Source organism: Aedes albopictus, chromosome 1 (assembly GCF_035046485.1).
Source record: "Aedes albopictus strain Foshan chromosome 1, AalbF5, whole genome shotgun sequence".
Lineage (NCBI taxonomy): Eukaryota > Metazoa > Arthropoda > Insecta > Diptera > Culicidae > Aedes > Aedes albopictus.
The window spans coordinates 231,455,759-231,527,847 of NC_085136.1; the positions used below are offsets into that span (position 1 = coordinate 231,455,759).

The following is a 72,089-nucleotide window of genomic DNA, read 5'->3' on the forward strand; positions in this document are numbered from 1 at the left end:
GGCACGGTAGTACCATTTGCAGGGCAAATATAATGCAAATATCGCTTTTTCTTGCGTATAGAAAAATATGACATTTCATTATTACGGAAAGAAAACTGATATTCCTTATCAGACTGAATCACTGCATCAAAATAACGCCGAAAAGATCAGAGCTGTCGAGTTCCTTTGCTTATTTTTACTTGTCCAAAAAATCGCCTAGTCAACTGGCTTAACACCGATCAAATGGGGTAAAGGATTCTATAACACTAGCCCGAACGACACTAGCCCGAATGCACCGTTAGCCCGAATGTCACTAGCCCGAATACCACAAGCCCGAATAGAAAATCATCTATCAGTGTCTTGGTAATAATAGAATACGGAAGAACAGCGTATGTTCCAAAGAAGGAAAAATCTCTGCCGGTTTTGTAAATTGATTATGGCGCTAATGATGGTGGTAATACGATTTGCGTAAAAAAAATTTGAAAGAATAGCCGCTAATTTAAAGAAGGAAAAATCTCTGATGAAATTGTTAATCAGTTTTCCCCAAAATACCTTATGCTACCCTTCGGGCTAATGGTATTAGAGCTAGTGTTACATTCGGGCTTGTGGCATTCGGGCTACTGTCTTTCGGGCTAGTGTCATTCGTGCTAGTGTTACAGAACCAATTTAGAATACGAACCCGATATTTCTCATACGACATAGTTACATCATTGTACTTGCCTTGATCAGAATGAAGAAGCGTCCGATGACCTGCACCGCCCAGTGAGCTTGCTTCTTAAATTCAGTTATTCTAACCTTTTCCCGTTCCTGAAACAACACATGTCTATTAATAACAACCACTTGTAAGATATCACTGCCATACCCGCCAACTCCTCCAGTAACTCGATATGATCAGTTGACTGCGACGCAATGATAGGAAATGTTTTCGCCTGGTGTAGCTACGATACGTCTTCTGAATCAACACTGCCAATTCGTTGAGCCGCACTTTCCGGAACTCGTCCAGCTCGTATACGGTCCGGGGACTCCGGATGAACACCTTTTTTCGACCGATGGTAAACTCGGCCCCAGGTAATGGTACACTACGGATTATCAGGGCTACACCATCGATAATCGCTCCACTGAAGTGAGGCCATGTGTACTGACAGAGCAGCTTGTATCGTTGCACGAAACGTGAGTGCACCATATTGAAGTAGTATCCGTTCCTCCACAGGTTGATCAGTGGCATCAAGCTACGATTGAAAATTGTACATGCATTAACGATCAAAATTTTAACATAATGAGCAATTGATATAATCTGAATGATGTGCTTTATTTTCACATTTAATTTTATCGAATTAGCATGGCTCAATATGTGTTCGATTTTATTTCGATTGTTAACAAGTGCCGAAATAGAAAAGCAAAAGTATGTAGAAATACGTTCATTACCATACTTACCACATGTATCGGACTTGATGCTGTACCAGCCCCAACTCCAGCATTTTTGGTTGCTTCAGCTCGTTTGGTTTGATGCAGAAGATGTAGTGATTGTAACGTTGTTCAAGCTGTTTTAGGAGTGTTTGTAGCGAGGTACGGAGATTTGTACTCAGACTAGTTGGCTTACGGCCAGAGCTGTGCCGTTTTGGATTGCCTTCTGGAAAAAGGCTGGCCACAATCGGTAATTCACAGTTTTGGTAAAGGCAGGCGCTTATGTGCTTCGGCAATAGGTCCAGGTTTTTCTCGACGAAGCCATTGTTGGTATACAAGACTGGTCCCTCAAAGTGACGAATTCTGGAAAGACAATCAGAGAAACATCTCTAGTTCTGTCTATGTTTATGATTAGAGCGATGGTGATAATGACCGAGTTACGGAAGGTTAAATAAAGTGAAAAAAAAAACAACAACTTACTGAAAACAATTAGAAGGCAAAGTTGGATCCCGGGCTAGGAAATTGGTGTGACCTGCACAACACTGATGCAACCGGGTGAGCAATATTCCATCATTAATAATCTGCGGTTCGTCCAACAGGTGCAGCATTCCGAAGCAAGGCTTGTCTATCAGCTCGCAGATCGCCTGATTGTCGAAGAAGTCAATCTTAATCCAGTCAATGCCCTCCGCTACATACAGGTCCTGCTGGTATTTGAGTACGCTTTTAACGTAGTGCTGAAATGAGTTCACATGTTAATAAAGGATATTTAGGGATGAGCGGGTCATTGCGAGCAGCTTGAGCTTGTATCACCAAGCACAGTAAAGTAAGCGGAATTAATATGTAGTTTCAGCGTATACCGTGGGGTGCCCTAATTTCGCGCGGGTCCAAATTTCGCTCACTGATCATATTTTGACATCATAATCTCACAAACAATTGTGCAATTGTCCCAATTTCACTTTACCTATACTAGCTAAAGTAAAATTTGGACAATGCAACGATTAGTTCTATGATTATGTCCTCTAAATATTATCAGTGAGCGAAATTTGGACCCGCGCGAAATTAGGGCACCCCACGGTATTTAATTTTTATTTGAACCTTAACTATCAAAAGTTAACTGGTGAAATAGTAATATAAAATTATAAATGAATATTAAAAAGTTTAGTGGGACAGAGTGAGCAAGTCATGCTTTGTATATTTTAAATGCCAATTTACTAATATATTATATACTTTATACATATAACATATATGTTCAATCAACCGACAAAAACTGAAGAAGATGTCTACTGTTTATGAACTATCTATCAAGGAAAAATAAATCAGGATTCATATTGTTTTGCCAGTTGCTCACTTGGCCCACCCAACTGTCAAGTACAGCAAGTATTACGGCAATACGTTAAGGGAATCCCCTTTGGGTTTTGTCAGTGCATGACCAATTTCAATATTTTGTTCCGAGTTTCGTCAATTATTGATTGATTGAAATATTGAAACATTAATCAAAGCATTTGTAAGTTATCAATATTAAGGTGTCATAATGCATCACTGAGTCTAAGAACGAATCATTGACTTTTTGCTTTTCAATGATTGTTTGCCTCGCGTTTTTGAAGTGATAAAAAACTGGCAATTATGCAGCAACGCAGCAGAAAAAGTATCATTTCAATCCCTGCGAGGTAGCATATAAGATGGTACGTTTTCAAACGAATATTCGCTTTGGTGGCCGAGAATTATCAATTTGAAATTTTGAGCCACATATCCAACATGGCTGCCGATGCTGATGATGCCGTAAAAAGCCTTAAGAAATTTGCAGTATAAATACATTTTTATGTATATGCTCGCTATTTCTCCCTCACTACTATTTACCTATTGCAAATTTTACTAACCTGCTGTAACCGCTCGTTGCAGTAATTGATAGCGAACTGTTCAAACGAATTCTTCTCTAACACTTCAAATCCGTAAAAATCCAGCAGACCAATAGTCTTCCCCCGAACTACACTCGACGACCCGTATTGTTTCAGCTTGAGCAGTTCGTTAATCCGCGTCGCTATCAACGTGAACAATCTGCCATATAGCGTCCTACACAGAGAAAACTTAATTTTTGCTGCATAGACGGCATCAATCTCCGATCCATCCGTCTCGATCTGATCCCAACTTTCGCCGACTCGGGTTAAACAATGAAACAACAGATGGCTATCCAGTTGAAGCAGTTGCGCAATTTCATCCAACTCTGAAATTAAGCGAAAATGTTGGGTACGTGAGGTTGATGTTATTGATCTAATCGAGTAATCCAAACCATATTCATTAGAAATTTCGCAGCCCTCGCTACCATCGATGTTGGTCGTGGGAATGAACACAAGATTGCCCAACTTCAACACTACCGCCAGTATGGTGAAGATAGAGAAGATTTCGTCTTGGTTGAAACCGATAACCTCTAACGAACGCTACGAAACGACAAAGAAAATAAAATATCATAAATCTTTCAGTACATTTAAGTAAGTTACATGATTCATTGATTAGTTAGGGCAGTTCAAACTACAAAAATGTTCTAAAATCCAAGCTCGCATATCTCCTATACCCATACCTTTCACACGCATCACATTCTACGTTCAGTGGTCAAGAAAAACTAGATGGTCGTAAAATTGGTGATCTGATACGTACATAACATGCAATAATTTGCAAAACATCACATTTAAGATAAGACATAATCAACACTAAATAGTACGCCACAACGCTCGGTTCGTGGTTCCAGCTCTCCATTCTCGGTCACGCCAAATCACGCTCCACCTTACTCTGCCCATTGTGCTCTCGCTGCTCCACGCCTTCTTGTAAATACCAACCGGATCAGTTTTGAACACCAACTTTACCGTGTTGTTGTCCAGCATCCTTGCAAAATGCTTTGTCCAGCGTATCCTTTCAGTTTTGGCCACTGTATAGATCCTGGGTTCACCGTAGAATGCAGCGAGCTCGTGGTTCATCCTTCTCCGCAAAATACCGTTCCCCCGCACATCACCGAAGATCGTCCATAGCATGGTCCTTGTCTCGCGTCTGTAGATGACCACCCATCTCATTAACTTTTTGTACATTGTGCATTTTATGCGGGAGTAAATCTTTTTGACCACAGCTTCTTTCTCGACTCACATTGCTGTCAGCCGTCAGTGAAGATCCAAGCTGGACGAATACGTCCACCACCTCGCAGGTATCGCAGTCTATCGTGACATTACTACGGATCAGGTCGTGTTCGGTTCCGCCTTCCAGCTTGCAATTTGTTTTTGAAGCATCCACTACCACTCCGACCTTTGCAGGTTCGCGTTTCAGACAGAGGATACAGCTCTGCTACCGTTTTGCACACCGTCCATCATAGCTTTGATCAATCTGGTCAGCTTACCAGGGGCCAGGAAAGCCGTTTTCGTCTAAGATTTTTCATAGCTCAGCGCGGTCGATGCCGCGAAGCTGATGAACAGGATTTGCCGTATGGTGCAGATCTGGTCGGTTATCAACCATCCGTCGATGAAGCCGGCAAGATAGCTTCCCTCGAACTCATTCGATACAGATGACAGACGACGGACGATGATCTGGGATACTTTGTAGGCGGCATTCAAAATGGTAATCGTTCTGAAGTTCTTACATTCCAAATGATCGCCTTTCTTATGAATGGGACAGATTACCCCTTTCTTCTACTCCTCCGATAGCTGTTCGGTCTCCCTGATCTTGACTATCAACCAGTGCAGAGATGGCCAACTGTTCAGGGCACATCTTGATGAGTTCGACTGTATACCACGAATTCGTTTCCTCCGTTGCCTACGTTCTTCACGCCATTCAGGTGCTCACCGAAGTGCTGCTTCCGCCTGTTGATCACCTCACGTCCGTCTTCTTCTTCTTCTTCTTCTTTCTGGCCAACTAGCACCGTTCGGCGCCAGTTGTGTTTTACGTCGGCTGGGTCTAGGAGCTAAGCCTTAAATTCCGACGCCCCAGGGAGACAGCCACCACACCTGAGGACCCTACATATCGAACCCATCAACACATGGGCCGGGACCTACGGCTTTACTTCCTATCCGAGGGAAGGCGTGATCACGGATTTTATGTTCCAGAAAATCCCATCAGCGTCGACGGGAATTGACCCCCGACCGACTGGGGTGAGAGGCAACCACGCTTACCACTACACCACCGACGCCGACCTCACGTCCGTCAAGTGAGCTCTGTCCGTATCCCAACATATTTTGGCTCGTGGCACAAAGCCGTTGTGTCATGTTTTTGGACGCGGCGACATCGATGAGTCGTAGGCCATTTTCGTTTGTCAATTGGTGGACGCTGATCTATGAATTCCTGCACTTGGCCTACCGAAGCGTTTTTGTATCCTATGATGATCTTGACGTCGTGGCTTGGATAGCGTTCGAGCTGCATGTATATTACGTCCTTGTCATCATTAGTGCTTCCGGAGTTTGGGTTTATTATGCCGAGGTTGAAGAATCGTCCCTTGACCCTCAACTTGCATATTCTTTTGACGATCGGCCACCAATCGACCACGTGCCTCTGCATATCGCCCATCACGATAAAAGCTGTCCAGCAGCTCTGGGGTAGATTGCCTCTAAACGTTCGCACCATGGATCCTGTCCAACACACCTCCAGTGTTCCTCTAGTGCTACGATGCTTAACCCGTAGTAGATCGGCAAGTATACAAGTGCCCCCAATGAAGTTGAGAGATCGGTAATTCCATGTACAGAGTTTCCAATCACAAGTCCTTCTTGTTCGCTGGGGTCTTTGCCGTTGGTCTCGGTTCGTATTATTCTGTTGCTGATTTTCCGTTGTAATGCTTTTTACGGCTAGCTCGCAGGGCCGGACACCAACTGCTTACTCTCCGGAAGACCATAAGGCACAGTTGGGCTTAGAGTCTTTCCCTGAAACTCGGACGTCTATCAGCCGACCCTAACATGGGTGATCAGATGCTGTTTTTGTGAGCCGCTCATCCTGGATAAGACAGACGCTCAAGTTTGCAGAAACTACCCTCTAATTAATAAATGATACTAAAACGCCACCTAAAAGACTTAAGCCGTTAGTACACAGGGTCAAATATTTGTCCAAAAAGGAACCAATGCTCAAACATCTTGTTTGACTCGATCGATTTTTCATTAGTATCAAACAAATGTTGTTTCTTGAGTTCTTTCCTTGTCACATATTTGACTCTGTGTACTTCAAGCATTATTGTTTTGAGGATAGAAGTGTAAATGCAACAGTCAATTTTACGAGCCAATTTTATGAATGAAAATTAAACAGGAAGTGGCGCTATAACCCATGAAAATCAATAGGGTTTTTGACCCCACATCCGGCACTACAGGTACAGGTACAAAATTGTGCATTATACTTATTTTTACAATTGCGCTTGAAATGAGTGCCATACTGAACATTCTCAGTTCAAGTCAGTCTTGTTAGAATTTGCTTGACACTGCGCCAATTCCCGGCACCAGAGCCGAACTTCCAGCAAAATCAAATGGAAAATCACTTCAGCACCCATCTTTGTGCTGATGAAATGCACTCGTCCGCGTGTAATAGTTGTTTTGAGTACTTGTGCGGCTTCAGAGTGAACGCGTAGCTCATTGACTGTGGATCCAGTTGCGGAAATATTGCGGGAGATGATTACCCACGGAAGTGCGTTTGGAAAATATGCGGCAAGCGATATTTTGATTTGTTGTGCTGTGAGGTGCCGGGAATTGACGCGGGTACCCAAGTAGTTCGAAACCCTATCACTTTGTAAAATGGCTCATAGTCCATTTTACGAAACAAAACAGTGTTGATATTAATATTGACCTTCCGTAATTCGCGCGGTCGGTCACCACCGTCAGCACGACGTTAACCCTTTATAAGGCATTGGCAACTATATTGCCACCTTATACACATATTTTTTCTGTTCGTTTTGAAAATTTATACAACTTCTGTTTTAACTGATGGACACATAAGGCCTTTGTGAACACTCATGATTTTTTTGAGCCATAACAAATTTGAATGGGTTTTTTTAGAACAAAATGTCTCTCCAAAAACTGCCATTTTTGAGTGCATGAAGGTTTATAAGCTCGAAATTCTGTTATAATTAGCGAATTGAAAATCGCATGATGGGGAATGAAAGGCCTATGTTCCTTTTGCTTGTGGACAAAAATTCAACTTGATTGCTTTATTACTTTTAGAAACTCAGCCTTTTGAAAAAATGTACTATAATAAATGGACATGTACTAAAATTGCTATATCTTCCAAAATAATTGACCATAAACGCATCACAAAATAACAACATTTTAAACTTTGTTGACAAAAAGTTTAAATTTAGACCACTTTTTTTCATACAAAATCGACCATCGAATTTTTTGAAAATAAAAACGTTTTTGTTCATTACACCACATATACTTTATATTCTAATGTAGAACGAGTGGATTCCGTGCCTGGTTCTCTCGGCCTTATAAAGGGTTAATAGTGGTAATCACGTTCAAATGTGTGCGTGTATCTTTTGTAGATGTAGTTGTGAAACTTGGGGGGAAATACATTCCCGATCAAAAGTTTGGGGTCACCCCTGCAAAAACATGTCAGTTTTTTAAGCCCATATCTTCGCCAATTTGCGTCCGATTTCAAAACCCTAGGTCTCATTCAAAAGATAATAAGTCAAAGAAACTTTGAACATGACTTAAAAAAAACTTTTTCAAAAAAATTTGTATATTAACTTAACCCAAAGTTGCCAAATTGAATGAATATAAACTTACGGCAGTGTCGCTGGAAATTGCGTCGACCAAATTTTAAGATGAGAGCGGTAATAAAACCAATTTTCTATTAGCTTCCAACTGCTTTTTACAGAACTTGGCAAAAAAATCTTGAAAAAAAGTTATTAAGTAAATTAATCCTTGATGCCATCGACCAAAAGTTTGGGGTCACTATCGTAAAACATGGAAAAGTGATTTGTTGATATCTTTGTCATCTTTCATTCAATTTTAATTGTTCTTGGCTTATTTGAAACACAATGAATGGTACTTACTGCATAGACATTGAACCACACGTATTTGTTGAAATTTACATACTAAAACTTAACGAAAAGTTGCTTCATTTTTTTGAAGTGTGGTGAAATGTGTTAACTTCACAAAATATTTTTATATACAAAAATTGTTAAATTCGTTCAGCTAAAGGTTGATGCGTAAATTTAGTTAATTATCTTTGAAAAGAATTAAAATTGAACTATAGATGACAAAGATATCACCAAAACACTTTTCCATGTTTTACGAGTGATCCCAAATTATGGTCGATGACATGGAGAGTTAATTTAATTAATAACTTTTTTCTAGATTTTCTAGCTAAGTTCTGTGAAAAGCAGTTGAAAGCATATAGAAAATGGGTCATATTACCGCTCCCATCATAAAATTTGGTCGACCAATTTCCAGCGACACTGCCGTAAGTTTACATTCATTTTTTGGGAATGTTGGCAACTTTGAGTTAAATTTACATGCAAAATTATTTGAAAAAGTTTCTTTGACTTTTTATCTTTTGAATGAAACCTAGGGTTTTGAAATCGGACGCAAATTGGCGGAGATATGGGCCTAAAAAAATGACATGTTTTTGAGGGGGGGACCCCAAACTTTTGATCGGGAGTGTATGTGCACTCTTACCCAGGTTGTTAGATTTATCATTATTTAGCCGTTTTATAAAAATCAATAGGACGCAATCAGTGAAGTACTAGATTGAAAGTAGTGAGCTGGATTTTTGTATGGTGAGATGATCAGTTCTCCATTTCTGCGATGAAATGGTGCAAACAGCGTGGGTTATATGGTTTCTTGCAAAATTTGATGCTGTTTGAGCAAAACTTTGGGTAACTGTGTTGTTGAAGTTGCAAGAAATAAATAATACAACAACACAGTTACCCAAACTTTTGCTCAAATAGCATCAAATTAGACAAGAAATCATATAACCCACGCTGTTTGTACCATTTCATTACAGAAATGGAGAACTGATCATCTCACCATACAAAAATCCAGCTGACTACTTTCAATCTAGTACTTCACTGATTGCTTCCTATTGAGTAATATTTGCATATGCAATCTGAATAGCTTTTGAATTAGCGTGATTTTTTGTGTATGGAAAAAAATCACGCTAGTGTTCGTGTGTTGAAATGTCACTTATCTCTATAGAGATAAGTGACATTTCAACACACGAACACTAGCGCAAGTTTTTCCTCACACAAAAGTGCACGCCGATTGAAAGGCTATTCAGATTGCATATGCAAATATTACCCAATCGAATTGGGTAAAACGGGTAAATAATGATAAAACTAACGTCCGGGGCAAGAGTGCAAATATTTTCCTCGCAGTTTCACAACTACATCTACAAAAAAGGCACGCATACATTTGAACGTGATTACCTCTATGCTGAAATACAAAAAGCGAGATTTTTTCAACGTGTTATACAAAATATAACAGCGCGATCGCTCGAGGGTTAATAGCCACGTGTGGAGCCGCGACCACCTGTCAAATCTTTATTCAGGAAATGAACGATCAGTTGATCCGAAACGCTAATCAGTGGTTTACTCTGTTTAGTGAGTCCTCCTGTTGTTTTTGACTAAGGTACACCGCGGCAAGTTGAAACGGGTGGGGCAAGCCACTGTTTAACATGATGTTATCCAATGATGGTGAACAGCTTGAATGTCATGATTCAAATAATCTTTTGGCGAACGAAAAATTTTCAAATTGTATTAAAATCTATTTCAAAACTTCGCGTTTCATCTTGCCCCACCCGTTTCAACTTGCTCCGGTATACCTTACCATTCAACTACCATTAAAATGTATGCAAATTTGTTCAGGAATGTATGTAGTTTTGATGGTGTTAAAGGTATGGGAGATTAGATATAAGAAAATGTATTGGGGAACGTCCATAGATGAAGTCACGGTTTGAGAAGGGAAGGCGAGGGTGTGGGTGAACTTCAAAATGTGTGACATAGGGGAAGGGTAGGTTGGAAATGGTAATTTTTTGCGTGACCTAATTTATGAACATTTCCTAGTGTGTAGTTTGATATCCTAATGTTTCATACCTTAGTGAAGGCAAAATTAGTGCGGTCCTCTTCATTGGTGAAGCTGTATTTGAGCAGATCGTACCTATCGATATTGCGCTGAAGTTTGAGCGATTCTGAAAGTTAAGAATTTGTTATTCACGCATTAATTAAAAAAAACTATCCACTGCGTACTCGTGAGTCTCACAACTCGAGGATAAAACCAAATTTTACGTGACGAAAAATGTCGGTTTAAAAAGCGAGGTTAAAGTACGTTCAGACTATCTGATTTGCCGATCTGATTTGAATGACCTTTGTTTACGGTTTCATATATTTTTTTTTCCCAAACAGTCACTCAAATCAGTCAAATCAAACCAAAAATCAGATAGTCTAAAGCCCTACACGAGCATCAACACTTCATTAATATCGATACTTTTTGTTGGAATTTTCGACAAACTCGTGGTTTTTTCAATGTATTTTTGGAAAATCTTTCGATTAAGCTTAAGGTTTAATGGAAATTTCGTCAAAAAGTAGCGATGTTGATGCTCGTGTGGGGTCCCCTTAAACGGGCCGAAATCAGAATGGTTTAAAACTGCCAACTAGACTAATGCTAGAAAGTACACTATTTGACCAATGCCAAATATTTGACCACTTCTAACAGATAAACTAAGGAAGCTTATGTTAACGTTAGCTTGGTGCAAATAAATATCAGATTGATCTACATATTTGTGAATTTGGGTGGGTTTGGAAATATTCAGTTGAACAATTTAATTAAAATGTTAGTAATAAACAAAACCTGCCGTTAAAAAATCGAAATATTAGTAATATTTAACTTACTGAGCAACTGAATATCTGCACCGCTTAACAACTGATAGAAAACATGAAAGTTTCGTTCCCCTGGACTTCGATTTGTTACACGTGTCTGCAATACAATTAAGGTTGGGTTAGAAAAAATACCGTTGAATATGAATTTCCCTAAGAAGTACCTTTTCCAACATATCTTTAGAATCAACATGTAAAAGAATCGAAAAGTGATTACAATTTCATCAGAAATGATGTTTGAAAACCTAATACTTACACATTGTTAGGTGTGCTCCTGTCGGATCGCCTTTGTAATCGAACTCTATGTCGAAAAATTTTCCCTGAAACAAACACAAAATGTAAGATTCGTCTTTTTCCGTTTTTCTAATATCACAATACATACAAACCGACTGGAGTTAGCGTTCTTTCCGGTGCACGCATTACCCATCGCTTCGAGAAACACCTCGGCATGAGCTACCCGTTCCCGCATTTTGGCCAATTCCAAGTCTCGCAGGTACACCTCTTTCGTTATCGATTTCAGAATTTGACGGCGGTGAACCGATGGAGACATCATGCTATTGCTGTGATCGTAGGTCAACGCAATCGACGAAGATGACTTGTGAATCGATCGGTTACTACTCTGATGACAACATCGGCCTAAATTACATCGCTTCTGTAGTGACGGCGAATATCCGTACATACGGTGTAGATCCATGTGACTACTCCCGGCACTGTTGCAATTGTGTTTCGGGCAGGACGATGCTGACGAAGCAGCGAATGCCGACTTCAATGTCGACTTTGTAGGAAATTCGTTAGCTTCCGTCGACCGACTTATGGATTGATTTGAGTGTTTAAGACACTTCGGTGTGTTTCCAGAAGAAAAGCTACCGCTTCCCATGACACCCGCTCCACCGCCGCTCATCATAGCTGCCAGATTTTCCGAACTTTTATGGTGCGAAATCAGGTCGAACTCGACGGTTTTTTCGTGAGAGCATTTCTGTAATAACATAAAAAATGTTTTTAGCCTACTAAAAACAATTGCAACGGAAAATCAGCAATGGAGAAATAAGAATTGAGATCAATGGTAACGATCCTAGCGACGAAAGTGGAGCTGTCGATCTCTCAACTTCAATCAGCTTACGAATACTCGCCGATCTACTGAAGGAACGAGAGTTCAGCATCGTAAAGCTGCAGGAGCAACTAAAAAATGACTAAAGAAACAGGATGTAACCTCAGTATACGCGCAGACGCAAGCTCCTTGAGACTCCTCTTGAGAAATGCAGCAACGAATATCGATGACACAATCTTTGGGGAGTCCACCAAGGTAGCATGCTTGCGTTACGCTAGCTTCGCGGATAGCCTTACCACTCCTTTTTTCTGCGACCAACTGTTGCGGAAATATCAAGAACTGATACTATGTTCACCGCGATTTGACCTTCTGTAGGCTAAGATCCAAATTAATGGGCTCAAATTTGGCCTAATCACATATTAGGATGTGTTCATTTCACCTACAAAATTTCATGTGAATCGGTGCAGTACTTTTTGTTGTAGCAATGAACGAGTAGAATGTGCGCCCTTGAATTTTGTACAGCCTCTAGTTTTGCTTGTCAGCGCTGTAACTTTTGAATTTGGCAAAGGAAATGGCTGAAATTTTGAACACAAAACTTTTAATCTACATGTGTTGTATAGGCAAAATTTCAAAAAAAATCGATGCACTATTAACAATTTTATAGTCGAAACATGTATTGGGACTGAACGTGATTTTGGCCCCTCAGAGAGCAATTAGTCAGCACCCTTTATTGTTTCGATTGTACTATAGCGCATTTAGTTCACCACTGGACTATCGCACTAGTTTTAACGAGTGCGAAAACGCTGATAAAAGTGCGCGATTGCATCAAATCAACTCGGTGTCTTCAGAGCACTTGTTCACCATAGATTGAAGAAATAGTGCGCCGAAGACATCAACCTGATTTGATGCAATCGCGCACTTTTATTTACGTTTTCGCACTTATGAAGTCGCAGTTCGCAGTCCAGTGGTGAACTAAATGCGGTATATTAAAAGTACTATACCAATAATCATCAAATTTTGCAGACATAATATACACATAATCAACTACCTTCTGTAAAAATTTCATGAAAATTGGCAGAGAAATTCAAAAGCAAACATCGCACAAGAAAAACACGTTTTGCCTTTCTCGTACACTAAGTGTACTGGAAAGGCTATATGTTCACTCCAAAAATGACTTTTTGATAGAAGGCTCGGAGGGTCGAGTCACATATACCAATCGACTCAGCTCGACGAATTGAGGTGATGTCTGTGTGTGTGTGTATGTGTGTATGTGTGTATGTGTGTGTGTGTGCGTGTGTGTGTATGTGTGTATGTGTGTGTACAAAAAACTCACATCACTTTTTGGCAGTAAACCTCAACCGATTTTAATGACCGACGGTTCATTCGACGCGGCATACAGTCGCATTGTTTCCTATTGAAAATGGTTCAGATCGGTCCAGCAGTTCCGGAGTTATGGCCATTTAGGTGTTCCGGACCGGTACCCCTGGAAGGGGCCAGACATGAAAATGCAACAAACCCAAGCATTCGACATATCAAACCACGGGATTTTCGATCATCTGATGAACGGTTAGCAGGAAAATAGTCTCAGTTCATATCAGAACCGGTAGTGTTCCGGAACCGGTTCCGGATGCCCCGCCGGAAGTGGCCAAATATAAAATTGAACATAACTCATTCATGCGAGACATCAAACAGCGTCGTTTTCAATAACCTGATGAACGGTAAGCAGGAAAATAGTTTCAGACCATATCTGAACCGGTAGTGTTCCGGAACCGGTTCCGGATGTCCCGCCGGAAGTGGCCAAATATAAAAGATAACCAAACCCATGCATGCGACACGTCAAACTACGGCGTTTTCGATAAGCTGATGAACGGTTAGTATGAAAACAGTCTCAGACCATATCTGAACCGGTAGTGCTCCGGAACCGGTTCTGGGAGTTCCGCCTGAAGTGGCCAAATATACAATTTAACATAACTCATTCATGTGACATATCAAACAGTGGCATTTTCGATTACCTAAGCAGGAAAATAGTCTCAGACCATATCAGAACCGGGAGTGTTCCAGAACCGGTTCCGGATGTCCCGCTGGAAGTTGCCAAATATAAAAGAGAACCAAACCCATGTATGCGACACATCAAACAGCGACATTTTCGATAACCTGATGAAAGGCTAGCAGGAAAATAGTATCAGACCATATCTGAACTGGTAGTGTTCCGGAACTGGTTCTGGGTGTCCCGCTGGAAGTGGCCAAATATTTGAGGCAAAAATTGAACATAACTCATTCATGCGATACATCAAACAGCGGCATTTTCGGTAACCTGATGAACGGTTAGCAGGAAAACTGTATCAAACCATATCTGAACCGGTAGTGTTCCGGAACCGGTTCTGGGGGGGGTCTCGATGGGTGGATGCAAACTTTTTAAGGAGTGATAGAGGGGTCTCCAGTTATGCTAATGGATAAGGTTATGGATCGCCAATCCGGAGACGGCGGGTTCGATTCCCGTTCCGGTCGGGAAAATTTTCTCGACTCCCTGGGCATAATGTACCATTGTACTTGCCACACAATTGTTACCATTCTGGTACATTTACCCTATAACCCAATCCAGAGCAAGCGAGTAAATTAAATATGAGAGGAGAGATATAGCCATACTAGAGTTCATCATGAATAGCTACCCAATAGGGTACGTATAACAGTTAGTAGGTTGAAATAGAATTAAGTCTATAGGTAAGCCACTCCCAGTAAAGCAACAAGGGGGGGGCAAGGCAGACAAATGAAACCCAAACCTATACGGGAGAAAATTTCTCAGGCTTTGAAAGAAGTTCGTACCGAGCTCGTAACCTTAAATGACACGGTTGCGAGTCTCAAAAGTGATGATGAGAGGGATAAGATAGATGAGGCAGCTGGGGGGGCAAACTCAGTTGAACAGAAAAGGAAAGAAATGGAAGCTTCAATGAGGAGAGCAGATGAAATTCTCGAGAAATTAAATGAATACGAGGAAGGAAAGGAAGTCAATGTAGCACAGTTGTTGCCGGCTTTCAGGAATTTCGTAATTCAAACATCTGAACAACAGAAACAAATGCGCGAAAAAGAGATTAGGATGACAGAGGAAAGGAAAAAGGAAATTGAATCACAAATGAAAAGAAAACAGAATTTGGAAGAACTATTAACAGACTTGAACGAAAGCTTGAGAATTCAGCCTTTAAACGTTGCGACCACAAAGTCCGATCAAATCGATGGCCAGGAATCGCAATCGGATATTACGTCTGAAAATGAGAAGAATACAGAAAACCAACGAAAATCAACGGGATCACGTCCAAAATCTTCAAAACTGGCAACAATTTTGAGCAGCGCTCGGAAATGTAGAGTCAGCTCTACGGATAGTTCGAGCGATGAGATTGAACCAGATAGCCTAGAACAGAAACGAATGTACAAGAAAAAGGAAAAGCGATATCGCAAGAATCCTGAAAGTAGTAAGAAAAAGAGGAAGAATGTTTGCTCCGATTCGTCTGAGGAAACTCTCTCGTTAGACTCGTCAGAGAGTTCAGAGAGCTCAGAATCCTCGAGTTTGAGTGCGGATAGTTCATCCAACTCAACAGAGGAAGAGAGGAAAAGGAGAAGAAAACAAAAGAAGAAGCATAGGAAAAGTAAGAAAAGTATGAAAAGGATTCCAGTAGCGGAGTGGAAACTCAGATATGATGGCAAAGATGATGGAAGGAAAATAGCAGAATTTTTAAAAGAGGTTAAAATGCGTTGCCGGTCTGAGGATGTTTCGGATCGTGAATTGTTTCGGTCGGCCATACATCTGTTTACTGGTCGAGCGAAGGATTGGTATATAGACGGAGTGGATAATGGGGAATTTCGAAATTGGTCGGAACTTAAAAAGGAGCTGAAGCGAGAATTCCTTCCTCCTGACATTGATTTTCAGTTAGAGGTTCAGGCTACCAACCGTCGTCAGTTACGAGGGGAAAAGTTTTCCGACTATTTCCATGAGATCCAAAAGATCTTCCAATCGATGACTAAGCAGTTATCTGAGAAAAGAAAGATCAACTTCGAAAGACCTTGCTCCAAACCCACTTAGAACTTTCCAATATCCTCATCCTCTTCCTGAAGCTCCCACTTGTCCGTCCCTTGCATCTACATCCTTTCCATCTTTCCAATGCCCACCTTACCCTTCTGTCATTCCGAAATTTCCCATTTCATATATGTCATAGGTGTCATGTGTAAATATGTGAAGTAAGTTTACAAAATATTTCCCTAGTTCAATTTGGCGGTTGCTTTACTGGGAGTGGCTTACCTATAGACTTAATTCTATTTCAACCTACTAACTGTTATACGTACCCTATTGGGTAGCTATTCATGATGAACTCTAGTATGGCTATATCTCTCCTCTCATATTTAATTTACTCGCTTGCTCTGGATTGGGTTATAGGGTAAATGTACCAGAATGGTAACACAATGTACAAATTCATGCAATGGTGGGCGAAGAAAGCCCTTCAATTAATAACTGTGGAAGTGCTCTAAGAACACTAAGTCGAGTCACATATACCAATCAACTCAATTCGACGAATTGAGATGATGTCTGTATGTGTGTATTAGAGTGGGTCAACATTGTATGGAGCTGAAAAAGCATTGCTGTATTGCTGTATTAGCGTCCAAAGCAACTGTGCAAAATTTGGAAGCGATTGGTTGCGTCCCCGTAATCCGCATTGCGATTGAAATTTGTATGGAATTTAGTATGGAAAAACGTACTTTTTTGCATTTTATTCCCAATTTGAATTCTTTTGTCTAATACCATGTAGCTAATGACGTTAAAGTATAGCCTAGAATATGCCGAAAAACTTTGTCGAAGACCGCAAAGTGATCCGACGCTTGTGAAAAAAGTTATTTTTTCGGTAACTTAGGCCAAAAGTTGAGATTCTATTGATGTTATTCCTTTATATGTTAAATGTTAAGCACCACTGGGCAATCTGCACGTTATAACTTTTTTCACAAGTGTCGGATTACTTTGCGATTTTCGGCGAAGTTTTTCAGCATGTCCTAGGCTTCAACGTCATTAGTTGGATCGTTTTAGACAAAAAAAAATGAATTTAGAAGAAAAATGCAAAAAAATACGTTTTTCCAAACTAAATTCCATACAAATTTCAATCGCAATGCAGAATACGGGAACGCAACCAATCGCTCCCAAATTTTGCACAGAATCGAAAAAGCTGTGTTCCAAAAAATCGACTTTGTTGATCCAGTCTATTGTGTATTGCTATTAAAAATGGTACGGATAGGTCGAGGCGTTCCGGAGTTATGGCCATTTCAGTGATTCAGACCAGCACTGGTGGAACTGGCCGTATATAAAACTGAACCAAGCCCCATTATGCGACATATCAAACTGCGGCGATTTTTGTAACCTTTAGCATGGTTTACGAATTTTATGCGAAAATGAAAACTGGAGACCAGAAATTCCACGATATCGGTCCAAAATTCAAAATGGCATCCTAATATTCAAGATGGCGGCTGTTTAAAGGAGTTTCAGGCTTTAAAACCATGCAATATTTGGTATTGGAAAGATGTGGGAAGTCCAAAAATGACGAATAAAATATCCTAGATGGCGACCAAAATATCCGAGATCGCGTCTCAAAACTCAAGATGGCTACTGTTTAATTGAGTTTTAGGACTTGAAACCATGCAATGGTGGGGAAGAAATCTTTACTCCAAAAATGACAAACAGAGTATCCAAGACGGTGGTCTACAATCCAAGATGGCAGTTCAAAACTTAAAATGACTTCTGTTTAATGGAGTTTTGGGCTCTAAAACCGCACAATATGGGTGTATCTTGTATGGGGAAGAAGTCTGGAGTCCAAAAATAGCGACCAGAATTTCCAAGCTGCCGGACTTTAATCCTAAACGGCGGCTCAAGAATCAAAAACCAGATAAACGATATGGTCTCTGATGCCATGAAATGGATTTCTGTTAAATGTATGAAAGTGCAATATCCATCAACATGTCACTTGAGTTGTGTTGAAATGTGTTTTCGAAGGCACGAGAAAGGCGCCATCACCGCTAGGTGGATTAATTAGGGTTTTTTTACTAACTTCTTCTTCTTCTTCTGTATGGCTCTACGTTCTCACAGGAACTTGGCCTGCCTCTCCCCAACTTAGTGTTCTTTGAGCACTTCCACAGTTATTAATTAGAGGGCTTTCTTTGCCTGCCATTGCATGAATTTTGTACCTTGTGAGGCAAGCACAATGATACACTATGCCCAGGGAGTCGAGAAAATTTTCCCGACCAGAACGGGAACCGAACCCGCCGTCTCCGGATTGGCGATCCATAGCCTTAACCACTAGGCTAATTGGAGACCCCATCTGGTTTTATACTCACATTCACCCCTATCATCACCAGTAGCTTTCAAAACAATTGATAAAAGTTGATGAAATTATGCAAGAAAGTGTAAGTATCATAACTGCTAACGAAATTTCATAATTATCATCACAGAACTTTGAACTATAGCGTAAAATAACCATCTACTATGCGAATGAAAATTGGTCATGATTGTACAAAATGCTTTAACTCTTTCAGGACGGTTGGATCATTTGCACCTCGCTGACGTGTTCTTCAACGGCGAGGTGGATGAAAAATAACGTCCCGAAGGGGTTAAACCACATCTGTTTGTTTTTTATCCACAATTAAAAGTAATGCATCGATTTTTATGAAATTTGGCACAGATAATAAACATACACCAAAGAGTTCTTAGTGAATGATTTGGCCAATTCTACCGATTCATGACAGAACCGTACTTCTGTGTCCCGTTTATTGCGGATACAGGCTTTAGAATGTTTTCCTCGCGACCACTTATTCGCTGTAAGGGTCGAGTCCGACCGCAGGTCACCAGTATGACCTACGTAACCGACTCTAAACCCTTGGATCACTACTTTCTTGTTTAGCGTCTGGCCATTCTTCTAGTTCACACTCGTCACCTCGTCTGTAGCCCCAAGACGATAATGATGATAGCCTATGCAACGGTATTCCAGCCAAGCACATCTTTACACATTACAGCGTTACGATGAGCACCTCAATGGCGACGTTGCAAGTACCGAAGGTGGCGTGGTAACAGATCTAGGAGTATGTGCACAGGACGAAAGACTTCCGGCCCCTGACCTTCAAGAGATTGAGGAGGAGGTTGGCCGGTTGAAAAACAATAAAGCCGCCGGGGCAGATCAACTACCAAGCGAGCTTCTTAAATACGGTGGAGAAGCACTGGTTAGAGCACTACACTGGGTCATTACCAAGATTTGGGAGGAGGAAGTATTACCGGAGGAATGGATGGAAGGTATCGTGTGTCCCATCTACAAAAAGGGCGACAAGTTGGATTGCGGAAACTACCGCGCGATCACACTACTGAGCGCTGCCTACAAGATACTCTCTCAAATTTTATGCCGCCGTCTATCACCGATTGCAATAGAGTTTGTGGGGCAATATCAGGCTGGATTTATGGGTGAACGCGCTACAACGGACCAGATGTTCGCCATCCGCCAGGTGTTGCAGAAATGCCGCGAATACAACGTGCCCACACATCACTTGTTCATCGATTTCAAATCGGCGTATGATACAATCGATCGAGAACAGCTATGGCAGATTATGCACGAATACGGATTCCCGGATAAACTGATACGGTTGATCAAGGCGACGATGGATCGAGTGATGTGCGTAGTTCGAGTATCAGGGGCACTCTCGAGTCCCTTCGAATCTCGCAGAGGGTTACGGCAAGGTGATGGTCTTTCGTGCTTGCTGTTCAACATTGCCTTGGAGGGTGTAATAAGAAGAGCGGGGATAAACACGAGTGGGACGATTTTCACTAGGTCCGTTCAGCTGCTTGGTTTCGCCGATGATATTGATATTATTGCTCGTAAATTTGAGACGATGGCGGAAACGTACATCCGACTAAAGAGTGAAGCCAGGCGAATCGGATTAGTCATTAATGTGTCGAAGACAAAGTACATTATGGCAAAGGGCTCCAGGGAGGAATCACCGCGCCCGTCACCCCTAATTCATATCGACGGTGATGAAATCGAGGCGGTTGAAGAATTCGTGTACTTGGGCTCACTGGTGACCGACGACAACGACACCAGCAGAGAAATTCAGAGGCGCATTGTGGCAGGAAAACGTGCCTACTTTGAACTCCGCAGAACTCTACGATCGAATAAGGTTCGCCGTAACACGAAGTTAACCATCTACAAAACGTTGATTAGACCGGTAGTCCTCTATGGGCACGAAACATGGACCCTACGTGCAGAGGACCAACGCGCCCTTGAAGTTTTCGAACGGAAGGTGTTGCGTACCATCTACGGCGGAGTGCAGATGGAAGACGGGACTTGGAGAAGGCGAATGAACCACAAGCTGCATCAGCTGCTGAGAGAACCAACCATCGTCCATACCGCGAAAATCGGGAGGCTACGGTGGGCGGGTCACGTCATCAGGATGTCGGATAGCAACCCGACTAAAATGGTTCTCGAGAGTCATCCGACCGGTACAAGAAGACGTGGAGCGCAGCGAGCTAGGTGGGTCGACCATGTGGAGGACGATCTGCGGACCCTACGCAGAGTGCGGAACTGGAGGCAAACAGCCATGGACCGAGTGGAATGGAGGCGGCTACTATGTACAGCAGAGGCCACCCCGGCCTTAGCCTGACCGGTAAGGTAAGTACGTCTTTACACATCCTTTGGACAAAATTGACCACAGTCGTGTGGCCGAAGCATTGTGTGAAAATGCGGGCATACGAACAAAACGTGCTCCGTAGTTTTCTCTGAACCTGAACAAATCGGACGTTCGGCACTCGGGAGAACCCGCATAACCGAAACCGTGTTGATACAGTCTAAAGCAACCACGGTCCAGCAGCCGGAGCCAGATGGAGTGTTAATTCCCCATGGCGCCTGTAACCACGCTAAGTACCGACAGGCAAAAAAACGTGGAACTGTTTTTTTGCACATCCATATTTCAGAAGTTAGTGAACCAAATTTCAATCTTTTTGCGTTAACGGAATCCTACACTATCCTAGAGAGGTGTAGTGAAAGAATTTCATGCAGCTTCCGGTGAGAACCAGCCGAAAACATTAGTTCCACATTTTTAACTTCTTCCGGTTCCGTTTTGTTCCCGGATTGGTTGTGAGTACCATCTCTTTGTAGCGAGTTCTTTCGGAACCTCGACAAGATAGCAACATTCTGTCTTCGGCAAAATTGTTCAGAACAACAACCACTCCCTGGTGATGGATTTCATTGTTCCGAATTTCCCCACCACGTGGCGCAAGTGTACATAGTGACTTCCGGTATGACTTTGGAGGGATAAAATATGAGATTCAAGCCAGATAGGAAGATGCGATCTTCGGCAAAGTTGTTCAGGACTACGAGTACTTCCAGGTCAAGAAGAACATAGTTCAAAAATGCCTTCTCACAAAGCTGTGGAGCGTATCCCATCTCTCTCGAGCAATCCACTAGCACAAATAGAAAGATAAAATCCTCCTCTTTCGATTAATGGATGTGAATTGCGTGAGATGAATGAAATACGACCCACAGCTCTGTGAGAAGGTATTGGTTGCAAAAGCAGTTACGCCCTTTTGAAATGTTGGTGCCGAATTCCAAATTCCACCACCGCCCTGTACGCTAGTGTACATAGTGACTTTCGGTATGACTTTGGAGGGATATAGCACGATATTGAAGCCAGATAGAAAGATGCGATCTTTGGCAAAGTTGTTGACGGCTGTTCGGGTTCGTTTGGAAGTTGACCATCAATGTTAACTTCTTTTCCTGATCAGCCTAGAAAGCTGTGTAGTGTCGGTAGCAGTTGTCTCAATTGGCTAAGAATAACACTACGGACCGCCTGATCCAGTGGTAAGAGTCCACTAAACAGGTGACCCCTAATTCATGGTGTTATGCGGCTTTATGCTTACCGTGCCAAAGAATGAATGGTTAGAGGGGTCTAATAAAAACCTAACCACAAACGGAGCCTGTGGAGAATTAGGGCGTCCTCCACAGTATTACGCCCTTACTGCGCTAACCGGAGCAATGGTGCAGTGGACCTTGCGTTTCTCCGAGATAATCAGTTGCCCTTCTTAAGTCTCAAATTTGAGGCTAAATAAGGGCGGGGTTATTCAAATGTTGTTAATTAGCTTACATTACTGCCTATATGGGTTCGCTTAATGCGTTTTCGCCATTGGCGTTTTTCAATTGACACCGATTTGGTTCGTCGTTGATGTTTCCTTTTTGTGCTGTGTTTGTGCAGAGTGTAATCCTGTCTAGTTTGGGTAGTGGCTACGGCAAGGAAACCTCAGATCAATTTTCAGCGTAAAAAGCGTATGTAGCCCAAGTGGATCTACTTCAAAAAGTTCATTTTCGTAGGGTAACTTCTGTATAGGTTACCTTGTGAACCCAGCTTTGCTTTTTTCATTATAGATGAACTGTCGTGCCTCGAGCATGCTATATTTTAGAGTAACGTTAACGGTATGTTTCAACCTTTCCTTGTGGATGCCTTCAAGCAAGCTCTTGTTTTCAGCATCTTTTCGCTGATATTTGGCATCTGAAGTAGCTCAAACATTGATTTGAGATGCTTCAGTTTGATGGAATACTTAGGTAGTACAGTTCATGGTTAACTTAACATAGAATTGCACCTAACCCAACTCTGCATGAGCAGAATTTGTCATGAGTTGACTGATTGGCCTGTGTCAGATGAGGACCCTCCATTTGACCTATTTGCACTTTGGAGTGTTCCTTCGCAAACTTTGCGTATTCAGGCGTCCCTGCTCAACAAGCTAGGGAACCTGTAATAATTGGTTGCGATCACATTTTATGGATAACCCGCTTCCATTGCTACTCCAAGAGAGTTTCATTATGGTTTTGTTATTACAACGCCCTTCATTGTGGTATACTATAGCTACTGCTTTGAAAAAAGCTTGTCCTCTGCGGTCTGTGCGGACCGCAAAAGGTATTCCTGAATGGAACTCGGACCTGTTCAAGTTCTAAATATCTTCGGATAAACCAGTCTTTTGTATAGCTACGAATCTTTAGCTTCTACCCCGAGGATTGTAGCTATAGAATCGATTTAGTGGGCACTAAAAAGCTCTGCTTACTTCAAATCTCCTGGAGCAAATGGGGCTTTGTCCTATTTTTCTCCAGAGGGATTTGATTTTTTTCAAACATGTTTTGAACTCTGGTAGTTTTCTATTGGGTATTTTCATGACGTGAAATTACTCTGTAGTTTTATCCCGAAAGGGTGCGTGCGTTGTAAAAAGAAGGAATAAGTTCCAGATTTATCTGGTTTCGTCGTTCTTTCTGAAATGTTCGAAACGCATTGTCGATTATCACATCTGTGATGTTCTTCTGGCTAACATGCCTGTTCATGTGAACTCACATGTCTCCCAATTTGGGATGTCCACAGTGACTCTTTTACACAAAGTTGTATACGTTTACAAGAAAGCACTCGCTCAAACGTAGTTTTTGCTTGGGTGATTTCTTGAATATTGAGGATGCTTTTGATGACGTGCCTTTCTATGTCATATTGAAAGTCGCATGACGTCGCAAGCTACCTATAATGAGCTATAGGCTCTTTTTACGCTTATGCGTTTTACAGTGTCCTTTTCAGGGCACTGATTTACCCCGTTGTGGTATGAGCTATGAGCTCTCGTTGCGCTTATGCGTTCATTCCCTCTTCTAGGACACCCCTTCCTATTTCATCACCTTTCCCTTTCCCTATTCCCATCCCTTGTCCCATTCTCCCTCAGGTAAATGATGAAATAGGCTCATATGTATGGCGATGGCACAAATGTCCCAAATGGAGGATAACGTGCCTCTGGAGCCGGCCTTCTGATACCTGATACTCCCTGGTGATGGATTTCATTGTTCCGAATTTCCCCACCACGTGGCGCAAGTGTACATAGTGACTTCCGGTATGACTTTGGAGGGATAAAATATGAGATTCAAGCCAGATAGGAAGATGCGATCTTCGGCAAAGTTGTTCAGGACTACGAGTACTTCCAGGTCAAGAAGAACATAGTTCAAAATTTTACCACCACGTGGCGCTAGTGTACATAGTTACTTCCGGTACGACTTTAGTGGGATATAGCACGAGATTGAAGCCAGATAGGAAGATACAATCTTCGGCAAAGTTGTTCAGGACTTCGAGTACTTCCAGGTCATGAAGAGCATAGTTCAAAATTCCACCACCACGTGGCGCTAGTGTACATAGCTATCTCCGGTACGATCTTGGTGGGATATAACACGAGATTGAATCCAGATAGGAAGATGCGATCTTCGGCAAAGTTGTTCAGGACTACGAGTACCTCCAGGTTATGAAGAGCATAGTTCGGAATTTCACCACCACGTGGCGCTAGTGTACATAGCTACTTCCGGTATGACTTTGGAGGGATATAGCACGAGATTGAAGCCAGATAGGAAGATGCGATCTTCGGCAAAGTTGTTCAGGACTTCCAGGTCATGAAGAGCATAATTCGGCAGCAACATTTCAAAAGGGCGTAACTGCTTTTACAACCAATGCCTTCTCACAAAGCTGTGGAGCGTATCCCATCTCTCTCGAGCAATCCACTAGCACAAATAGAAAGATAAAATCCTCCTCTTTCGATTAATGGATGTGAATTGCGTGAGATGAATGAAATACGACCCACAGCTCTGTGAGAAGGTATTGGTTGCAAAAGCAGTTACGCCCTTTTGAAATGTTGGTGCCGAATTCCAAATTCCACCACCGCCCTGTACGCTAGTGTACATAGTGACTTTCGGTATGACTTTGGAGGGATATAGCACGATATTGAAGCCAGATAGAAAGATGCGATCTTTGGCAAAGTTGTTCAGGACTACGAGTACTTCCAGATCATGAAGTACATAGTTCGGAATTTCACCACCACGTGGCGCAAGTGTACATAGTGACTTCCGGTACGACTTTGGTGGGATATAGCACGAGATTGAAGCCAGACAGGAAGATACGATCTTCGGCAAAGTTGTTCAGGACTACGAGTACTTCCAGGTCATGAAGAGCATAGTTCAAAATTTCACCACCACGTGGCGCTAGTGTACATAGTGACTTCCGGTATGACTTTGGTGGGATATAGCACGAGATTGAAGCCAGATAGGAAGATACGATCTTCGGCAAAGTTGTTCAGGACTACGAGTACTTCCAGGTCATGAAGAGCATAGTTCAGAATTTCACCACTACGTGGCGCTAGTGTACATGGTGACTTCCGGAACGACTTTGGTGGGATATAGCACGAGATTGAAGCCAGATAGGAAGATACGATCTTCGGCAAAGTTGTTCAGGACTACGAGTACCTCCAGGTTATGAAGAGCATAGTTCGGAATTTCACCACCACGTGGCGCTAGTGTGCATAGCTACTTCTGGTATGACTTTGGAGGGATATAGCACGAGATTGAAGCCAGATAGGAAGATACGATCTTCGGCAAAGTTGTTCAGGACTACGAGTACTTCCAGGTCATGAAGAGCATAATTCCAAATTCCACCACCCTGTACGCTAGTGTACATAGTTATTTCCGGTACGACTTTGGTGGGATATAGCACGAGATTGAAGCCCGACAGGAAAGTACGCTCTTCGGCAAAGTTGTTCAGGACTACAAGTACTTCCAGTTCCGAACGTCACCACCACGTGGCGCTAGTGTACATACTGATCTCCGGTACGAATTTGATGAGGTATTGCACGATCTTCAAGTCTGATAGGAAGGCAAAATTGTTCAGGACTACGAGCACTACCGAGTTTGGAATTTCACCACCACGTTTTGATAGTATACAAAAACAAAATACGATTTTTAAGAGCTATGCAAGAGAAATTTAGGCCAGATTGGGACTTCTCTGACTCACTCGAAGGATTGTTCTGACAATTTTTCTAGCTATTTGCATGGGAATTCCTAAAGGATATTCCGACAAGGACTTTCCTCAGGGTTGGTCCTGGGATGTTTTTTTTTAAATGAAGTATTCGAGAATTTTATTAGGGATTTTTGTTCCACAGATTCCTACTGGAATTTCTTTAGAATTTTATTCAAGCATTTCTCCAGTGATTCTTCTGAAATAAACTCACCTATTCATTATGTCCCCAGGAATTCCTCCGGATATTTTTCAAAGCATTCCTCCAGGAATTCCTCAAAATATTGTTCAAGAAATTCCACTTCCAAGGATTCCTGTGAATATTCATCCGTGGAATTCCCAAAGGAATTTATGCAGTCGTTATTACTAAAATTCCTCACGGACACCCTTCAGGAATTCCTCCAGAGATTCCAGCTAAATTTCTTCCAGTAAAGGAATTGCTTCTGCAATTTTTTGAAATTCTTCAAGAAATAGTTAAATAATTCATACAAAGATTTTTCCAGCTATTCGAAAAATTCTTCAAAATTTCACCAAGAATTCTTTGGGATTTTTTTTTTTAGATTGCTTCGGAAATGCCTCCCAAGATTTCTTTTGAATATCCATTCTCCTGCGATTTCTTTGCCAAATTCTTCCGGGGATTCTATCGGGATTCCTCTAGTGATTTTTTTGGAAATTCCTTTAGCGGTCCTTTCTGGATTATTTCGAAGATTTCTTTCGGGAAATCATCTGGGTGATTCTATTTGGGATCCTTGATTATTGTTCTGCAAATCTTTCCAGGGATTCAGTAGATTTTCCAGTGATATCTTCAAAAATTCACCCAAGCATACCTTTATTTTTTTTTTCAAGGAATTTTTCACAGAGATTCTGGAGTTCCTCTAGATGCCCGTTTGTATTTTCCTTCATGAACCCATCTTCTAACGCTTTCTTTCCCCAAGGATTTCTTCAGAAATTCCTCCGGAGTTTTTTAGTGATGCGTTCGGTATATGTTTTGCAGGGATTACTACGTATTTTTTCTTAGAGTTCGTTCGCGAAGTCCTCGAAAGATTCCATCAGAAATTCATGCAGTGATTTATTCGGAAATTCCTCTCCAGAGTGCCCGAGTCCGTGGCGCAGTTGATCGCATGTCCCTCTTTATTTGCGGATGGTCATGGGTTTTATATATTATTCTGGATAATAAATATGAAGTTGGAGCCAGAAATTTATTTGAATATCTTTGCTAAAACTTGTGTGAATCATCATTATGAGAATATCTTTCTGAAGTTTACATTTTTCAAGAAAACAAAAATCTGCCATGAGATCAAAGCTTATGCAATAATTATTCTAAAACCTTAATTCTACTAGAACTGAATCTCTTAGAGAAACGCCTTGGGCATTCGCGGAAAGTATTTCTGTAGATATTCTTAGGGAATACTCTCCAAGTGGTCCTGAAATGATCCTTGATCCTTGAACGTGGGAGCTAGACTCGTACCTTTCTATCTGGCTTCAATCTTGTGATACATCTCACTAAAGACGTATCGGAAGCTGGAACTATGTTCTTCATGACCTGGAAGTCCTCATAGTCATGAACAACATTTCCGTAGATCACACCTTCCTATCTGGCGCCACGTGGTGGTATTAGTCGGAACTATGCTCTTCATTACCTGGAAGTACTCATAGTTCTGAACAACTTGCCGAACACCGCACCTTTCTGTCTGGCTTAATTCTCGTGCTATATCCCACCAAAGTCGTACCGGAAGTAACTACATACACTAGCGCCACGTTGTGGTGAAATTCTGAACATGAAGAAGCATAACCTGGAAGTACTCGTAGTTCTGAACAACTTTGCCGAAGATCGCATCTTTCTATCTGGCTTCAATCTCGTGCTACATCCCACCAAATTCATACCTGCACTAGCTGTGTACATTAGTGGCACGTGGTGGTGAAATTCGGAATTATGCTCTTCATGACCTAGAAGTACCTGTAGTCCTGAACAACTTTGTCGAAGATCGCATCTTCCTATCTGGCTTCAATCTTGTGATATATCTCACCAAAGTCGTACCGGAAGTAGTTATGTACACTAGCGCCAGGTGGTGGTGAAATTTTGAACTACGCTTTTCATGACCTGGAAGTAATCGTAATCCTGAACATTTTTGTCGAAGATTGTACTAGCACTAGCGCCACGTGGTGGTGAAATTCGAAACTATGCTCTTCATGACCTGGAAGTACTCGTAGTCCTGAACAACTTTGCCGAAGATCACATTTTCCTATCTGGCTTCAATCTCGTGCCGTATCCCACCAAGGTCGTACCGGAAGTAGCTATGTACAGGGGATAGACAAAATGATCGGGACAGGCAAAATTTTTCTTCTTCAAAAAATGGTCAAACAGCTGTAACTTTTTGAAAAGTGCATCGAAAAATCTAAAACTTTTACTGTAAGTTGATCAACTAGTTGTGTATCAATGGTCCAATTTTGGGTAAGATCGGGCGGTTCTACATGAAGTTAGAAAGATTCTAGAAAAAGTCAGCCATCCGATAGCCAATTTTGAACTGTTATACAGGGGATGGCCAAAATGTATGGGATAGGCAACTTTTTTTCTCTTACAAAAAAGTTCAACATGCTATAACTTTTCATAAAGTGCATAAAAAAATCTCAAATTTTGACTGTTTATCAACCTGTTATATGTGCATCATTGGTACAATTTTGGGCTTGATTGATTAATCTTTCGTAAAGTTAGAACCATTCGGGTAAAACACTATTTTTTAGACAACTCATTTTTGAGCTGTCATATCTCGGAAACCAGTAAACCGAATTGAATCAAATTTTGAACGTACACTAACAATATGTAAATGCTTCACAAACTATTAAAACATAAATACTTTTTGAACGTTGAAAAAAGTTATCATGGATTGACACTTTTTGGATTTTTCTTGAAAAAATGTAATTTTTTTACGTCAATGTCAATAATTTTTAGTGTTGATGTCCAAAGATTTTCCACTTCTGTTCTCAAGTTATCTTCAATCAGATATATTAGAGCCTATTTAGATTAAAGCAAGAACACATTTAGTAATTTTTGTGTGGTATTGTAAATTCGACTTATTTTCCTCTATAAGGGTAAAAATTTCAACCCGGTATAATTTAATTCGCCGTGAGAAAATATTACATTTTTTAATGTTGTATTAAGTATCAATATATTGTTGATAAACGTTAAAAAAATCATTCAATTCGGTTCACTGGTTTCCGAGATATGACAGCTCAAAAATGAGTTGTCTAAAAAATAATGTTTTACTCGATCGGTTCTAACTTCGCGAAAAATTATTCAATCGTGCCCAAAATTGTACCAATGATGCACATATAACAGGTTGATAAACAGTCAAAATTTGAGATTTGTTGATGCACTCTATGATAAGTTATAGTATGTTGAACTTTTTTGTGAGAGAAAAAAAGTTGCCTATCCCAAACATTTTGGCCATCCCCTGTATCTCCGGATTCAATTAACCGAGCGCAATGAAATTTTGAGCGTTTATGATTCATATAACGAGCTTTAAAAAAAAGTTCAACTAAACTTCAAATTATTAACAAGAAAAAAAAAGTTACAGCGATTTCTTTTAGTTTAAAGACGAACCAGCCAAGGGCTGAAAGTCTCTTTAATAAAGACAAATCAATCAATTCTTTTATTTTATGATTTTTTTAGTAAATTGGTCTAATTTTTATATGCTTACCATTACTTTTCAAATTTATTGCCGGTTATTGTGTTTCTTCCTTTCAAAACATATTTATAATTCAATTTCAATTCATAATAATTCAATTTCAATTCATTTCAATTTGACGGGATTCAAATAAACTATAATTACCATCTCGAATTTTGAAGCGATGTTGAAATTTTCGATAATTTGGTGTTATACCAGAAAAATAATCTAACCGCTATAATTTTATTCCGTGTGAACAATTTTAGGTAATGTCAAAAGTTTTTCAAAGCTAACCATATAAGTCTTGAACACTCAAAATTTCATTGCATTTGGTTCATTGAATCCGGAGATATAACAGTTCAAAGTTGGCTATCGGATAATTTTGACTTTTTCTAGAATCGTTCTAACTTCATGTAGAATATCATAATTAATTTTAATTGGCTTTTTTCGGTGATATGAATACTACTCGAAGTAAGAGGGAGTAAGGAAAGTAATGAAAGAATACGGTGGATAGATACGCAAACGAGCGATAAGAGATGTGTTGCTCAACAATGGCCCTCTGCTAATTTCAATTTCTGTTCAATTTCTCTTATCGCTCGCTTGCGTATCTATCCACCGTATTCTTTCATTACTTTCCTTACTCCCTCTTACTTCAAGTAGTATTAATATCACCGAAAAAAGCCAATTAAAATTAATTATGATAAAGTCATGCGGTGAATAAACCTAGTAAATATTCATGTAGAATAGCCCGATCTCTACCAAAATTGGACCATTGATACACAACTAGTTTATCAACTTACATTAAAAATTTTAGATTTTTCGATGCACTTTTCAAAAAGTTACAGCTGTTTGACCATTTTTTGAAAAGTGATAATTTTGCTTGTCCCGATCATTTTGTCTATCCCCTGTACACTAACGCTACGTGGTGGTGAAATTTTGAACTATGCTCTTCATGACCTGGAAGTAATCGTAATCCTGAACATTTTTGTCGAAGATCGTACTTCCTCATCTGGCTTCAATCTTTTGATTTATCTCACTAAAGTCGTACCGGAAGTCACTATGTACACTAGCGCCACATGGGGGTGAAATTCCTAAATATGTTTTTCATCACCTAATAGTACTCGTAGTCCTGAACAACTTTGCCGGAGATCGCACCTTCCTATCTGGCTTCAATCTCGTTCTATATCCCCCAAAGTCGTACCGGAAGTCACTATGTACACTAGCGCCACGTGGTGGTGAAATTCCGAACTATGTACTTCATGAACTGGAAGTACTCGTAGTCCTGAACAACTTTGCCAAAGATCGCATATATGCCGACGGGCTACCAAGTGGTTTCCCCTCCTTTGGCAATAGGACACGTTCGGTGTAGTACTAGAATTGCAGTAATGAGCTGAATTTTTGTATGGTGAGAAGGCGAATTCTCTGTTTTTGTAAGAAAGTTGTACAAAAAGCGTGGGTATTATGATTCGTTGTCTAATTTGATGCTGTTTGAGCAAAACTTTGGAAAACTATGATGTTGAAGAGACGAGAAATAAAGAAAACAACAACACAGTTTTCCAAAGTTTTGCTTAAACATCATCAAATTAAACAAGGAATCTTGTACAATTTCCTTACAGAAACGGAGAATTCGCCTTCTCACCATACAAAAATTTAGCTCATTACTACAAATCTAGTACTTCACCGATCGTGCCCTATAGAACCAGGCTCTGCCTCTTCCAAAATTTTTGAAAAACTCCCTCGTCAGACCTATGGAAGAAGTAATGTGCGATTTAACATGCGTTCTCAAGAAACACGTTTAATGTGCTGTTGGTTCTCAAGAAACACGGGAATTCTACCACAAGCTCAACGCATCTCGCAATGGCTTAGGGCCGATTTCTTCATCTCGGCTTAACCGGTAAGCCAGGCTTACCCATACAGTTAAACCTGGTTAACGCTTAAGCCAGGGTGAAGAAATCGCCCCTTAGTACTACGAGCCGAAATCTTCAGGGATAAGGACGAGAGCCTATTTAACGTAAGATGACTGAAAGGTAAATCAACAGCAACATTTCATGGCACGGATATGTTTTTATTTGAAGCGTAGAACAGCTAATTTCATTACACATACTAATGCAGTGCATATAGACCACCTCACGTCGAAATTCTATCTCTTTCGCTCTTTCAGAGAGTTTGAAGACAACAGGACCAGTACCTGTCAAATTTGACAGGTGTTGGTCCTGTTGTTTTCTAATTCTCCGTAGGAGAGAAAGAGAGCGATTTCTTGATGACGTCACCGTGCAATGGAGTATAGGGGGTTAACTTAACAGAAAAGAATGAGCCATTTTAAGAGACGCTTCGGATCAGCTGATCCCTCATTTCATGAATGAAAATTTGACAGGAGGTCGCGTCCATGCCCGTGAGTGTGAATATCAATATCAACACTGTTGTCGTTTCGTAAAACGACCTTGCTCCCACCAAAGGTTTAGCTGTTGACAGAAGTAAATAAATTAGTTCTCTTGAACTTCGACTGTGATCCTAACTAGACGTCTTTCTTAATCATTACCCGTGAAAGAACATTTCACGTAAGAAATGGGAAATCAAGGCAACGGAGGAAACGACCACAGCAGTGCAGCAGAGGATGGAAATGATCTGTATCACGCTGAGGGAAGTTAAGGATGCCATCCCGCAGCTCTTCTTCTTCTTCTTGGCGTAACGTCCTCATTGGGACAAAGCCTGCTTCTCAGCTTAGTGTTCTATGAGCACTTCCACAGTTTTTAACTGAGAGCTTCCTCTGCCAATGACCATTTTGCATGCGTATATCGTGTGGCAGGCACGAAGATACTCTATGCCCAAGGAAGTCAAGGAAATTTCCTTTACGAAAAGATCCTGGACCGACCGGGAATCGAACCCGTCACCCTCAGCATGGTCATGCTGAATACCCGTGCGTTTACCGCCTCGGCTATATGGGCCCCCGCAGCTCAAACCCAACAAATCAGCTGGTAAGAGAGATATCGCAGTTAAACTCGCCAAGATGGATCCATAAAGTTTGCCACTGGTCTGCGGGTTTCGGATGTCCTATCAATTCATTCGGATCTAGTCGGGAACTACGACTAGGTGCCGGGGTACGATTTTCACGAAATTCGGTCAATTTGTGTGCTTTGCTTGAAAAGCTGTGCCTGCTACGTAAATGGCTTCAGACTATTTTTTCACTAGAAAAATTCAATACAGCCATCATGACATAACTTTAAATGTGCAAAGCGAAGACATAACCGATTTTGAACAGCTATTTAGGATCCGAAATTTAATTAAAGATGCCTAGATCAGAGAAAACGACCACGTTGTACTAAAGTTGCAGCACAAAACTAATGGTTTGAAATGATTGGAAAAAAATATAGAATCAAAATTATAAAACGATAACGAATCAATCAATATTGCGCATATTATTCACCCGGAACATGCCAGACAAACCCTCCGTCACTTACCCTGGAAGTGTTATACTTCATGATGCTGTCCGGACGACCTGATCCGGTGGCACCTTCGAAAGACGATCCCACCCTAGTAATGGTGCAGTGTTTCGGGGTGGTTTGGCGCGAGTTTGGGTTGGATCCGCGCAGCGAAAAGGTCGGCGTGCGACTGCGACGCATTTCCGACAGCTGCGTTAGGAAGTGCACAATCATGCGGGAGGACTCGGTTTTACCAGCACCACTTTCACCCGATAGGACGATACACTGGTCCTCGTTGTAGTTGAGAAGGAACTGATGAGCCGAATTAGCGAGAGCGAATCTGTAAGTTAAAATTCGAACAAAAGCGATCATTTAATATGACTCGTGTACCTATTTAAAGAAACAATTCAAGGTATACATTTTCTGTGCGCGGTAAAAATCCGTTTCCAAAATCATGACGAAAAAGTTATAAATTCAAGTCAAGATATCATGACTACTAGTCATAATATCAGGACGATAACGACGATTATAAACATTCTAATCCTTTCATAAAACTGGCATGGTTGCCAAAGGCGTTACGACATTTTTTTTTCTTGTTTTCATTTATCAAACATCATGACTCTGAGCTGAGTAATTAAACCATACAACACGCAAAGAAATAAATTGTAAACACAATTAAATTCTAGTTCAAATCAACCGATTTTTCAGTTTACTATAGCGACAAACTGATTTCTAGTTTAAACTGAACTGTTGCATTGTTTGATAATACTATTATGTTTTCATTTGACGAAATTTTTGACAGTTTGTTAGAACAAACAGAGATTTGGTAGTTTTAACATAAAATAACAGATTGTTTTAAACGACTGCACTTTTGTGTCTAACAAAGCCGGATTGTGATTGTGTTGGTGACGGCAGCTCCTGCGGCAGCTCGGAAATCTATTTTTAGACACTCGGAAAATGGATGGAAAGGAGAACGGTTAAAAAAAACAAAAAAGCGAAACCGATCGACTTTTTGTGGATGCTGTCTTGAGTATCTGCGCGTTATCCATCACGGCCAAAACTGCACTTGGAAGTTGCGGCGATGGATTGGCTACTCTTTCCTCGTTCTGGCGATGTTGGGGTAAGAACTTTGAAGATGTGTGAGTGCTTCCGGGCCATGTTTGTGGTCCCCTTTTTGTAGAAACAAATGAAGTTTTCAAAGTTATATGGATTAATGGGAATTGGTTGTTTTGATCGATCAATTCCAAGTAAGAACAAAGAAGTATAACTTTGAAATAAGTAAATGCTCAGTTTGAAAATCAACCATGCGTTTTATTGTTTTGAACAAGCCTAATTTTTCTGCGTGAACAGCGGCAAATCAAACGGATGCAAACTTTGTATTATTAACACAAACATGTGACACCATTTGTTTCTTTTCATGCTCATTTTTGCTCATTGCTGTGTTTCGTGATAAGGCAAAATTTTCTTCATATTTTAAAAAGTGTATATATCATCTAAAAGATAATAATATTATACAACAGAAAGCAAATGATTGAAGCTTATAGCGTTGTAAATGTTGGTCGTGTAGACCTTGAATGTACATATAATAATATGTATTACTATTTACACAGGCCCAATTGACATAACTGATTATGTAACGTTACTCTGTATAGCGCACATGGCTACTGTTACGAGTATAGATCTGAATTAGAACCTTGATCTTACATATGAAGAACTAACCTTCCAAGGAATTCAAGGATTACAGCAGATCATGCATTGTTACAATTTGTTGCAAAACCGAACAAAATTACAAAATTATTAGATATGAAGTACTGATTTTTCTAACACTTTGAACGTCCTAAGATGCTATTCAAATACGTATGAATCATTTCCAAAACTGTTTTATCATATCAATTGTTTTGTTTTTCTTTTTTTAATTTCTTGATGATCAGGATGTTCTAGGCTGTCAATGATATCTCAAATGCAATTACTAATATTTTCCCTCGATAGGGAAGGAGGTTTACAAGAACTTTGCAAAAGACAGAGTTTACTTTCATCAAGTATGAGAATTTGTACAGCCATTTTTATTTTATTTGGGGTCATATAGCTTTTCCGGCCCCAAAGCGTTAAGCTGACTAAGTTTTAAGCTGAATGTGTCCAAAATAGAATCCCTTGCTCAAGTAATCTCGCACCCTGCTCAGAGTGATGCTCGGTTTTATCGCCAGGCCAGTGGTATATATCGACAGTTTCCTGCTAGAAAGGCACAACCCTGAATTTGTCAATTTTGAAATTTTGGTGCCAAATGATGAAAAACATTGCAAACTTTCATCCCACACAGACTCGTTCCGAAATTCGTTATTTTTTGTTAATTTTGTGTAAAAATGGCACAGCTAAAAATCAGTTAACTTTATCAACAGTCTGTGAAACATTCTAACTCAAAACTAATGAAACAGATAGTCCTTTAGATCCTTTCTAAGATCTTCTTCCTTCTGGCGTAACGTATCCACTGGTGTAAAGCCCGCTTATCACGTACGTCCCCAACCCCCATTTCGACGAAAATTTCAAAATTCAAATGGCTGGTTCTCAGTCATTTTTCAACGGATTTTAAAATTTTTAGCACCAATCGATCACAAATTCCTTCTTGTTTTCAGAACCGGAGTCCACTTTACGGAAGCGGTCATGATTCCGGAATTATTCCGGGGAGTCGTGGGGTAACCTCCTTATCGCTCATGGTGGCCACATTGTAACGTTAGCTAAAACCTCACATGCAGCATATCAATCTTCATGATTTTGGAAAACAGGAACTCTAGAAGGTATTTCGAGACTTTTTGGACACATTGGCCACTATCGGAGATACTCCGGGAACTTGGTGCCCCCAGGGAAGTGGCCAGTTCATGTTTTTTTCTGAATCCTGTATTGCGACATATCATTCTTCATGATTTTGCAAAACAAGAACTCTAGAATGCATTTCGAGACTTTCTGGACATATTGGCCACTATTGGAGATACTTCGGGAACTTAGTTCCCCCGGGGAAGTGGCCAGTTCATGATTTTTTCTGAATCCTGTATTGCGACATATCATTCTTCATGATTTTGCAAAACAAGAACTCTAGAATGTATTTAGAGACTTTCTGGACGTATTGGCCACTATCAGAGGGACTCCGGGGATCTGGTGCCCCCGGGGAAGAGGCCAGTTAATGTTTTTTTTTTCTGAACCCTGTCTTGCGACACATCATTCTTCATGATTTTGCAAAACAAGAACTCTGGAAGGTATTGCGACACTTTCTGGACATATTGGCCACTATCGGAGGTATTCCGGGAACCTAGTGCCTCCGGAGAAGTGGCCAGTTCGTGATTTTTTTCTGAACCCTGTCTTGCGACACATCATTCTTCATGATTTTGCAAAACAAAAACTCTAGAATGCACTTCAAGACTTTCTGGACATATTGGCCACTATCTGAGATACACCGGGAACCTGGTGTCCCCGGGGAAGTGGCCAGTTCGTGATTTTTTTCTGAACCCTGTCTTGCGACACATCATTCTTCATGATTTTGCAAAACAAGAACTCTAGAATGTATTTAGAGACTTTCTGGACATATTGGCCACTATCAGAGGGACTCCGGGGATCTGGTGCCCCCGGGGAAGAGGCCAGTTCATGTTTTTTTCTGAACCCTGTCTTGCGACATATCATTCTTCATGATTTTGCAAAACAAGAACTCTGGAAGGTATTGCGACACTTTCTGGACATATTGGCCACTATCGGAGGTATTTCGGGAACTTGGTGCCTCCGGAGAAGTGGCCAGTTCGTGTATTTTGTGTGTCGTGCCACAGAATTGACTTTTGCATATCTTGACCACTATCAAGGTATTCCAGGATCCTGGTGCCCCGGGGAAGTGGCCTGTTTATGATTATTTCTGAAGCCAGTCTGGCGACATTTCAATAGAAAACATTTGGAGACTTTTTGGATATACTGGCCACCAGCAGAGGTACTCCGAGAACCTGGCTCCCCCGGAGAAACCGCCAGTTCGTGATTTTTTTTTTGAACCCGGTCTTGCAACATTTCAATCTTCATAATTTGGCATAATAGGAACTCTAGAAGACATTTCAAGACTTTTTGGAAATATTGGCTACTATCAGAGTTATTTCTGGAACTTGGTTGCCCGATGAAGTGGCCATTTTTTAATTCCCTCTGAAACCTGTTTTGCGACATACATATCAATCTTCTTGATTTTGCAAAACAAGAACTGTAGGAAACTTTTGGAGACTTTTTGGATATACAGGCCACTATCAGAGGTGCTCAGAGAACCTGATTATTCCAAGGGAGCCACCAGTTCGTGATTTTGAAAACGGTCTTGCAACATTTCAATCGTCATAATATTGCAAAACAAAAACTCTAGAAGATATTTCAGGTATGTTTGTCACGTTAGCCACAATCAGAAGATACTTCGAGATACTTGTATGACCCCGGTTTTATGACATATCAATTTTTATCATTTTGCAAAACAACAACTGTTTGGACATATTGACCAGTCCTTCAGGAACCTGTTTTCTGATAAGAGGCCAATTTGTGAAAATTTTCTGATCCTTGTTTTTCGACACATGAATATTCATAATTTTCCTCCTCAAGCGGTTTACAGATAACACGAATAATTCCTTAGAGAAAAGGTTTGTGGGATCATCTCGTTGGATTTCGCTCGATTATGTTCAGAATTTGTACGGAGTATATTTTTAGGGGTTCTTCAAAGAGTTTATCTTAGGAATCCTTATGAAATTCTTCCAAGCAGTTCCTCAAACTACTTCCAGAAGTGATTTCACGATACTTCGACGAATGGGATACTTACATGTAGTTTCTTGATATTTCCAGATATCCATATCTAGATATCCATTTCCAGATATCCAGATTTCCAGATATTATCCAAAATTACTTTTTTGTCTTCCCTACTGGGTTTCTCTCTGGGATTCCTCCAAGGATTAGGTTATTTTTTGGATTTCGGTGTGAAGTTCTTATTTGGACACCTAAAATGATGTTTGATGACTGTGAATTTTGCAGGTACTGCTTCTAGGGTTGACCCAGGTGCCAATTTTAAAATTCTTCCACCAGGAATTGATAATTTTTTTTTTCGAAGTACGAACTCTGGGTTTTACTTTCTGAAATTGCTCCAGGAGTTCCTTCTGAAATTCTCCCAGATTATTATTTGGATATTCCTATAAGAGTTCCTCCGACGTTTTCTTCAAAAGCTCCTATGATAATTGCTCCAGGATTTTTTCTTCAATAATTCCTTTTGAAATTTCTCCATGAGTTCCCACAGAACTTCTGCTTGGGATTTTTTCAACAGGCCACTTCCCCGGGGGCACCAGGATCGTGGAATACCTTGATAGTGGTCAAGATATGCAAAAGTCAATTCTGTGGCGCGACACACAAAATACACGAACTGGCCACTTCTCCGGGGGCACTAGGTTCCCGCAATACCTCCGATAGTGGCCAATATGTCCAGAATGTGTCGCAATACCTTCCAGAGTTCTTGTTTTGCAAAATCATGAAGAATGATATGTCGCAAGACAGGGTTCAGAAAAAAAACATTAACTTCCCCGGGGGCACCAAATCTCCGGAGTCCCTCTGATAGTGGCCAATACGTCGAGAAAGTCTCTAAATACATTCTAGAGTTCTTGTTTTGCAAAATCATGAAGAATGATATGTTGCAATACAGGATTCAGAAAAAAGTCATGAACTGGCCACTTCCCCGGGGAACTAAGTTCCCGAAGTATCTCCGATAGTGGCCAATATGTCCAGAAACTATCGAAATGCATTCTAGAGTTTTTGTTTTGCAAAATCATGAGGATTGATATGTCGCAAGACAGGGTTCAGAAAAAAATCACGAACTGGCCACTTCCCCGGGGACACCAGGTTCCTGGTGTATCTCAGATAGTGGCCAATATGTCCAGAAAGTCTTGAAGTGCATTCTAGAGTTTTTGTTTTGCAAAATCATGAAGAATGATGTGTCGCAAGACAGGGTTCAGAAAAAAATCACGAACTGGCCACTTCCCCGGGGACACCAGGTTCCCGGAGTATCTCCGATAGTGGCCAATATGTCCAGAAAGTATCGAAATGCATTCTAGAGTTCTTGTTTTGCAAAATCATGAAAAATGATATGTCGCAAGACAGGGTTCAGAAAAAAACATGAACTGGCCACTTCCCTGGGGGCACCAAGTTCCCGGAGTATCTCCGATAGTGGCCAATATGTCCAGAAAGTCTCGAAATACCTTCTAGAGTTCCTGTTTTCCAAAATCATGAAGATTGATATGCTGCATGTGAGGTTTTAGCTAACGTTACAATGTGGCCACCATGAGCGATAAGGAGGTTACCCCACGACTCCCCGGAATAATTCCGGAACCATGACCGCTTCCGTAAAGTGGACTCCGGTTCTGAAAACGAGAAGGAATTTGTGATCGATTGGTGCAAAAATTTTTAAAATCCGTTGAAAAATGACTGAGAACCAGCCATTTGAATTTTGAAATTTTCGTCGAAATGGGGGTTGGGGACGTACGTGTTATTATCTTGGTGGTTTTTGAGCACTTCCATAGTTATTAACTGCAAGTTTCCTCTACAAATGACCAATTTGCATGTGTATATCGTGTGGCAGATACGAAGATACTGTATTTCTATGTCAAAGGAATTACCACAGACAAACAGACGTAACACTTGCGAAATTTCCAGCGACCACGCTTTTAACGATCATCCCAGTCAACCAGTGATCGTATAAGATGTTGAATAAGATGTCAAAGTGGAGGCGATATGCGTACACTTAACATGCGCCTAAATGGAAGCGTGTACGCATATGGCCTCCACTTTATCATCTTGTGCAACATCTTATACGGTTACTGGTTATCTGAAATTTTAAATCTTCATAGTTGTGGCTTTCACAACCACAGGTGCGCGCATCGTTTTTCTTTGCGTTTGATGTTTTACACTAGCGCCTTCTGTTGACGATATTGCACAACGCAGTGTTTCGTAAAAGTGGAGTGGGCGACAGATTTTCACGAAAAGTGTTCTAGGTGTTACGTCTGTTTGTCTGTGGAATTACCTTTACGTAAAACTCCTAGACCGCCCGGGACGTAACGCTATTAATTCCCATTATGAACAAGCTTTTCCAATGAAAACTACCGTGGGGAGCCCTAACTTCGTGCGGTTCCAGATTTCGCTAACTCGTAACATCTAAAGATCATAACTTTTTGTAGAACTAATTGCTGAAATTATCTTTGTCTAAATTTCACTTGATGTATGAGCTAAAGTGTAATTTGGACAATTGTACAATTAAGGACTGTTCAATTTATAAAACGGACAATTTTACAAGGCTATAAAAAGACGCGCAGTTCAAATTTAACCACCCTTGCTTCGTTGTTCAGTACATCATCTTTCGTTATAGTAATCATTTTTGAATCAAATAAAAATAGTTTTATTTTATAGATAATCGACCAGGTGTCAAATGAGGTGAATTTTTCGATTGCTGAAAATTGAAAACATATATAAAATTACTGTTCACATATGGTATATCGTTTTAAATACCAGAAAAGTGTGTGCCATGCTGCAGCAACACGAGTAATTAACATTCTGACAAAATTTAAACCCAATTGGAAAATTGAGTGTTGAGATATTAAAGTCTCAAGTGAGATTCGATTTTTTGAATAAAATTCAATTGTAAAGCAAAAAGGGAATGAAATATTAAACACTCAATTTTTTACGCATCCAGTCGAAAGTGGGAATAATGTAGTTTTAAATGCAGAAAACTGCTTCTTAATAGCATTGCTGGTCTGGTTACTGTGCGCCATTACAAACACAGTAATCAAAACAGTTTCGTTCTTTGGAGGTTCTTCCGAATAACAATGTAACCTAATGCAAATTTTGCAAAACAATGAGGTTGGGAATAAAAACTTTGCATCCGATTATTATTAAATAAGGTGTACAATAACATAGGACCATCTTTGTTGAAAAAATAATAATAACAAGATACGCTGAAGTCGAAATCTCCATCAATGGAGCAAAAAGCATGAATTGTTTTAATATGACCATCTTTATGGATTAAATTATTGATGAAAAATGCAATTAAAAGTTAATTGTTCTTCTGTATCATTCAAAGAGCAATATTCTACTACTCTGGACGAATTTTTAGCCGATCCCTGATGCTATTGCAACACAGGGCTTAAATGAACATTTTTAAATAAGTGCTATGAAAACAAGGCAACTCACTATATCAAGCTGGAGAATGCTTGGTTGGTGCATTATTACTGACCAACTATTGAGCTTTACCTTTAGTAGAATAGTATAAGATTCCAACATATTAAAAACTTCATGACAATGTGCATGTTAAGTACGTGGAAAGTTATGTCGAATTTTGAGAAATGGGTTTTTATTTATGTTTTACGAACACCGCTTCAGTTACCTACACAATAAAGAACATTTTTTCTTAATGTTATATTTTTCCTGCATTTGAGAATAGCTATAGAAAGTTGTGTAAAAAAACTGATAATGATTTTATTGGAAAATAGAGAAGATATCGCATAAGCAAGTTGTCCGTTTTATAAATTGAACAGTCCTTATTTTATGATTATGATCTCTAAATGTTATCATTTAGCGAAATTTGGACCCACAGGAAATTAGGGAACCCCAAAATAATTGTTCAACAGATCATATTTATATTAAATTTACTTTTTCAATTATTCGGTAATCAACTCTAGTTTCAAAAACGATATCTACCCTAGATAATATGAGTATTCTGTCTATCTGGTGCAACAAATACTTACATGTGCGGTGGCAGCTGAAACAAACTCTTGTTGGCATACTTTCTGACCAGGTCCGGTGTATAGATAGTCAACGGCTTAAAAGGATTCAGTGCGACTAAGAATGTCCCGATATACGTCTGAAAAAAATAAAAGGATTATTTGCCTAATTATTATATCATAACAACACCAACTTAAAAACTTAAAAGGAATTAAATTACCATAATAATCATAAATTAATATAAAACACACAATCTGACTACTGGGAATCAACTTACATATATCAAATCCCGTTTGTAGCGCTGGTGCAGATTATTAATAAACGTATCCTCCGACAGGTTCTCCAACAGGACAGAGTCCCAGCTTCCAATTTCCTGTTCCATTGTATGGTTTCCTTGGGAATCGATCTTGCAACAATCTACACTGATAGTGGCCTAGTTTCGATTCGATGTCGCGTCAAGGGTGTCTCGTAGACACCCTTCTGCAGCCGCTTTAACAAGTCTAATAAATATATGAAGGTACTTTAAATCATATTCCTCCGTCTGTTTTGCATATTCCAATTGTGTGGTGGCGATGCTGCTCTGCTGATGGTGGTTTCTGTGCCTAGCAAAAGCGGAAAAACGAAAACGATATCACTTGCGAAAATAGACTCGAACACACCGTTTATAGTTCTTATGCTGGGCAAGCTGTGAAGATAAGAATCGGCATACATTTTTTATTTCTTCCCTGTCAGGGGTTCTCAAATTCACGAATTACACGAAGGTAAATGTTCGACAAGTCTTAGGTTTTTTTTTACTGATAGTGCATGAACTGAAGCATAAAAAATAAATAGTTTGCATATAGCGTAGATTGTGTCATGTAGCATCTCGTGTGTATAGACAAAATGATCGGGAATTTTTATTTTTCAAACTACACAGCGCAACATTTTTTCGTCTCAAGGGCAAACTTATGTGGCTCTAACAGATTTTAAGCTGCTGAATCCGAATCTGGGCTCAGATTTGTTTTGGCACGTCACAATTTTGAGCTATACCTCAATTTATAGGGAAAAATATGCGATTTTATTGCAAACCATTAAGCAAGGACTTTTTTAAGCAATCAAATTTGATAGATTTCAGTATTTTATGTTAGTAAGTAAACTAGCATGTAACTTTTGGAGGGTGACTTGTATGGAAAATATTGTACGTAACATAAATCGCTTAAAACTACCAAATTCGATTTTGTAAAACGAAATATTTTGCATGAGTCGTTAATGTACATACTAATTGACCAATTTACCTTTTCATTGTTTAAAAAAAATTACACGCATAATGACTTGGCAGGGCCCATATAGCCGAGGCGGTAAACGCACGGGTATTCAGCATGACCATGCTGAGGGTGACGGGTTCGATTCCCGGTCGGTCCAGGATCTTTTCGTAAAGGAAATTTCCTTGACTTCCTTGGGCATAGAGTATCTTCGTGCCTGCCACACGATATACACATGCAAAATGGTCATTGGCAGAGGAAGCTCTCAGTTAATAACTGTGGAAGTGCTCATAGAACACTAAGCTGAGAAGCAGGCTTTGTCCCAGTGAGGACGTTACGCCAAGAAGAGGAGAGGAGGACTTGTAGTCAAAAAAAGCCCAACATCGTATATTTTACCATATAAATTGAGGTATATTTGAAAATTGTGACGTGCTGGAGCAAATCTCAATCCGGATCCGGATTCAGTGGCCCCAAATCCGTCTGCAGATACATAAGTTTGCTCTTGAGACAGACCAATAGTTAATTTTTGTTTCGCTGTGTTATTTGTAACCTTTCGTAAAGTGCTAATTGCTTCGGCAGGCGAGTTGTTACACATTCCTTAGCGGATGACAACTTCCGTGTCCACCGTCCTGCTGTCTGTAGCAATCAACACCTTTCATGGTATCTATGATGCGTCGTTTATTTAGGCGCCGTAACATTACGTTTGGTTCATCCCACAGCACCAGTTCTGCTTACCAAAACTTGGCCCACTAAGCACACAGATATCTTCTACGCCGTGGCACGCCCTGACAGGGGACGGCCCGGCGTTTACCAACGTTTGCAACAGCATCATGCAAGAATGCTATGGTACGTACCCATTTATAGTTTGAGAATAGGTTAAGATCATTTCGAACCTAAGGCCTCTAATCATTCGCTTTACCAGATAAGAATAGGATTCGAAACGTTGCGTGCTCCAGCTATCCTGAGGGAAACTTCGGAGGGAACCAGCTACTAGATGGTTCGATTGGTCTTTCGCCCCTATGCCCAATTCTGACAATCGATTTGCACGTCAGAACTGCTTCGGTCCTCCATCAGGGTTTCCCCTGACTTCAACCTGATCAGGCATAGTTCACCATCTTTCAGGTCACATCCTGCACACTCACGGTATGTTGTGGCACGGTGCCGGGGGCCGTGAAGCCTGGGTCCCGGTAGCCGCATGCCGATTACAACACCCGGGGATGGAGGGACGAGCAGAGAGCCGCGCCCGTAATCCCGCACAACTCAAGTTATGTTTTCTGCGCCTTTGGTGCTCCGGAGGACGACCATTGGCTCGCGCGCAAGATAGACTTCTTGGTCCGTGTTTCAAGACGGGTCCCGAAGGTACCTCGATTCTATCACTGCCGATCGACAGTCCGGTGGCCTCTTACGGGAAGACCACCCGGTGTCCGGGGGAATCCATCACGCGCCCGACTGCAAAACACCACGTGCAGTAAGCCCCACCTCGCGGCACAGGCCTTCAGAACTGAGCGTCGCTACTGTGGGGCAAGCAACCAGCACCAGGGGGCAGTTGTCGGGCGACCTTGCGCCTTGCGGCGCGAAAGCTGTTTCGTAATGGATCGCAGTGTCCTCTTGGCTAGTGCGAGAGACAAGTGCCCTGCGGTCGTGCCGTCGCCGGCCAACCGCAGGTGAATATCTCCGCTCGGATAATCGAGTTCAACGGGCTTGAGCCCTAGGCAGTTTCACGTACTTTTTGACTCTCTATTCAGAGTGCTTTTCAACTTTCCCTCACGGTACTTGTTCGCTATCGGTCTCGTGGTGATATTTAGCTTTAGAAGGAGTTTACCTCCCACTTTGTGCTGCACTATCAAGCAACACGATTCCATGGAAAGATCTTCTACCATCGGTGCGCCACTCTACCGGCCTATCAACCTCTCTGGGACCTCTAACGACCGGTATTTGAATATCATCCTTTATATTGCGCATCTAGTTCAGCACTGGACTGCGCACTTAGTCTTCAAAAGTGCGAAAAAAAAATCGCGCTTGCATCAAATCAAGTTGATGTTTGTGGAGCACAACTTCTTTGATCTTTGCTGAATAAGTACTCTGAAGACACCGAGTTTATTCGATACAATCGCGCTTTTTTTTTAATTTTCGCACTTATTTACGTTTTCGCACTCTTAAAAACTAGTGCGATAGTATAGTTCAGTGGTGAACTAAATGTGCTATATTCTCATCATGTGCATTTACTCCGGTATTGGGTCCTTAACTACACTGAGGATACTGTTCGAATGCTTTTCATAGTTTGCATCTTATGAATCAGTTACTTTTATTTTTTCATCATTTCATAGTTCTCGTATGCTTTTCATACATTGAAAAGCGAAATCCATAAGATTTGTCGTATGAAAAATCTCACAAGAAGCATCGTATGAAAATCATAAGATGTGTTATGAAACACCATTGCTAAAAACAACAAAACCTTTTATTGGTTTCTTACCACTTCAACTTCCGAAGCGTCGATGGGCGTATGAGTAAAGCACGTACTTGCCAACCTTGACGTTCCTGGTTTGATTCAAAGTTGCGATTTCTTTTAGTTTGTGCAAAATATTTCATAAAAGCATGTATGGTAACACAAGTTTACAAAATAAAACGAAAGTCGTGAACTTCTGTCAACGACCAAAATTTTTGAAGCACAATTTAGTGCTGATTTCGAAGCCGACCTTCAAAAAATTTTAAGTAGAACAGTTTTTGAGTTTTAGCTCAATATCGAGTTTTGCAAAATATGTAATTTACTAAAATTCAAATATATTGCGTTTTGTTCAACCAATTTTAAATCTTTTTCCATAGATTAAAAGCTGAATACAATACCGTGTGCGCACCTAACTTTGCGCAGGTCCAAACTTTGCGCATTATTGTAAAATAACGAAACAAATAACTATATGTCAACATATTCACCAGTTTAATCATTGCACTAGCATTGTGTAAACATAAACATTATTTGACAAATATTTAATGTCCATAAAATCTTTGTTTATGTTGAATAATAAACAAAAAATACACAAAAATGTCAAAATTTGCCTCGCCTTAACACGCTTGCCAAGAAGTAACTCTACTAAAAATCAACATTTTCCTCAATAAAACTGTGCAACGATGATTAATTTTGCAATTAATTGACAAAAAAGGTGATATTCTAGTAATATCAATCACAGTTCGTAAGAAATTTTTCAATTTAATTAGTAAATAGTGATGCGCAATGTTTGGAACTGTGGTAGTTTAACAGCTCGATGAGTAGGCCGAGCTCTTGGAATTATCATTATCAGTATAACTGTCAAGAGAGAAGCACCACATTGGCGACGAACGAACCCCGTTTGCTTTCGGCCCCTCGAAACAATCATCGAAGCGTTTGCCAAAACGACTTTGGACGCGATTTTGGAGATCCAATCCAGACAATGAAAAAAAATCAAGATCCGTTGTCCGTGAAAGAACGTGCAAGTGCTGCAAGTAAAGCTGAACATCAAGAAAGAACTCTTCCTGGTCTGCCGAGAATATGGGACATCCTGCGAGGAAAAAAAATCAAGCCAAACAAGTTGTTGTCTAGGCAACGAACTTTGGTTAGCTGAATCGGACAAAACAATCAAGTTCCTTTCCAAGGAACTGCCCCAGGAACGGACTCCATCCGTTGAGTTGGGCGAAAGTATTATCAAGCAAGCATGGGAAAACTCATTCGCTCACCCGAATGCCGGCGATGCAAACTAGCAAAAAGAACGCCAACAACCCAATACTGAGTGAGAGCACGGCGCACTAAGAACGAACGCAGCACGAACGGCTCGCCACCGACGCCAACGAAGCGAATCAGGAGAGAAACAAATAGAGAGCGAATTGAATCAGCTTGCATCGGTGTATACGAAAAGAACGTTCGCTCTCTCAACTACCGAGTGGCATTCAGCTGATTGAATCAAAACGCACTCACTGATTCAATTCCCAGTACTGAATGCTTCCACTGAACGCTAAATGAACGTTCCAAAACGAATGCTCTCGCACCCGACTCAGAACGCAAACATTCGTTCAATATTGGTTCGTTCGCCTTCGGCACTCAGATTCGGTAGCGATTCATTCGGCCGCCGTTGCTTGCGTCGCCCGGTGCTCGGCGATTAGAAAGAATGGGCAATGAAAGTGGAAAGATTCTGCTTGGCTGGGGGAGAAGCACACTCGCATCAGATTGTGCATGGATGTGAGTGAGGGATACGCAATATTTTAATGATTTTTTCCCATCCTTGTTATCAAGTTCACAATAATGGTGAACTGCCTCAGGAATGGATTAAATCCGTTGAGTTAGGCGATAAAATTATGAAGTTCACCCAAAGGTGGACTGCCTCAGGAGCGGTTGAAATCCGTTGAGTTAGGCGACAACATTACCAAGCTCAAGTTCCCTCGCAAGGAACTGCCCCAGGAACGGATTCCATCCGTTGAGTTGGGCGAAACAATTATCAAGTTTACCTTAATGGTAAACTGCCTCAGGAGCGGTTCAATCAGTTGAGTTAGGCGATAACATTATGAAGTTCACCCAAAGGTGGACTGCCTCAGGAACGGATTCTGTCCGTTGAGTTAGGCGACAAGATTTCCAAGTTCACCTCAAAGGTGGATTGCTTCAGAAACAAAGTTCTCCGTTTAGACGAAATAGTGGATCTGCAACGTTTTGGTTTCCGGACCTATATATAATCTCTAATTTGAGCGGTTATAGTCTAAACACCCATCTCTCGTTGTGACCGGGAGGAAGTAATTGCGGTTAACGGACTATGGTCAGTTTCGAAAGAAAAGGAGATGTGGTAGTTTAACAGCTCGATGAGTAGGCCGAGCTCTTGGAATTATCATTATCAGTACACACCAAATATTTTGAAACGCTTCCAGCACAAAAAAAATCAGCAAAATAAATTGCTGAATTTCAGCAAAATTTTTGCTGAATTTCAGCACAACGTTGCTGATCAACTGTCAAAATTGCTGGATGGTTCAGCAAGTTGAAAAATAATTGCTGATATTCAGTAAATGCGCATTGCTGAATAAAATCAGCACAAAAAAAATCAGCAAAGTTTGCTGAATACCAGTAAACAAAATTTGCAGTGTATAACTGTCAAGAGAGAAGCACCACAGGAACCATTATTTGCACAGTGTCCCTAATTTTTGCGCACTTGCAGTAAATGCTTGTTGAACGTGAATACATGACTTATGAACCATTTAAATATTATGTAACACCAGTACTGATCATTTCAGGCCTGCCTCTCCGCCATGTAGCAAATTTTGTATAGAAATTAGTAGAAAATTGTATGAACCGTAGCACTATGGCAGGCACTCTCCATCTGTCTTCAATGAGACGTGATTTGTGAACAGTCCTTCATTTGGATTTTCCGGCGGTCAATGTTAGGTACTATTCAAATATGACGTCCACCATTTTTAAGACTTTTAGAACCCCCTCTTCCCCTGGGCCACCCCGTCACGCTTCATAGTATACCTAATACATGGCATATCACACTTTCTCAGACAACCCCAGCCCCTTCCCCCCCCCCCCCCCCACCCCCCCTCAAAGATGGACGTCATATTTAAATGACCCCTTATTGTTCCTATCCGTAACGGTCACTACATTTATCAGGAAGCTTTCACCTTTGATCTTTAGCCACAGGAAACAACCCCTCATGAAGTTTGGATTGTTCACACGGTAGGTGCCTAGTACGAACCGCAGACGAAATCAAGAACTCCGGAGGCCTCCGTTCCCCCTCCCTCGTAGGACAAAATATTTCAACAAAGATCAATTAAGGGCACACTACCTGATCTGAATGACTTTAGTTTAATGGGCAAACATTAAATAATAGCATTTTTGATTAATTTTTTGAGCAATTCATAGCATACGCAAAGTTAGGCACACTATGCGCAAAGTTAGGAACAATCGAAGATTTTGTGCGCAAAGTTAGGAACAAGGCAATGAAATAGTTTTTCTATTTTAAGTATTTTTTGGTTAATATTATGATTTTTTTATATTGTAGACTCAAAGAAGGATCATTAGTCTATCGTATGAGCATGTTGTTCATGATATATTTTGTTTGTTTGTATTTTTTATAACGACTAGAAATTTGATTTTTCTTAACTGCGCAAAGTTTGGTGCATACACGGTACCATTCGATCATCTGAATACAGGTTTTGCGTCAGATTGATGAAATTCAAGATATTGGAGAGTTTTAGGGACGATCTTCTTAAATTTTAGCAAAATTCCCAAATTTTTTTGAAGAAATGTATTTTTTTCAATAAGAAAAAACCTACTTAAAAATTCTTTCTCGACGTTTATTTGACATATTATATGTAGGCGAGTTACAGTAAAAATTTCAGCTCAATCGGAGCATTGATTACGGAGAATGAGATGTTTGAAGTGAGCGACTTTGCTTAAAAATAGAACAAAAATCGATTTCAAATCATCAACCTTGTATGGAAAGTCGAAAAAATTTCCGCTCTACTGTATTTTTTTTCTTTCGCGTTTTCGAACTCAGGGCATAATTCTACACCAAAAATGATCATCAGCTTACCGAGTTCAAAAATGCTGTAAACTAGTGTAATCATACGACATAATTTCAGTTTTTATACGTTATGGGTATGATTTTCATACGTGAGTGTTAAGGAATTTATACAGTAACAGTATGACAATAATGGTTGGCGCTTTGAATCCAAAATCATAGTTCGTAACTATGATTTTCGCAAGAAATTCATGTGGCAAAAAATCATAATTGATTCGTATGATTTTCGGAGTTGCAGTATCCTCAGTGTATCTCTTTATTGGAAAATTTCAAGAAGGCTTTCTTCATTTAGGAATCATGCAAAACAATGAAATACTACACAAATACAAGGATGGGAACACTCACTTGCAGAGAGTTACACTCACTTGATGTTTTCTCAGCTCAGAAGCATGCAATCAAGAAATGATGTATGGATGACTTTTGCCTTGTGGTTTTGTCTAAAAGTTTGCCGAATAGAGTAGGGGTCGTACACGCATACCGAAGTCGTCAAGGAGCTGCGAAGGTAATTCTCCACGAGGTGAGTGTAAATTACACTCACCTCGTGGAGAGTCGCTTTCACAGCTCTGTCACGACTTTGATATGCGTGTGCGACACCTACTCTTTTCGGCAAACTTTAAGACAAAACCACAAGGCAAAAGTCGTCCATACATCATTTCTTGATTGCACGCTTCTGAGCTGAGAAAACGTCAAGTGAGTGTAACTCTCTGCAAGTGAGTGTTCCCATCCCTGCACAAATACAAATAAGCAAACTCCAAAAAAAAAAAGTTGTCACTGATACAATGGACGGAGAAGGTAGTGAAAGTACCAAGCACAGACAAACAGACGTAACACTCTTCAAAGCGGCTTGGCACATGCATTTAACGATCAATTTAAATTTCCTTTGATTTGCGCGATCGTTCCACCAGATGCGCTAGTGTTTGATCGCTTTGACGTTTGCCAGTGTACACGTTGCTGAATGATGCAAACGAAAATTACAGGCAATTTGTGTAGTAGTGTGCGTGTCAGCAAAACGTCAAATCGAAATCCATCATGGCCGAAAGTGTCGCGCGCGGTTCTACCAACAGGTGGCAGTGTGCTCATGAAAATGACACCGGGCAAAAGTTTTTGATGAATTTCTTCTAAGAGTTACGTCTTGTGGGGCACCCTAATGTCCACCAGAAAAGAGTCCACATTATACCCCTCAAGCAGGTGTCAATTGACGGCTACACTACACTCCAGTTGAGTAAACGTCATCCACAATATCGACGTGCACTTGCAGTGTGTTGACTCTGCCTCTTTCTTCGGCGGACCATCGGACGGGTCGGACGCATCTCCACACGGCGCTCGCAGCGGCAGCCGTTGCTGCAGCACACTAGGTGGCCCTTACTTGGGAGCGGAATCCCAAACCCCACACGTCTGTTTGTCTGTGTACCAAGGTTAACCCAGGAACGGTCGCGTCGTGTACTGAGTACACGCACCATGAAAAATGCACGCTTGTGATACACAGCGTGAACGTAGTGCCGTTGCAGGTAGTCGAAGACGCGATTGCTTGAGAGTTAACAGTAAGACTTCAGTAAGACTTGGTGAGTGGTGACGATGAAGTGAATGAAACCATCACTAATCAGGAAGTCCCAGGCTCAAGTGAAGTCCCTAATACTGGAAGTTGACGCTGAGTCCTTGATGAAGAGGGTATTGAAAGGACCTGTGAAAGAGCTGGGTGGAAACACCATAAATTGACAAGTGCCAGGATCAGGCAGGGACCAAGTTACTGTACGAACTCTTCAACAAAGTGATTATCGAAAGATCAAAAATTCGGCAGACAACATCCAACTGTCGAAAGAATGCGTAACTTTTTCTGGGGAATGCGTTAAGGCGAAACTAGAAGCATCTCCTCACTTTTTGGTTTTTATTTTTTTATTAAATAACGAAGCAATATTTTCAAAATCGGTTTTCGTGCACATGTAGAGTATGGATCAGGGTATCTTATGAATGTTTTTCGTTTTTGCAGAAACCATTTTTGAACAAAATTTCACAAAAAAATGGTTTCTGCAAAAATGGAAAACCTTTTACACCTCAAAGTAAAAAAAATCAGAAGATACCTTGATCCATACTCTACATGTTCACGAAAACCGAAAATATGTATTGCTTCGTAATTTAATAAAAAATCAAAAACCGAAAAAATGAGAAAATGCTTCCAGTTTCGCCTTAAGTACCAAAAAAAAACCTAACCACCACGTCAGTAAGCAAAACAACATCAAATTCATCCAAATAAATCAACAATGACTTTTCATTAGGGCCTAACTGACATTGTCGATTTCTTTTCATCAATCCTCTCTTTATTATATTCTATAATAAGAATGTGTAGAGTTTTCCAAAAAAAAAATGGTTAAAATAAGAAGCAGACGACTTCATCTTGCTATAGAAACAAGAATAATAATGAAACTAAATCAAGTATTTACCAAAAGATTTACCAAAAGATTCAAGTGCTGTAGTTGCCGGCTATTCGGGCTCTAAAGAAGTTGATCATCAATATTAATTTCTATTCCCGATCAGCCTAGATAGCCGTGTAGTGGCTAAGAATATCACTACGGATTGCCTAATCCGGTGATAAAAGTCCACCAAACAAGTGACCCCTAATTCATGGTGATAAGCGTACCGTGCCTAGGAATGAATGGTTAAGGGGGTCTTATAAAAACTTAACCATGAACGGAGCCTGTGGAGTACCAGGGCGCCCTCCACAGTATGTTGCCCTTACTGTGTTAAACGTAGCAATGACGCAGTGGACCTTATTTGTCTCCGGGATAATCGGCCACTTTTCTTACGTCGCAATTCCGAGGCTTAATAAAAGAGGGTAAATGAGATTTTTTCTATGGCAGGAATTAAGTTCGTACAGGTAAACCTTCATCACGCAAAAGGTGCTTCTGCTGTGTTGAGTCGAAGGTTTAAAAAAGAAGGACTGGAAGTGGCGCTTATTCAAGAGCCATGGTCCAATAAACGAAAAATTCTTGGAGTTCTGACACAAAATATTAAACTATTTTATGATGAGCAAAAAGATTCTCCGAGAACCGCTGTCTTAGTACGCAGAACGTTAAAATGCTATCCTATTACAGAGTTTATCAGAAAGGACATTGTTGCAGTCATGGTAGAGGTACCAACCACTAGGGGTAAAACTGAGATCGCTGTGGCTTCAGCTTACTTTCCTGGTGATGCTCCTGAGGCACCTCTTCCTAAGATCGCATCATTTGTTCAATTCTGTAAAGAAAACAACAAATCGTTTATCATTGGCTGTGACGCCAATGCGCATCACACGGTTTGGGGTAGTACGGATATTAACAGTCGAGGTGAATCACTATTAGAGTATCTGTCTTCCAACAATACAGACATTCGCAATAATTGTGATAAACCTACTTTCTCAAATGTAATCAGACAAGAGGTCTTAGATCTAACACTGTGCAATGCTGCAATCTTTGACAAGATCACAAACTGGCACGTGTCAGATGAGATTTATCTATCTGATCATAAACATATAAACTTCAATTGGAGTGGTGGAGATTGTTCTAGAATCGCATTTAGAAATCCCAGGAGGACAAACTGGGATCAATATATAGAATTGTTGAATACGCATTCATTTACAATGGAAGAAACTATTGATTCAACCCAAAAGTTAGCATCATTTTCTCAAAGGGTAAATGAAAGTATCATCAATTCCTTTAACAGAAGTTGTCCCACCATACAATCGTCTTCTACTAGAGACGTGCCACCAGAACTTTAAACTGGATCGCCTTAGAAAATTTTCTCGTAAAATGTTCAATAGAGCGAAACAAACGGGAGATTGGACTCAGTACAGGAAAGCCCTGACTGATTACAACAACGAAATACGAAAATCGAAAAGAAAATCTTGGATGCTGACATGTGAAAACATAAACAGCACTCCTGTAGTTGCAAGACTACAGAAAACGCTTGTAAAAGATCATTCAAATGAATTGGGAAACCTGAAGTGCGACGATGGAGTTTTTACCAAAACTCCTCGTGAAACTTTGGATTTAATGATGGAAACCCATTTTCCAGGTTCGGTTCTAAGTGTGGATTGCAATGATACTATATCTCTGGAAGGTGAAGGATGTCCTAGTATAAACTCATCGGAGTCAACTAGTACAATAAACACCGCCTCAGATTTGAAAAAGTGGAAAATGCAATTAGATCTTTTCAGCCTTTTAAATCTGCAGGAGTTGATGGAATATTTCCAGCACTGATTCAAAATGGAGAAGCGGTGTTGGTTCCATCACTAATTGAGGTTTTCAAGGCTAGTTTAAGATTGAATTACGTTCCATCAAAATAAAGACTTGTAAAAGTCGGCATCGGCAAAAGTTCGGCATCGTAGCGCTGCAGGAGGTGTGTTGGACAGGATCTATGGTGCGAACGTTTAGAGGTAATCATACCATCTACCAGAGCTGCGACAAACACGCGAGCTGGGAACAGCTTTCATCGTGATGGGTGATATACAGAGGCGCGTGATCGGTTGGTGGCCGATCGACGAAAGAATGTGCAGGTTGAGGATCAAAGGCCGATTCTTCAACTTCAGCATAATAAACGTGCACAGCCCACACTCCGGAAGTACTGATGATGACAAGGACGCATTTTACGCGCAGCTCGAACGCGAGTGCGATCGCTGCCCAAGCCACGACGTCAAGATCATCATAGGTGATTTGAACGCTCAGGTAGGCCAGGAGGAGGAATTCAGACCGACGATTGATAAGTTCAGCGCCCACCAGCAGACGAACGAAAACGGCCTACGACTCATTGATATCGCCGCCTCCAAAAATATGGCCATACGTAGCACCCTTTTCCAACACAGCCTCCCTTATCGTTACACCTGGAGATCACCACAGCAGACGGAATCTCAAATCGACAACGTTCTGATTGACGGACGGTACTTCTCCGACATTATCGACGTCAGGACCTATCGTGGCGCCAACATCGACTCCGACCACTATCTGGTGATGGTCAAACTGCGCCCAATGCTCTCCGTCATCAACAATGTACGATACCGGCGACCGCCACGGTACAACCTAGAGCGACTGAAGCAACCGGATGTCGCCTCAGCATACGCGCAGAATCTCGAGGCCACGTTGCCAGACGAGGGCGAGCTCGATGAGGCCCCTCTAGAGGACTGCTGGAGTACAGTGAAAGCAGCCATCAACGACGCAGCCGAGAGCACCATCGGGTACGTGGAACGGAATCGACGGAACGAATGGTTCGACGAAGAGTGCAGAACGGTTTTGGAGGAGAAGAATGCAGCGAGGGCGGTAATGCTGCAGCAAGGGACTCGACAGAACGTGGAACGTTATAAACAGAAGCGGAAGCAGCAGACCCGCCTATTTCGGGAGAAAAAGCGCCGCCTGGAAGAAGCGGAGTGTGAAGAAATGGAACTGCTGTGCCGTTCCCAAGAAACACGGAAGTTCTATCAGAAGCTCAACGCATCCCGCAACGGCTACGTGCCGCGAGCCGAAATATGCAGGGATAAAGACGGAGGCCTTTTGACGGACGGACGTGAGGTGATCGAATAGTGGAAGCAGCACTTCGATCAGCACCTGAACGGCGTGGAGAACGTAGGCACAGGAGCCCACGGCAACGGAGGAGACGACGACGCCAGTGCAGCGGAGGACGGAAATGAACCAACTCCCACGCTGAGGGAAGTTAAGGATGCCATTCACCAGCTCAAAACCAACAAAGCAGCTGGTAAGGATGGTATCGCAGCTGAACTCATCAAGATGGGCCCAGAAAAGTTGGCCACCTGTCTGCATTGGCTGATAGTCAGGTTCTGGGAAACCGAACATCTACCGGAGGAGTGGAAGGAAGGAGTAATCTGCCCCATTCACAAGAAAGGCGACCATTTGGAATATGAGAACTTCAGGGCGATCACTATTTTGAATGCTGCCTACAAAGTGCTATCCCAGATCATCTTACGTCGTCTGCCACCTAAAACAAATGAGTTCGTGGGAAGTTATCAAGCCGGCTTCATCCACGGCCGATCGACAACGGACCAGATCTTTACCGTACGGCAAATCCTCCAGAAATGCCGTGAATACCAGGTCCCAACGCATCACCTGTTCATCGACTTCAAAGCGGCATACGACAGTATCGACCGCGCAGAGCTATGGAGAATCATGGACGAAAACGGCTTTCCTGGGAAGCTGACGGTGTGCAGGAGAACGGTGTGTGGCGGAGAAGAATGAACGACGAGCTCGCTGCACTTTACGGCGAACCCAGCATCCAGAAGGTGGCCAAAGCCGGAAGGATACGGTGGGCAGGACATGTTGCAAGAATGCCGAACAACAACCCTGCAAAGCTGGTGTTTGCAACTGATCCGGTTGACACAAGAAGGCGTGGAGCGCAGAGAGCGGGAGTGGGCGGACCAGGTGGAGCGTGACTTGACGAGCATCGGGCGCGACCGAGGATGGAGAGCGGCAGCCACGAACCGTGTATTATGGAGAAATATTGTTGATTCAGTTTTATCTTCAATTCGATGTAATACTAAATAAATGAAATGAATGCGAATATCAAAACGGGACATGCCACAAAAGTTCAGCCTATTGGACGCAGTGGCTTAATTTCCCCAACAGGGGAGGGGAAAAAAAGTGCTGTACTTTGTACTTTGCACTGCACCGAAGACATCAACTGGATTTGATGCAATCTCGCACTTTTATTAACGTTTTCGTACTTATGAAGACTGAGTGCGCAGTCCAGTGGTGAAATAAATGCGCAATATAAGAGCTAGAAGAAACTTTTTGAACATAGCGCTGAAATTGAAATGACAGTCAATCGTTAGTGTATTTATAATTTCTGAAACAGTCTATATAACATAATTTCACATTTTCTCGATTACTGAAATGAATTACATATATGCAAAGTAAACAAAAACAATATTTGCACACATACAGGTTTAAATAAGTATAAAATAAGACGAAACTAATTAAAAAATGAAACCGAACTGTTATTGTCATACAGCACAATTGGATCGAAAAGAATACTAGATTGGGAAACACTGAATTATCTCGTTTATATTTTCCTATTCCGCTTCCTCCCAACCCTTCCGAGGCGACAGTTCTCTTCCTGTTAGTCTTGGGGTCGGGGTCTCTACCAGCAAATCACTATCAAGGACGCGCGCGGAGAACCGAAAATAATGAATGTATACTTCTTCTTCTTCTTTCTAGTTCTTCGCTTTGCCATATACGATTACATGATGCATAAAATTAGCATAACTTTTGTTGATTACTTTCCTTACTCGGGCTATTTTTTAGCATCCCTTTTTGAACTGTTTTTTGGAACCCAGTGACCCGTGAAAGTAAGCTTTGAGAGTCGTTAATAAGATGCTTCACATACCTTGCTAGAAATTTGTTTTTACATTCCAATCACTTTAACTTGGTGTTTTTTCCATTAGATTTAGCTTTCACCAAAAAAAACCTCGTAACCCCAAAAAGTATGCACCCCGCCCAACTCAAACACTCTTTTTCTCCGAAAACACTATCACTCGCGATTTTTCCTCCCTCCTATTCAACTTCTACATTCAGGAACAATCACCGTCGTTCTGCAGAAGAAACCTTGAACTACATTTTCGAAGCACTAATGGTGCCACCGAAAAGACCATCTCCGAAGGTATATCCGTTCCGAGGACACTTCAGTATCACTGAAAAAGTGCGTTTGCAAAACGCGTTGCAGATATTTATTAGATCAAAAGAATAGTGTTGCACTGTCTATTCGAGAAAACTCATTCAATTTTCTTCACCTTCTGCACTCTGATCCTCGTAAAAGTATATTAGCTCTCACTTCCGTTTTGGATCAGTGTCCTTGCCCGTGTAAGGAGGAAAACTCGCACCCAAAAGTGAAAATTATTGAACTTTGACAGCTGACGGTGAAGTGATACACCAGAGAAAATTGTGCTGGAAAAAAATCACCCCAAATGTGACAGTAGAATGAAAAACATCGGCTTTTCCCGTTTTTCCATTTTCTTCATTTACATTCACACTCACGCACGCAAACGGCGCTCACCACCAGTAGTGGAAAATGCTCACGAGCCATTGGGGTGCGAAGTCTTTATGTGTTTATACCCAGTGTTGCCACAGATATAGATTTATTTGGGAAGATACAGATTTTATTCATCTTTGTACCGGTGTACGGTGTAAATTGCATATTTTCAGGATTTGGGAAGATATTAAATAAAATTTACAATATTGTTTTTTTTTTTTCATTGTTGTTTTTTGGCTTTCAAGCCAAAATACCTAGTTGTTTTTAAGTTGTTTTAAACAAGTTGCTAAATGAAAAAAATTACAGTGCGAGTGTAGCGGGAGGCGTTACAGCCGTTAGTGCGACGACGAAAATGTTTAATAGGGATGGCGGATATTTGACGGAACGATCCGTCACCGAACGCCATCTTTTGTCATCCGACAATTGTCACGGCATCAGTGGGGAAAACTCAAGAGAGAAAAAAAAAACAACAGATGATGGAATGTAGTGATGCAAATTATGCTAGAGCGGGAATTTGATTAAATATTGAAAATAGTCGATATCTTACGTGAATTTACTAGTGGCAACTTAACCAAATAAACTCTGTTAATAGTAACTAATGAGTCAAACATGAAAATAATTCATTCTTATGCGAAAAATATGTGAATTCCTTAAAATCATGATTTCAGGTTAGATTCCATGCACTATATCCCTGCTAGGGCTTTATATTTGCGCTAAAATTAGATCTTAAACTATATTTGCCATGCAACAGTAAGTAAAACTACATCCTATTGTTAAACTTAAGACTAAGAACTTAAAATCGACTAACTAGGTATACTGACTAGAACGATTATTTGGCGGTAACAAGGACAGGGACGTTGAGACTAGAGTCACTGAAATGTGAGTACAACACGATATGAATGATGAATCATGGGATGTAATAGGGCAGATCGGTGAAGTACTAGATTTGTAGTAATGAGCAGAATTTTAGTATGGTGAGAAGGTCAATTCTCCGTTTCTGCAATGAAATGGTGTAAAAAGCGTGGGTATTTGATTCCTTGCCTAATTTGATGCTGTTTGAGCAAAACTATAGGCAACAGTGTTGTTGTTTTCTCCATTTCTTGCAACATAAACAACATAGCTATCCAAAGTTTTGCTCAAACAGCATTAAATTAGGCAAGGAATCATAATACCCACGCTTTTTGCACCATTTCTTTGCAGAAACGGAGAATTGACCTTCTCACCATACAAAAATTCAGCTCATTACTACAAATCTAGTACTACACCGAACGTGCCCCATTGGAAGCTTTATATTTTAGCTTTAAAGCGTTTTGCTGAATAAATTATGGATTTCGCTACTAAGACAGTGACCCATTTTTTCTGCGTCTTACGCCGTGCCAACAGCGAGCCATACATTTATCCTACGAGACTTGCCGAATTTTGGCAATAAATTCTCTGAAGACTTCGTTTCGCTAGTCCAACTGACGAGCTCCGATTTGGTGCTTCGACATCAATATTCGGCGAGAAAGATTCTATCGCCACTAGGTGGATTAATCAGCGATTTTTGGTATCATCATGTTAGGATCCCAGTACACCAGGGTCAAATATTTGTCTATAAAGATTGATTTATTGATTTGTCTTTATTTAAGAGACTTTCAGTTTAAAAAGAAACCAATGCTCAAACATCTTGCTTGATTCGATCGAATTATCATTAGTTCCTAATTGGGTTGTTTAGTGAATAGAATATTGCTATTTTCTATAGCCCAATCGAAAGAGCTAATTTTTTGGATTGGATTTTATTGGATTCCAATGCCTTTGTTTTGATGGTTAAATTAACAAAACAATTCTAATTTTCGTGGATAGAATGATAGTTCAATCGATAAAGTGAAAGTTCGTCCCGAACAAAAAAATTTCCCCATAGAAACTTTAAATGCATTTTAAAAATAGTTCTCGGACTCCAAAAATTATGAAATTTTGTATTTCGACTAATTTTCGGGCGGAGAATCCGATTATGAAATAATCCGGATGCCCCTAAAGAACCCAATTGAACAATATGATACCTATAACGTGCTTAACAACCGTTTCAGGCTATCGTCTTGAACACACACCGAATGATGCAATCATTCACCCAAATGCCAGTGTATAACTAACTGGGTCTCCAGTTAGCCTAGTGGATCGCCAATCCGGAGACGGCAGGTTCGATTCCCGTTCCGGTCGGGAAATTTTTCTCGATTCCCGGGGCATAGTGTATCACTGTGCTTGCCTCACAATATACAAATTCATGGCAAAGAAAACCCTTCAATTAATAACTGTGGAAGTGCTCAAAGAACACTAAGTTGAAGCGAGACAGGCCAAGTACCAGTGGGGACGTAGAGCCATAAAGAAGAAGAAGCCAGTGTATAACACATTCATTTTTATTAGAGGTGTCAAGCAATGTTGTTTCTAGAGTTCTTTCCTTGTCAAATATTCGACCCTGTGTACTTATTAAGCTAAGGTCTAAAGTACACAGGGTTAGTTGTTTGAGCATTGGTTTCTTTTTTGAGAAATATTTGACCCTGTGTACAGGTATACCTTGATTAAGTGGACCCTCGATTATATAGACCATTTTATGTACTTCGATTTTATGTACATTTTACCTCGATTATTTTACGTACATTTTTACCAGTAAAATTTTTAATATCTGATCAGTTCAACGCTTGCAGTTTATATTATGAGGGGTTTTCAGTCTTTGACACACGGAGCACTTCATATCAATGAATTGTTTTGTGGAGAACCCATAATAACGCCAATGACATACTAAGTTTTCTATATTGACTAGGGTGAGCCTCACTTATATGGAAAACAAAAAAATAGAAAAATACCAAGTCTTATCTCCTTATTCAGCTGTTTTGGTTTCCCCGAAACTACATTCAAAATTTGTGCAAAATCACCGGCAAAAATCGAAAACCTAATATTTCTGCATATATTTGGCCAAGCTTTCCCATACAAACTTCAAGCCTGTTGAGCGCCCCTTAGACTTCATCGATTGTGATCAAATATTGAAAGTATGTAGCTTCTGGGAGTCTAGTTGAACCTGGAGGTAAGACTTGGTATTTTTCGAGTTTTGTTTTTTTTTGTTTTTCATATAATAATATTTACCTTAACTTCATACTTTCCTTTCTGATTACATTTTTTGTTAAAAATGTTTTATAACTTTGTCGATGATCACGATGAGCGGAGTATATGGAATGATTCTCTGGCGAAGTTTTTTACAGATTCGTTAACAATGATAGCATTTTTAGCGGATACATGCAAATTGTTCATTTGCCAGACTCTTCCTCAAAGCTTCCAAACAAATTTCTTCCAAGATTCCTTATGACTTATCTTGGCGTGTTCTCAGCTGATTGAACTCCAAAATTTGTAGCAAATTCCAAAAAAAGGTCATTGTAATCAGAGCCGTAGCGTGCGGTTGGCCAGGTTGGCCCCCGCCAAAGGCCAGAGGGGCGCCGAAAAGGCCTGGATGAAGGTTATCAAAATTTCACGGTTTTAGGTATCTAAGACTGATAACTTTTTTACGTTTTTTCCTATTTCTCAAACATTTAGATTTTCCTAAATTATTTGGAATACCACGATGTTGAGAAACTATTTTACTTATTTTTTCAATGACAAAGCAAAAAATCAATATGCTTTTGAAATTCTAGTGAAAGTTTCTTTCTAATGACTCCTAAACAATCTTACTGGAGAATGTCTTGAGGTAAATTCAGAGGTCATTCGTCGCATTCATTCAAACATTTTACAGCGTTGACAAAATTAATTTTAAATGTAAAATATTCAGATGATGCTCCTTCAGTTCATACAATTGTTTATGTTTCTTCGGGCTTTAAACTCTTGTAAATCTAGCACAAACCTTACAAGTCGTATTCACCCAAAAAACTATCAGTGAGTTTTTATTTCTATTTCCTCAACTCAAACAAATTCTCCTGGATTCTCGAAGGATTCCGTTAGAAATTCCTCCAAAGAGGATTTCAAACATATATCTACGATTTTTTCAGAAATTATTCAAAGGATTCCTCCGGATCTTTCTTCAAGAATTTTATTGGATAATCTTCCATAGTTTGCTGAAGAAACTTCTGCAGATATCCTTTCAAACATATTCAAAAATATTCATCCCCATAGATTTTTCCAAAAAATCATAAATTTAGAATTCTTCCAGAAATTTTCCCAGATATTCCGTGAGAATCTGCCATTGATTTTATTTAAAACTTCTCCAAAGGTTTCTTTTGCAATCCTTCCATGGATTCCTTCAGGAATGTCTTCATAAAACCTTGGAGGGAAACTTTTCCAGGGATTCCTTCGAGAATTCAGAAATTCTTCCAATGCACAGTGGTACACGAACCAGATATACGAGGAAAGATGCATTCAACGCCTTCAAATGAGTTTTTAGGCATATATGGTCTTCTACAAAGTTGTCCCTAATAATAAGGCCCTCTTTAAAATGTGCATGAAAATTAGGGTGGTTCATATTTTCAAAGAAATTGGTAACCAAACTTTTTATTTGCAAGAATAACTGCATACATTCTTCGGGAAAGTTGTAGATCTATCAATTTTGAGCAACATTGCTGAAGACACTTTTTATGTAGCTTTAAAATTGACCGATCTAGAGGTATTTTTCTGAATAAGCTTAGGGTGGTTCAAGAAAAACCGCGCTGAGATGGTCGTTACCTCTTTTGGTTCAAAAGTTACAGGCGTTTTTCTTAAAAATCATAGTTTTTTAAAAGAATTTATGGTGGGTTGGGGCAAACATAAAAAATATCGTTTGCCTGCATTCAAAAGAAGAAATGCTATTATAAAACATATCAAAAAATTAGAGGGGTGTTATTTTTGTAACTCAAGTGAAAAATACATGAAAAGTGCCAATTTTTTCTAGAAAGTCATCAATATCTTTTGAACGGAATGACGTAGCAACATTCTCAGCGTACGAAAATGCGCGTTTTTGGGAGCTCTAAAAGTGGTTCTTAGGCGACTTTGACGAGAAAAAGATAAAGCAATAAAACGGTTTGTTCTAGCGTCACCCTATGAAAACTATGGGAAAATGCTCCAAATTTGGTCAAAACAGTTTAAACGCTTTATCTTTTTTGTTTCAAATTTCTCATCAAAGTTATCTAAGAACCATTTTTAGAGCTTTAAAAAACGCACATTTTCGTGCGCTGAGAATGTTGCTACGTCATTCCGTTCAAAAGATATTGATGATTTTATAGAAAAAATAGGCACTTTTCAAGTATTTTTCACTTGAGTTACAAAAATAACACCCCTCTAATTTTTTGATATGTTTTATAACAACATTTCTTCTTTTGAATGCGGTCAAAAGATATTTTTTATGTTTGCCCCAACCCGTCATAATATCTTATTAAAAAACTATGATTTTTTAAGAAAAATGCCTGTAACTTTTGAACCAAAGAGATAACGACCATCTGAGCGCACGAAACGATGCGTCTTCAAATGCTCTAGAAGTGTTTCTTGGGCGACTTTGATGAAAAATCAAAAATGAAAAAGTTAACGCCAGAAAACCAGTTTTTCTTGAACTACCCTAAGCTTATTCAGAAAAATACCTCTAGATCTGTCAATTTTAAAGCTACATAAAAAGTGTATTCAGCAAACTTGCTCAAAATTGATAGATCTACAACTATCCCGAAGAATGTATATAAGTTATTCTTACAAATAAAAAAGTTTGGTTTCCAATTTCTTTGAAAATATGGACTACCCTAATTTTTATGTACACTACCCGTCATAAGTACGGACTCACAGAAAGTATTGCAATAATATTGCATCACCCTGACTCACCTCGATATCTCCAAAACCTGAGGACTTACAGAGATGCTGTCTTCAGCAAAGTTATTCAGAAGCCCAAAAGCAACAACTTTTCTGAAGGCGGCATTTTTGTAGGTGTTCTGGTTTTAGAGATATCGAGGTGAGTCAGGGTGATGCAATATTGTTGCAATACTTTTTGTGAGTCCGTACTTATGACGGGTAGTGTATATTGAAAAGAGGGCCTTATTTTTAGGAACAACTTTGTAGAAGACCATATCAATGTAGAAAATCATTTGAAGGCGCTGAATGCATCTTTCCTCGTAAATCTGGTTCGTGGACCATTGTGCAATGGTTCTCCACATTTTTTGCAGGCCTTCAGGCATATCTTCAGGAACTGCTCCAGGAATTCCTGCATGAATTTATCCATGAATATCATTGGAAATTCTTGATGAAATGTCTGCCAGGTTTTCATCAGGTATTCCTCCGGATATTCCTGCAGGAATTCCTTTAGTGATTCCAGCAGGATTTTTTCTAGAGATATCAGCAAAAACACATATAGAAATTTCTTCACGATTTCCTCCTGGTATTTCTTTATGTCCATGATTCGTCTTATATTTGCTGTACATTTTTTTTACCGATTTTATGGGAAATATTTTGATTAAACTTTAAAAGAAACCTTTCCTAAAGTTAATGGAAAATACTGATAAAACCAATTGAATTATTCATAGACAATTTAAAAAAAAGATTGTTTGAGGATGTCGGAATTTTCACTAAGGGGAAAATACTCTAAGAGATTAAACGAAACACAAAAATCCAACTAAAGAAACTATTAAAAAAGAATATAAATGACCACGTTTTTTTTGCGAATTAACCTTCACGTCCCGACCCCCAACATCTCATTTTCAAAATGCTGTCATTTCGGAAATTTTCATTCAACTTTTTTGAAGTCGCCCTCAATCGATCATAAATTGGTGCAAGTTCATTACACTCAAGTGACCATGCAATATCCGGAGCCATTCCGGAGTTATTCCGGATTGTACTGGGGTCAGGTAGGGTGCCGAAATGGCTAAAAATGATTATTTCGTGTGTTGTTGTGTTTTAACCATCGATTTTTAGTGGAATTTTTATTGCGAACAATAGAACACAACTGCAATAATCAGATTTGAATAAGTTGACCCATCCGGATCACCGTGACAGGTTCCGCGGGGGCCTCATTGGGAACACTTCCGGTTTTAACCCAAAACATGTCGTGCGACATATCAAACTTCATGATTTCCAATGACTGAGTCAGAAACGATACCCAGAAGTCTGTATCAACTAATATGGCCACCCCAGAGCATCTAGCAGAAAAAAATTACTGAAGTACAGTGACGATTCGATCGTTGAGAGCTCGTTAGATGGGCTGTCTCGATGGTTGAATGTTCACTGGTTGGGGCAAAACCCAACTAAAAAGCACTGTCAATGTCAAAATAGATGTCAAAACGAGTTTGACGTCCGACCGCCGTCGCATCACAGCTCCTGTATACAGAACGTTTACGCAAGTATGTGAGTGTTCCGTGACGTATTTCTCGTCACTTGCGTTTGTCTAGAGCATTTTGATCAGTTGTCAGTTGCCCCAACGAACGAACACGATTCGCTAATCGGGGCGCAGTCGTGACCCAACCAGCGAATCCAGACTGTATTTAGCAACTGATATGGTTACTCCGGAACACCTGAAACAGGTTCCGCGGGGGCCTCCCAAACACAATAACACACGAAATAAATCCTTTTTAGTCATTTGGCAAAACAGACCACTCCCCCACCCCCTGACCCTTGTACAATCCGGAATATCTCCGGAATTGTTCCAGATATTACATGACCACTTGAGTGCTATAAACTTGCACCAATTTATGATCGCTTAAAGGCGACTTCAAAAAAAAATCGGATGAAAATTGACGAAATGCCAACATTTTGAAAATGAGTTGTCGAGGGTTGGGTATGTGAAGGTTAACCATGTTCAATTGTCGCGTGGAGCGGACGTGGTGTGATGGTTAGAACACTTGACTATTACACCGAGGACCTGGGATCGAATCCCACTACCGACAAACTCGCAAAATGTGAGTTCTTCCTTCGGAAGGGAAGTAAAGCGTGGGTCACGAGATGAACTAGCCTACACACTCAGTTGAGCTCGGCTAATTTTCATTCTTTTGCCGAGATCCGCACAGCCGAGCGCTCGGCAATCGCAATTTAACTGAGATACCAGCAAAAAGTCAAGTTTATTCATAGCAGCACCCATGGGTGCCACTATCATCAAACATAAAACGTCAAGCGTTTAACTGAGATCTCAGCAAATGAACTTTAACCGAGATCCGCACAGCCGATCTCGGCATTCTGTTTTAAGTGTGTAGGGCAAAAAATCTCGTTAATACAGTTAGAAAAAAAATCAATTGCCGTGGGGCGCCAATCTGGATGCTTGCCAAGGGCGCCATGGGACCACGCTACGGCTCGTAATGCGCCGTAATGCTTTCGCAGATGACTAACAAGATGTGCGGCAAATTATTTGCCAGTGCTGTCATGGTAAAATCAGATTTTCTTAAACAATTCTTGGAGAAAATTCTTTAGAAAGTTTCTGAGACAATTTTGATGGACTTCTGAAGGTTTTGAGGGGGAAATCAGTTTCGATTTTCTAACACATGCTCTCTAAATTTTCTCAACATGTGTGAGTTTTAAATTGTAGATGAAGAAATACTCAAATTTTCACAACTAACATCGAGCTATTTTAAAATTTGCTTCAACGAAGGCTCAAGACACTTATCTTTAGATTGAGACGAAAAAAACACAACGTTTTCACAATATTTCACTGCAAAACTGCTATTTTATACTTTTATGGGCTATCTGTTCGAATCCTCCCTCGACGCACACCAGCTCGCACAATTTCACTAGCACTATTTTATCGGAAACTTTCTCACTTTTTGACTGCATCTCGATGCGTATTACGTCTATAAACGTAGTGTAAAATATTTCACCGGCTTCACAAATGAAATAATATTCAGTATGTCACAAAAAAGTCCGGATTTCTTGATTTGCCGTTTCTTTCATTCTCCCATTGCCTATGTGTGCAAATTTCTTGGGTACTATCAAAGAATAAAAATATTTTTATTTTTTTGGTAATATGCACAGCGTGATGAACAAGTTGAAGGTGGAAAAGAGACAAATGCATTGCACTAACGAACCTGCCTCATCTGGTCATTCGCGTGCAGGAGTATTTGTTTACTCTCTGTAGAGTCTTAGCGCTTTCACCAATACACGTAAATTGTGAGTTGAGCCTTTAATGTATCCGTGAATCATTTTCTAAAAAAATCCATGAAGTCTTTTTGAGAAAGTTCATGAAAGGGTTTCTAGATGAATGCTCTGAAAAAAAAATCCAAAGAAATGCGTAGAAGAATTTGTGGAACAATTTATGCAAATTTTTTGGCAAGGAATTCTTGAAATATTTTCTAAAGGGGATCGTCCATAAATTACGTCACGCAAAAATCGACCATTTTCAACCCCCCTCCCCCCTATGTCACACTTTTTGTATGGGACCTCTAAAATTTTTGTATGAGTCGTCACACTTTGCTGAACCCCCCCCTCCCCCTCAAAGCGTGACGTAATTTATGGACGTTCCCAAGGAATCCATGCAACATTTTTGGAAGCTCATGCAAGACTTTCTTAAGAAATTCTTATGGAGAAATTTGTGGAGGACATTCTAAAGTCTAAAGGAATCCCTAGAAGATTTTGTGAAAGAAGTTCTGAATGAATCTACGAACAGTTTCCAAAGGAGTATCTGATTATTTTTTCAAATCTCTGGGGGATTTTTTCTAAGAGCTCGGAAGATTATTTAAATGCATCCTAGGATGGATGTCAGCAAGGGTCCATGAAAAAGTTTTTTTTATCTATATTAACGAGATTTTTAGCCCTAGGCTAAGCTCATCTCGGGACCCACGCCTAACTTCCCTTCTGAAGGAAGATCTCACATTTTGCGAGTTTGGCGGGAGTGGGATTCGATCCCAGGTCCTCGGCGTGATAGTCAAGTGTTCTAACCATCACACCAGGTCCGCTCCACATGAAAAAGTTATCGAAAGTTCTGTGGAAGTTTTTTTTAATTTTTGGAGAAAACTGTGCAGGAAAATCTGGAGATATTCTGAAGAAATATTTGAAACTTTTATGCCTTTAGCCATGCCTTTAGCGGTCTTTATCTACTCAAAGAGCATGGGAAGCAGGTGATGAAATGAAAGATTCGCTAGGGTGCGAACTGTAGGGTCCACTTCCGGAAGCAACTCTCGCAACGGCAAACTCCAGCTCTCCAGTTCAGTAGCTTTCTCCGGTCGTTCGGATTCACCAGACTTGCCACAGGTTCGCTGTCCGTCGTCCGCCGACGCTCCACACTTATCGCAACTGTCACTCTACACACTCATTCGTAACTGCTCAATTCGCACCATCTACACACTCAATGTAAACATAGAGAGTGCATGCCAGTACGAACCCTACACCCCCATCTTTCTCTAAAAAATGTTATGAACCTGACATCTAAACAATCTCTCTTTATGTAACACTAAAACTACAGATTCCCTTGAATTCAGCCAAATTTAACCCATGCTCTGAAATGCAATACCAGCGTTATTATCACTCAGCACCCCTCAACTCAATACTTGAAAACAACAATCCACAATGCCTCCGCTGGACTTTGGCCTGCCCAGTCGCAATATTCCATAAGCAATCTAACATCAAGAACCTTTCCCACCTGCTATTGGACGAACTTGCACATTGTGGAAAGCTCTTTGATATATCACATCTAAGGAAGTCTCGAATACCTAATGATCGAGACGGGAATCCAACTCAGCTTCTCTGGGTTAGAAAATGGCAAGCCTTATCCATTAGACCAGTGTTGCTCAAACTGCGGCCCGCGGCTTAGACGCTAAATCTCACTTTAGCCCGAGGTATACTTCAGCCCAAGCACCACTGCATTGGACTAACTGGAGATCCAACATCTGTCAAACACGAAAACACATCCGCGAAACCAGAAACAATTTATACATAACCTTCCCCTTCTTAATTATCAAACCCCGTTACACAAATTATCAGAACAATCCACCAAACAAGACTCTGTGTTCAGCAGCTATCATCAACCTCCTTGCATTTTTGCATGCTCCCCAACATCAACGTGATGTGACGTGGCTCAACTATTTTCGAATAACATCCCCTTGGCTTTTCAAACCTTTTCCAATTCTAATTCCAACCTTTTATCAATGAACAACAGTCAATAGCTTTGTCAATAGTTTCACATAATGTCAACATAATGTTCACTTTTCCATGACAAGGAAATAATTAAGAGAAGCCACTCTATTCGTCAAAGTTCAAAGCCAATCTCTTTAATAAACACAAATCAATCAATCAATCAATCAATCACTCAAAGTTCAATAGAATTCTATAAGCCGTACTACACCAATGCGTCAAGCAAGTGAATGCATGAATATAAATAATGTATTTATATGAGAGAAACTAGACAGAGTAAGACAAAATGCCTAAATTTATAGGGCAATGCCTGTTTTAACACTCCAAATATTTTATTAACTCTTCAACCAGCTGACTTTTTCCATTTGTGCAGAGGTTTCCGGGTCGATGTGAGTTCCCACACTTAACAAATCCAAACAAAAACATTCCTTAAGGATTTCTTTACCTCTCAAAAATTTCAGTTTTCATGGCACAACACATCTTGGCCATCCACAATGAACCCAAACCTTGAAGTCACTATTTTCTCTTCTATGTCACGTTTTTTTTTTTCTGTGCCTTATACTCATTTGGTTTGATAGGAGCCACGTGTGCCACTCTCCGAACTTATGCTTCATTCGAACTACACACTGCTTTTCATAATATTGCTGACCCCTTCAGTGAACGGTGTAAGATTTATTAATCATAGACGTCAACTCCTTTCAACACTAGATACTTTATTTTTCAGCCAACTTCTCAAGTGCGCAATTTAATGACGCACAAAGTCCAACCAAATTTTCTCATTCCAATCCCAACCATCCGCGTACAGATAGCTAGCCAACCTTCAACAACCAAGTTTCAGCAACCCTTGGTATAATCAACAATCCATTCTTGAATCCAGCATCCGGGTCAGTAACAAAACATGTCTCGCTTTCCCTTCCACTCCATGCACAAACCATCAAACATCACACGTTCGCTTGGTGTAATTGTGACAACTGTTGCATCAAATCCATAGTACTAGGAAAACCCTGTTCTCCTCTTCCAAGCCAGAATCAATGGATCAATGCAGCAAACTTTTCTAGTGTTCATCGCATGTAAACAAAGGCGCCAGCGTATATGGGCATTAACATTGTGACAGCAGTGGAGTTACGTCAAACACACAAGGCTACAGTGGCACTTTCTGTTCGCTTCATAGCGGCCGTTTTAGTTATTTTAATGATCCATTATATACACGTATTACCCATTACAAGTACTTTCAAATCATGGAATACAATGATTCACGCCCGCACGTCTCTCGCAAGAACTATCAGGCGATAATACGATTTACTTCTTGTGCTCTCAAAGTCTCAAGTGCAACTTGGAATCTCTAAGTCAGACCAATCTTCCTAGAGGCATCCTCAAACCATGGAAATACTACACTGCCTTCAAATACAACATGCAAGGCATTGCCTCTTTATCATCCAGCCAATCATCACACTGTTCCCAATCAATCACAAATATACCCAGGTTTTCTTCAAGATGTAGTGGAAGCACTTCCCAATTCCCATGCACCCTATCTGAAGAAAGGAGCTTCTAAAGCAAATTATTTTATTTCCGTGCGCCCCCCAGCCATGGAAATGTTACCATGTTGTGGTTACAGGAACTGCCAAAACCACTACCAACTACTATTGTGTATTCAACGCACCCTTAAGTCAGGCGCCCCCAAGCCATGGAAACACTACCTTGCTCCCAAGCACCCTTGCAGGGACTTTCAAGGTTAATCATTCTCTTTGATTGGCAACCCGCAACGATTAAATGTTTCTTTCGGCCGGCAACCCGCCACGGCCTCGATTATAACCGGCACCCGCAACGGTTAAATTCCTTTCGACCGGCACCCGCCACGGTCTCAATTGTCCTTTCAACCGGCACCCGCAACGGTTGAATTTCCTTCGACCAGCACCCACCACGGTCTTTTTGTCTTTTTTTTTCAACTGGCACCCGCAACAGTTAAATTTGCTTCGACCGGCACCCGCCACGGTCTCATGTGTTCTTTTAACCGGCACCCGCCACGGTTAAAATTTTCTTCAACCGGCAACCCGCCACGGTTGAAAAAAATTGTTCTGATAGATACCGATTGTACCACGCGCATTCACACTTCTGCACTGAAACATCATACAAGCACGCTCTCTCAATGATCTGTCCAAAAATTATCCATTAACACCTGCATTTACAAAACACTGTGTCATCAATTCCGTGCAAATAATTGCACTTCCTCTTTTAATTTTACCTGCCGAATTGTTGCACCGTTTCTCTCATCATCACAACACCAACCAACCTGCCAGAAATCCATCTGAAAACAAACACGTTCAAGGGGGCAAAAAAACATTCACCGTATACGAGGCCTTCCATCCCATCCTCGTCGCCAATTGTAGGGTCCACTTCCGGAAGCAACTCTCGCAACGGCAAACTCCAGCTCTCCAGTTCAGTAGCTTTCTCCGGTCGTTCGGATTCACCAGACTAAGGCTATCCATGAGAAAGATGCGATCAGCTGATTTCTTTTGTTTACCATTTTCTTTTGACATCCGATGATCGGGGTGACAGTTGAACACAAAGGAATTTGTTAAGCACCGACGACACTTGACGAAACTTTGTTAAGTTGTATTTACACCTTGTTTACACTTTTAGCTGTCACCTCCATCGCGATAAGTCGCCATGGATAACCTTCTTGCCACAGGTTCGCTGTCCGTCGTCCGCCGACGCTCCACACTTATCGCAACTGTCACTCTACACACTCATTCGTAACTGCTCAATTCGCACCATCTACACACTCAATGTAAACATAGAGAGTGCATGCCAGTACGAACCCTACACGAACAAGTGTGGAATTGTTTAGAAGGTGAAAATTAAGGTGCCATTAGACTGTTTGTCGTTATGACAAATTTGCCTTTCAAGCCCGACATTCATCCAAGGTTGCTATGATTCACGTTGTGTTGGTCATTTGTTGGGCTTGTTTGGCCAAATATTTGTCATGTCTAATGGGACCTTTAGACATGAAGTCCATTTATGAACAATACATCGATGTGCAGCATCGAGAGTCTGGGGACGTAGTGCCATAAAGAAGATGAGGAAAACGAATAGGAACAGAGCCAAACTTGCCCAAATTTATCTGTTAAAAGTGGTCATTTGGCGTCTGAGTAATGTAAGGTACACCGGGGCAAGTTGAAACGGGTGGGGCAAGATGAAACACGATGTTTTGAAATAGTTTTCAGTACAATTTGAAAATTTTTCTTTCGCCGAAAGATTGTTTGAATCAAAAACTATGTGTTTTGGCATTCAAGCTGTTTACCAACATTGAATAACATCATGTTAACCCGCTGTTTCATCT

At 40.6% G+C, this 72,089-nt stretch overlaps 1 protein-coding gene across 1 annotated transcript; it reads right to left on the minus strand.

The window, feature by feature from the left end:
- Positions 1-699: 699 nt before the first annotated feature.
- On the minus strand, positions 700-57,770 carry LOC109399965 (unconventional myosin-Ib; the record flags this gene model as incomplete). The annotated part of the gene is given in 15 exon segments (XM_062846403.1): positions 700-786; positions 842-1,208; positions 1,414-1,746; positions 1,864-2,117; positions 3,261-3,604; positions 3,671-3,818; positions 10,427-10,521; positions 11,222-11,306; positions 11,371-11,384; positions 11,463-11,526; positions 11,589-12,182; positions 33,238-33,538; positions 41,976-42,091; positions 42,230-42,554; positions 57,089-57,770. Coding segments are annotated over 14 exon segments (2,907 nt in total), but the record flags the coding sequence as incomplete, so codon positions are not given.
- Between the last annotated feature and the right edge of the window lie 14,319 nt (positions 57,771-72,089).